This window comes from Schistosoma mansoni, chromosome 1, assembly GCF_000237925.1.
Source record: "Schistosoma mansoni strain Puerto Rico chromosome 1, complete genome".
Taxonomy (NCBI): Eukaryota; Metazoa; Platyhelminthes; class Trematoda; order Strigeidida; family Schistosomatidae; genus Schistosoma; species Schistosoma mansoni.
In genome coordinates, this window is record NC_031495.1 from 61,576,252 (window position 1) to 61,648,340 (window position 72,089).

Here is a 72,089-nt window from a genome sequence, read left to right on the forward strand (position 1 = left end):
TATTTCCTATAGTATAATTGTTAAGTAACTTAACTATTCATATTCATGTTCCTTTGCTTTGGCATATGAACTATTACTATACGATATACCATTCCTGAGTTATACCCAGTCTATTAACTACTTTTCCCCGTATTCACAGCCACATTTGGCCAAATCTTGTACAAATGTTGTCTCCTATTTTATGGTACGATGTGGTCTATCTGTTTGGTATATAAACCCAGTATGTTTGAGAATAATGATTCATATTGCAGAGGCTGTTATTGGTGTTCTGAACTTAACCGGTTGTGCTAGGCAGATAGCAGGATCGACTGGTGCTTTAGACTGCTCGTGTATCATTGCTCTGACCGATAATTCACTCCTCTCCAATTGGCGGTAATCATCACCTCATATACTAAACAGGGCACGCATTCACACGATGTAACAAAAGTTTTACTGTTCAAATTCAATATTTTAATAAAAGTTTTGTACAAATTTCAATTTTGTTTTGTTTATTCAATTCTTCTGTGGTTGTCTTTTATTTAGTAGATCAACTTAATAAATCATAAATGTTGATGTATTAATCGTTTATTTAAAATTGTATTTCCTAAAGTATGAATAAAAGTAGTTGATTGTTGAGAATAAACAAGCACTTTTTCTAAAGATCACCACTAATACATCCTTAATTAATGTGTCCATTAAATAGGCGATGAGATTTCAATTTGAATTTAGCGCTTTCTCGCACCTCTGTAATGTGAAATAGGGCAGTTTCATGAGCTTATAACGGTTCACGGGACATTGTTGAGAATTATCAATCATATCGATTTGATCTAACTCCCATTACTCTAGATAATAAACGTGCGCATACACAAATAGAAGAAACAACAAAATAAATGGGTAAGGAGTAATCTGTGATGTAGAAAGGTTAAATAATTTGAATATAAGTTGAATGACCTAAATCATTTATGTCACAGATAATGTCCCAGATATATCCATGCTGTTTGTGTGATAGATGATATGAACTTAATTTTGATTAGTGTTGTTCTTCCCTGTAGTTTACGGTATATCCTTATTTCAAAAGGATCATACCTAAAGACCAAAAGACTATATATGTTTATGTTTAACAATCAAGAACTCTAAAAGTTAATCTGTTTGAGCTAATTTTATACTTCATGCGAATTACAAGTCGTAAGAATTTTCATTTCCCATGCAATGAAACTCATGAAAATTCATATGAATCGTCCTGATACATACAACTAACTGTTTTGTTAAACATTTGGATATTATTTACAATTGATTGATCACTATATGCTGACCAATATAATGTGGGTCATGTCCTTCTTAGTGCAGATTGAGTTCTATCGAGCAAGTTGCAATGTGATCACTAGTTTAGGTGACTCGACATCGCATGTACTATACTGAAATACAAGTTGGTGATTAGGGGTAGACGACAGAAAACCCTGGACAGATTTGTCAGGGGGCATCAGTTTTCTAAAGATTACAGATAGACCTTGGTGACGAATGCCAAACAGCACAACACTTAGGTCTAGATTCCCCTGTTGACTACCGCCAACTCCCACATTACTCTGAATATTACTTCGCAATACAGCCTATCCCAAATTCTGATCATGGTGAGAACACAAGTTTTTCCCTTAAGTTAATTAATTCTTCTACTCATTTTATCATTCAGTGTTTAATATGTCGCTACTTCGTATAAACGTTTTGCATCCATTTCAAATAATTTATCTCCATATCTGAATACTTTGAATCGACGTTTTACTTCTCGTTCATTTGGTATAGCTCAAAATTATTCCCATCAATAAATCTGATTTCGTCAGTACCATAGACTAATTCACAACCATTTGGTTGTGGTGGACCTTATTTTCGTTTGTGTTAAATGGCCATCATTGTAGAAATCTTCTGAGTAATCCATTTTGAAGTAATTTTCCTCCGTTCAATTAATATTCATTTAAACTATCACAATAGCAATAAACGGTAGTAGATAAAGAGATAACTTCTTTGAGATTGTACACATATCTAAGTTAAATTGTGTAAATCCTATAGGATGTAAGTCAGTGAAGTAAAACTGATGAACTGAAAATGCATTTTATTGTGAATGAGATAAACGGAGAGTAAGATGGAAAGAAAACCAAATGTCATTTCCTTTTTTTGTTCAAAGTTCGAGCTCAATGTTATAGATAGTCAAACTTTCCGCTTCTTCAAAGACTGAGAACCGAAAAAATCGTTATAAGTTTAAACGAATTCAATCAATTACCTTTAGCCTAGCATGTAGAATAATTACCTGACCAAGATTAACTAAATATTCAAATAGTAAACACCTAACAGTTTTCCTAGCACCCATATCGAACATACCTGAAATATGTTCCCATTTTTTAGATATTGTAGACGTTTTGAAAAAGTATATTCTAACGATTTACACCATTCAACTCTCTATCTCTTTTCATATATATATATAGTTTACATTTTTGTATCCAGTGGTGATGACAAAACTATATTTCATTGAATTAAGCTAAATGTATTTGAAGAATGTCATTTTAATATTTCGATTATTTCTAAGTTTATCTATATATGTGTCAATTAGTGTACAGTGTTTTTGAAGTCTAAAATTTCTTACATCCCATTAGGTAAGTAAAAGAAAAATAAAGTGAAAGAAAGATTCAGTGAAATGTGTGTTTATAACTGAAGATCTATGCTATTCCTTATTCAATCCAATATACATATGTAAATTAATGGAAATGCACAGTTGTATGTTTATTTTAAAAAAAGAATTGTTTAAAAATGATTAATTTGCATAGTAGACAGTTTGAAAAGGTTAAAAGCAGTAGGATATTTGAAGTTACCTAAAAAAGTGGAATTTTCGAAATTCTTAAAATTATCAGAAGGGGGTTTGTTGTCACATAAAATAAATGATTTTGATATATTTCAACAACAACAATAACAACAACAAAATATGTCCGTATTTGGTTACGAAATTGATTTATACAGAATGAAGTATGTGAATAAGTTGATGATATGGTGAAGAAGACTTGTAGCTCAGCTGAATGATTTTGATGAAGTTTTGTTTTCTGAGCTGGATGATTTAGTCATGAAGCTTTCATCGTTATTCTGAATGATATCATCAGTACAAAATTCAGAGAACAAAACTTCATCAAAAGTTGACGATATTTATGCCATTTATGCGAGTAAACAATAGGAATAAGAATGATGTGTACTAAACACTGATGTATAAAATAAATTTAGGATATTCACAAAAACGATGCAGTGGAAGTTTACTTTCTTACTTACTTACTTACTTACTTACGCCTGTTACTCCCAATATAGCATAGGCCGCCGACCAGCATTCTCCAACCCACTCTGTCCTGGGCCTCCCTTTCTAGTTCTATCCAGTTCTTGTTCATTCTTCTCATGTCTGTCTCTATTTCTCGGAGTAATGTGTTCTTTGGTCTTCCTCTTCTCCTTTGACCTTCAGGATTCCATGTGAGGGCTTGTCTTGTGACACAATTGGGTGAATTCCTCAAAGTGTGCCCAATCCACTTCTTCCTGATTTCTTCCAACACTGAAATCTGGTTTGTTCTCTTCCACAGTAGAATGTTGCTGATAGTGTCTGATCAATGGATCCGAAGTATCTTGCGTAGACAGCTGTTAATAAACACTTGTATCTTCTGGATAATGGCTTTCGTAGTTCTCCACGTCTCTGCCCCATACAGAAGAACTGTCTTGACATTTGTATGGAAAATTCTAACCTTGGTGTTGGTTGACAATTGTTTTGAGTTCCAGATGTTCCTCAATTGTAAATATGCTGCTCTTGCTTTGCCGATCCGCGCCCTCACATCTGCATCTGATCTACCGTGTTCATCAATGATGCTGCCCAGATATGTAAAGGTTTCTACATCCTCAAAAGCTTCTCAGTGGAAGTTTAACTGAAATATATTATTTCAGCCGAAATCGTGGTAAATGAACTTAACTACTGCTTGATCCAAGGAGAAATATAGTAGTGCTTATTTATCAAACCCTATATATGCAAAATCCAGTTCTGATTTGAGGTGTGTTCAAGCCAGATTGGTTGGCAAAGCCTTTCCTGATGAGAGATGTAGGCCATTGTAGAATAGATTCCACGTTTTCAGGGCTTAAAAACCCACCGCGTGGAAGTGATTTTGTGAGGAACGGAGGTCCTGCAAGTTTTTGAATTTATGTAGTTATCTTAACAAGAAGAGTAAGTAAAGGATTTTTTAAGTTTTTACTTATCATGGATAGGTATAGTCTGCATCTGAGTAATTCCTTGGTATACATACAGGTAAAACTACACTGTGAGCAAATATAAACTACATGTACACCGGTAACGCACAGATTTTATCTCATGCATCCCATAACATACACATAAGTATAATAACCCACTTGGGAGGGTAAATGTTTACCGCTCTCTCTGAAACGTATTTGCTACAAGAGACTGTCTTTTACGCATTATATGCATATCATTCACCTCAAAGCTACTGCCCCAGTACTTTCTGACACACACATAAGCACAAAAATTCTCTCAGGAGGGGTTGTTGGTCGCCTGTCCCTAGTATTTGCCACCATATCTTTTTTATTATGTCTTCGACCTGATAGACTAGGCTGATGATTTTATTAGACATAGGGCAGACTATATTTCATCTAACGTTTCCTTTGCACAGCACAAGTTATGCTTTAATAATTATCACTAAAAAATGACACTTAACCAGTTTCACTAGAATGAATAGACATTTATTACAACCATAAAACATAACATTCAAATTATAAATTGATTAGGTAAAATGTGTCTTCTAAAATCATTGAGTTGAACTGTTGTGAATGAGAACACAGGTGAGGACAACCAACTATGTATTTAGCACAAATTACAACGTTACTTGGTAAAATACAAAAACCATGCTATGATACACTATTTGCAAAATGTTCTTCAATTGCCTCAGGCTTCATTGTTCCTGGATTTTCACACAAATTGCTTTTTATTTCTGTTCTTCTCTTCTTGATCTTCTCAATCTTCTGCTGTCAGATATTCTATTCCTTACTCACCATATATACTACTTATGTTGATATCAGTAGCTCACACCACACTCGTCCCCCCTTTTAATAAGCTGTTCTCGCAATCTTTCTGATCGGCGTACCATTGTCTCCTTTGGTGCTGTTCGTGACTCGTGCTCATGATGTTCTTGAAACCATCTCTGTAGTTGACTGGCATTTACACGCTTCTGCTTGTCTTCTCTCCGGATCGTGTAAACTGGGCCGCGTCTCTCCGTGATAATGTACGGTCCCTCCCATTTTGGGATCAGCTTTCCTGACCCTGGTCCTCCTTCAGTGTTAGCTCTCCGTTCTCTACACTTTACCAGGTCCCCCACTCTAAAAGGCTTCCACGCTCTTCTCTGCTGTTCCGCCTTCTTGATGTCTGATATTTGTTTCTTTTTCACGTTCTTTATTGCCTCCGTCCTCTCTTTCCTTAATCTTGTTGCTGTCCACTTCTGCTGCTGTGGCCACGTTTTACTATGCATTGGAAGTCGTGGCTGTCTACCATACATAAGTAGGAAAGGTGATTTCTTGGTTGTTCCTTGGATGGAGGCACGATGCGCCAGCAAAATTAGTGGTAACTCTTTCTCCCAATTCCCTCCTTTAGATGCTAACCATTCCTTTAATGTCCGGTTGTTTCTTTCCGTAAGCCCGTTCGTCTGAGGGTGATACGGTGTAGTTCGTATCCTCTTGATGCCGAACTGCTTTAAACGGGCCTTAAACTCGTCACTTTCAAAACAGGGACCCTGGTCGGTTAGTATCATCTTCGGTACTCCATGACCTGCTACAATGTGCCGGATTATTACTTCGGTCACTGTTTTCGCCCGCTGGTCGGCAATCGGTACAGCGTCGACCCATCGTGTAGCATGTTCCGTCATTACTAGTAAGTATCGGTTGCCGCTATCCGTCTGTGGAAATGGTCCCATCACATCTACCGACCATAGATCACCGACTGCGGTTACTGGGACCGACTGCAATGGCGGTTGCATGTATCTATCGCTTTTCATTAATTGGCACTGCTGGCACGTCAACACATATTGGGCCACATCGTCTCTCATGCCTGGCCAGTATGCACTTTGCCGTAGTAAATCTGTCGTTCTTGCGATACCTGTGTGCGCTACCTGATGGCATTCGTGTATCATCTTACGCCGCCAGTCTTTCGGGATCACAGCCACCCAATTTTTGTCATCATCCTGCCAGACCAGAGCTCCATATGTGTTCACTTTCAGTCTTTCCTTTTGCCGAAGCAACATTATTACCTCCTTGTCCATTGCTCGTTTGTCAACATCTGCCCCCTCTCTTATCACTCTGATTACCTCTCGAAGTTTAGGATCAGATTTCTGTTGCCGGACGAGTTCTAGTGGGTCTCCCTCTATACTGTTCACTGCGTATGCTGTCAATGGAAGCTCGGCTTCCATGTCTGGTCTTGACAGGTAGTCTGCCATTACATTTTCCTTCCCTGGAACATGCCCGATACTGAAGTCATACTCCTGCAGACGTATCATCCATCGCGCCAACTTCCCACGTGGGTCTCGTGCTGTTTGTAGCCACTGCAGAGGTTTATGGTCAGTCTCGATGTGAAATCGTCTACCTAACAGATATGGTCTCCACTTGTCTACTGCCCACACAATCGCTAAACACTCCTTTTCGATCGTTGAATACTTCTGTTCCGCAGGCGTGAGAACGCGACTTGCGTATTCCACCACTCTATTAGACTGACTTAAAACGGCACCTATACCATGGTCACTTGCGTCTGTTGGCACTGTAAACGGTTTCTCCAGTTCGGGCAGTCTTAGCAACGTCTGGCGGTCGTCCAGCACGTTTTTGATTTGATTAAACGTTTGTTGGGCGGTTTCAGTCCACGAAAATTTAGTGTTACTCAACAACTTATAAAGGGGTGCTGCTATTTCGTTGAAATTCTTGATGAACCGACTGTAGAACGCCGCCCTTCCCAGGAACTGTCTCAATTTCCTTTTCGAATTCGGTACTGCAACGTTCTTTATAGTCAGAATTTTCTCCGGCAGTGGTTTTATTTCTCCATTTCCCACTTTATGCCCCAACAACGTGATGCTACTTTTAGCCATCTGTGACTTGTCCTTATTAATTCGAAGTCCGAATTCTTCAATTCGCTTCAAGACCGCTTCCACATGCTTGACATGATCTGTTTCTGTCTGGCTGTATACAACTACATCGTCGCCATACACTTCGACATTATCTAGATCCCTGAGCAGTAGCGACATTAATCTTCTGAACGTAAATGGTGCACCCGCCAATCCAAACGGCATTCGTCTAAATTGATATTGTTTATCACGTATGGTAAATGCTGTTTTGCTTCGATCGCTCTCTTTTATAGGCAGCTGCCAATAACCTGACCGCAAATCCAACACTGTAAACACTGTGGCATTCTGCAGCCGATCTAATGTTTCCACTACTGTTGGCATTGCACACGGCTTTAGTTCTGTTATATTATTCAGTTCTCTAAAATCAACACAAAATCTATATTTCCCATTCGGTTTCTTTACCAAGAGTACCGGTGAGCTATATGGGCTGTCCGCCTCCTCAATTATTCCTTCTTTCAGCATCTCTTGGACCTGTCGATTTACTTCAGCCTCTAAGTGCACAGGGACACGACGTGTTGTGAATATACTTCCTCCATCGTTCTTTATCGGGATTTCGTGCTTTACTTTGTCGCAAAATCCGTACGGTTCTCCTTCTCCAGTGAACAGCTTCGCATACTTTTTGCACAACTCGGTGATGTTTGGTTTCTTCGTCGGAACGGCTGTTGCCACTCTAACCTCAGCCACCTCGCTACTTTCATGTATTGGGAATGAACCGTACTTCGTGACCACCTTACCGCTTCTTAGGTCAACTATGGCTTTTACTTCTCTTAGGAAATCTGCTCCTAATATTGGTCTCGACAGGTTTGCGGTTACCACGAACGGGAAACTTATCGCCGAACCATCCACTTTTACGATACTGTTAGACACGCCTAATACCTCTAACATATGCCCTCCTATAGTGTGAACTGCGACTTTACACGGCTTGAATCTCTTACATTGCTCTTTACCTATTAACGAAACTGCTGCCCCTGTATCGATTAGGCACACTAAATCTAGTTCATTTACGTTCACTCTTGCATAGACTGCCCCTCTATCTACTAATGCAACAACCCCCAGATCCCTAGAGTAAGAAGGAAACACGTAACGTCTAAAATATCTCCGTTTTCGTCGTGTTGGACAGTTTATCTTCCAGTGTCCTGTCCCTCCACATGCGAAACACTTATCATTCCTTTTACGAATCACTCGTAATGCCGCAATCTCGTGCTGCAGTTCTTCAATCTTCTTCTCAATGCTGCTTATCTCCTGACTTTCGCACGCGACCGGAGCTACTGTTCGTGTCATCAACTGCCGCGTCACCTTTGCAAGCCCACTGATATCCATAGGTTGCGCGGCGTGTACCAGTCTCAGCTGCTGGGAAACGGCAACTGGCACGCTCTCGATAAACTGCGACGCCAACAACTGTGCCTCCGACTCCTCATCCAGATTTGGCAGCGCGCGACGCAGCAACTTGGTAAGCTCGACGGCCAGCACCAGCGGATCACCATCGATCGGCAACTTCGCCACTCGGAACTTCTGCAGTGCTTCTCCTCTGTCCACTGGGCTATCGAACTCCACGATCAACCTCTCCGTGACTGCCTCCCATGTCGTCTTACCGCCCGCACCGTCCAGGCTGTCATATACAGCTTTCGCTCTGCCTCTCAGCAGCGTCCCCAGCACCACCGTCTTCGCCTTCGGCTCCTTCACTCCCACCAGCTCAGCCACGGCTTCGAACTCCTTCAGGAAGCTCATCACATCTCCGTCCTCAAATTCCTTCGGCCATGGGATCTTCATCCTTGGAGGCAGCGACACCAAATGTTGTGAATGAGAACACAGGTGAGGACAACCAACTATGTATTTAGCACAAATTACAACGTTACTTGGTAAAATACAAAAACCATGCTATGATACACTATTTGCAAAATGTTCTTCAATTGCCTCAGGCTTCATTGTTCCTGGATTTTCACACAAATTGCTTTTTATTTCTGTTCTTCTCTTCTTGATCTTCTCAATCTTCTGCTGTCAGATATTCTATTCCTTACTCACCATATATACTACTTATGTTGATATCAGTAGCTCACACCACAGAACTATGATACTACAGAAATGAACAAAATTGAAACTAGACATGCGAACAATGACTTTGATAAACTGAATTTGGAAAACCCATACACTTACCGAAATAGTCGAATACGTTTCAAAGGATAACTTCTGGAATGATAAGCCAATATTATAATATCACCACTCAATTGTAGACCAATATTATGATTAGAGTTAGATTGAAAATTCAATACAAGATTTGAAGAATCAGTTCGTTCGTATTCGCTTGTAAAAAATTAAAAATTAAGCATTTTGCAATCGATAAAATTAAGAATCGTATAGGATGAAATTTAGCTTAAACTCTCAGTCTTTTTGAATGTCTAAAGGGAAAGTTTAAATGCCTCACAGTAGTAAGACCACTTTGGTATAAACATTCACAAAGTACAATAATAATAAACAATTTAACATCACTAGGCGTCATCAATGATAAAGTTTTAGACTATGAACCTTTTGATAGAATGACACAAAACAATATACTATTTTAAAGATATTTTGTTTTCAAGAATTGTTTAGTTCGCAGATAGCTTTCATCATTGAGCAATATCAGATGAAGAATTACTAAGACAGATGGGTCACTGAATAGATACTTTTTAATTTATAGCTGGTCATTAGTGTAAATTCATGATTATATATACGATCGATCCTAGAAACTGAATGATCATGTATGGGGTAAAACACTATTTAATGAGTGAACTACATTTCAGCTGCTTACTGTATAAATTGATAATGTTAAACTACTATGCAACCCCACCTCGTTCAATCTGTCAGTCACAGTTTATTATATTATTTATGAGGAATTATAATCAAAGATAGTCATCGGTAAGACAACACTAATTACTTTGCTTATTGAGTGATATGAAGGGCTTCTGTTTATTCCATCTATAATTACTGGATGTATACTTCTGGAGAGAAGTATTCAATTCAACAGATAAATCTGTCTAATAATATTGAGTTATTCTAGGTTCTTTAAGTGGTATCAGTCCGTGTTGATGAGTAACTATAAACTCAAACTATTAAGTGAAATATCATCTAATACAACTAATTATTATCAGTATAGGGTTGTGAAGATTGTAGAGTTTTTCGATTGAGATCATGAATCAATCAATATTAAACCATCCAATGCTTCCAGGTTTTCAATCGTGGTCTAACATTGATTAATTCATGATTTTACAGTTTACTACATAAGAAAAAACAAACAAACTTACTAAAGGTTTGTAGTATACATATGTACAGGAGGAGAACCAGTATAGAATTTAAAGTATAATCTTAATTTATTTTTTTCAAAAACAGGAAAATTATATAAATATATTTGATAGATATGTAATGGTGCACGTAGAATATTTAAACTATTAGTTGGTGAGAATATTTCCATATAACCAGCGTATCTACAATAGCAACATAAATAAATAAGATGAAGTATAAGTCATATGATACAATGAATAATTAATGTTTATCTATTTAAAACGGTAGACAACCATTGGGACAGAATAATTGAAATTTTCAACTATATAAAGTGGATTCGCTTCAGTTGTTAAGGGATTAAAATTATTATATCAATAAAATGAATCCTCATTTACAGGGAATGTATTGATCAAGTTTAGTAAAGGCATAAAAAGGGTAGGAGAACTCAAGAAGTAATTTTTACAAATAAATGTTGATTGAATAAGTATATGAATATTTTACAAGACAAAATTGGTTACAATTATAATGTTATATCTTGAACTTAGATTCTTAGTATGTAGCGTAATACTTGAACACTCGAACGCTAGAACCCTCCCAAGTCGCAAGATCAGAAGATAAGTAGAAGGAATGTTATTCCAAACAGTGTCAATTATGATACAAAACTGTCAGGTATTCATAGTTTTTAGTAGAAACGAAATCATCATTATAGTTATCCAATCCGCACATAGGGGGTTATTAGCATTATGCAACAGGTAAGCTACACGTAGTGATTCTAGAATATTCTTCCAAAAGCTGATTGAATAGAATGTGTTCGGCTCCTTCTAGGCTTCTTAGAGCTTCTTCAACTTGACCTGTGGACCGTTCTCACAATAAAATGATCTTCAAATGAGAAAATTATCTAATAAATTATACATCTTGATATTGATCGGTTCAATAAAGCATGAATAATAGAATCCTCTGGAACCAAACGATTTAAGTTTAACTTGTTTGTCAAATCAGCTTATTTTGTAGATGTAATTAGATAATGAACGGTAATTGCTTTTTAAATTCAGAACACAAAAAGAAGTGTTGAAAGAATTCAGTTAATTTTATTTTATGTTCTCTAAATGTACTAATTTATAAAGATAAATAAAATGCTTCACAAAGGTAATTTTCAGTAAAGGATAGGTCATAAATTGAGGAAATCATCAAACTGCATCATGAGGCAAACGCTAACATTGAATCGTGAAGGGAAATGGGAAAGACGAAGGCCAAAGACCACACTTCATCAGGGATTGGAAGAAGATATGAAAAGGATGAATAGCAAGCGGAAAGATTGCTCAGTGCAGAGTTGGATGCAGAATGCTAGTGAGCGGCCCATGTTCCTTCATGAGGAGTGACAGGCGTAAGTAAGTAACATTCTCTTTTTACATACTTATCCTGCAAAGAGTCAAGTGTTACTTACATTCGTCCGAATCTATCGGCTTTGTTTAGTCTACCTTCATGTTGTCTGCAATTTCGTACAATAATTTACTGCGAACATGATACAAAGTAAGTGCAACCCCTAATTCCAGTTATTAATAACTTTGTTTCAGGTTAAAAGCAACAGAATCACATCTACAAAATAAATAAATTCGTGCTATTTCAAATATGATCAATATTGCCATAGACTAACTGACTATTTCTATGGAGAAAACAACGGATAAGCATTTTTAACGTGATTGAAAGGTTGCAGCCAGTTGACAATGAAAAGATGACAGTATGTGTATTTTAGTTTCTCAGATGCTTTTTTCTTAAATCAAAACTTAAATCATTCTCCATCAAAGTTCTCAGTTTATTCTTATTAGTTATATACCAAGAGAACAAAAAATACGTTTAAACAAACTTCTTATGTGCATGCAGGTGTAGAGATATAGAAAGGGAATCTGTAACCGATTACGTATAATTCTTAAGAGTTAGTTTAAAAATATTACGTTGGAAATGCCATACATTCTACCGCAAGATTTGTTAGCTACAATTATGATAATCAAGAGATTTGAATTTTCAGTATGGGGTTGTGGATACTGTTGAGATTTTGGTTGAGATCATAAACCGATCAGTGTTAGACCACTACTGAAAACCTGGACGACCGTTTCGTCCTAGTATGAGACTCCTCCACAGTGCACATCTACGATCCTGTATGCGGGATTCAAACACAGGACCTTAGTTCTCGCGCGCGAACACTTAACCTCTAGATCACTGAGCTGGCACCCAACGGTATTAATGGCTAACTTCAACCAATCCACAAAATTCTGAGACTATCTTCTATTTTCTGAGGTAGATACCTGTCTCTACCCGACACGAATTGGACTCCACTGGTCACGGCTTCTCACTAGAACTTGAGAATTACCTCTTGGAGCTAGTCATTAGTGAGCATTGCTGAGGAGTCCCATACTAGGACGAAACGACTATCCAGTGCTTTCAGGTTTTCAGCTATCCTATTTTTGCAACCTATTGGATCTTTGCTAAAAATTTGTTGTAAATTGATATTTGTTAGATTGCTATAAAAAACCATTTAGTAACTATATTGTAACTTGACTCTCAGAATTTTCTCAACGGTTATCAATGGACGAAGTAAAATTAAGTGTAACCATTTCAGTTCTATGAGATATCTAACTAACCGTAACTAGCTCATTGGTTATCTCTCTAAATAGTTGATGCAGATCTAACTTTCTGCTGAAAATTAGTTATCTCTAGACTACAGATACACTCTCCTGACAAGGTCTAGCCGACTTATATTTGAGTTTCATAACCTCTCATCAGCTGTCTCAGAGGTTAATACTGAGCTATATAACACATAATCAAATTGGCATACTGAGTAAACCCGCCATGTTATATGACGTTTTTAAGTTCCATAGTTTGTTAGATACAAGCATGAATGGGCTCTTGTGAATAACTATATCACTCGCAAAGCTGAGGTAGACCCCTAAATATCAGTCTGTCTATGAATAAATATATGGAAGTTAAAATTACATTGTCTTTCTATGTAATCTTGTATTGCATCCCTGACATATCCAGGTAATCAATTATAATAGGGTATATATGTTGAAAGAAAGAAACCACAAACTTATATACGTGATAAATGTTTTTAATCAAATAATATAGGAATTTTTCAACTACATTTGTGTATACTGACTGCGTTCTTTACAACTTTAAAACTCCATAAGGCCTTCATGAAACTATATGTCGTCTTGGTTACAGATATCATTGAAGCTGAAATTTGTTTCCTTTTAAACTAATAACACAGAAAAGGAACAAGTAGTTTATCTATACTTTAGTTTCCCTCTTGTGATTACCATTTTAAATTTCCTTAAAAGGTATTTTCAAACATTCATTGATTTATACCTCTGTCAAAAAGAAAATCAATTAAGAAAAGTAAAGTATTGTGTCCCGTTTTTCGTTGCACGGACATCAAACTAATTCATCGCATTCCCAAACACTGATATTGAATCAGGATATTTTTGTTACATTCTATTACATGCAAACTATTGTAATTTATACTGTTATTTGGTTTTCCTATAGAGCCAGCATTTAATTCTGCAGTTGATCAGTTTTATGCTTTTCTTTACACAACTATGACTACTTATTTATAATTAGGTAGTATGAATACTTGTTTATTTCATTCACATAACATGGTTTGTATAATTCACATAAAATTTGATAAGTGTGTTGAATGATCACTCAGTCTACAAACTAGACAGTGATATGCTGTATCTATCACATATCTGTAAGCTTTACAGAAGTCAAAGGGGGGGAGGATTGTAATCAGCACATCTTAATAATGGAATTATTTACGACTATTTTGTAATTGTCTGGTCATTATACGCAATACTTTCATTGATTCTCAACAGTTGACAGTGTCTACATGCTTCGAACCAAATATTGGTATTTTGGTAGTCGCCGCTCACTTAGCGTTTTCAGGACGGTTTGTCAAGTATGGATTTCCTTTATCTATTGTAGAATGTGACTTCGTGAGATATTAGGTGATTGTCAATATTCCACAGGAAACCCTGAAACCAGGTTTTTCATTAATTGATAATCCCCAACAAGATATATTTAAAATTTTGGTACGATTGATGATCTGTGTAGGATTCGAACCCATATCAACAAGCTGGACAATTAGAGAAATTGTTACTGAGCTATTCCGATCACAACTAACATTCTGAAGGAATTTAAAAAATTCCTTGTTTTTCCACTTTCTAATTGCTGATTGGATTCTAGTGATAAAGTGGTAGTTAGAACACAATATAGGATCAAAATACTTGAACAACAAGACACTTAGCTACGGTTCAATGATCAATCAGTAGTAAATATTGTGACTTTCCAACTTTTCTGGGTTTAAATAACAACCACTGGTTAGTTTTCAATGTAATTTTACGGAAGATTCTCCCGTAAAGTTTAAAAAGTTTCACTTGTTTCAACAGTCTGATGGATGAAGAGAAATACGTATATATACATTATATTATTAGTCTGTTGAAAAACAAAAGAAACTATTCCATGAAGTGTATAGATACTGCGTAATTATCTAGAGTTTAAGGATAAGTAATTCATGGATCATAATCTCATGAATGTCCCTTATTCTTTTTAATGAGAAAAAATTATTTAGCAACATGATTAACTTCAAAAAAATAGAGTATCAATGAAACATTTCGTGAATTCACTTAGATAGAAATATTTCTGCAGTCAGTTCTGATGATCATCGAATACTGAACTGAAACACAAACCTAAATATTTCTGACAACCTGTCTTACTACTAACATTGATGCTAGTAGCAGTAATAAAAAACGGAAAGAAGTAGTGAGAAAATATCCTGACTTTCAAAATTAATTAAAAGAATCACTTCAATAATGAAAATGTAACAAACCTCATCCAACCAACCGGAACATGAGAGAAGCCATTAAGATGAGATGAAATATAACGTCGTAGAGAACAAGTTTTGTGATCCCGGTATCTAAACGAATATAAAAGTGTATGAAGTGAAATTTATTCTTATGCCTTAAGAAACATTTCAATTCTATCCAACCAATCAATAACTGACAACTTGAAAATCAACATTTTTGATCATGGCTTCGTTAGGATATTTACTACATTTACGAACGCTATTAGCTGTGATAAACGCTGATGAATGTCAACATATTATCACATATTACTAGTTTATGTAACCACAAACGTCATTTTGTTATAAGTGATTGTTCAGAACAAAGTAGAAAATACTGATATAACATGGGCAGAAAATCTTTTGTATCAAAAAGTATGCATGAACAGCCTTAGTTTTGAGCTACCCACTGTGGACTCACAACTCTGCAATAATCAAAACTCGTACCCCTTTACGATTTTGGCTAACTCTATACTCTTAAAACATTGAAATGAATGTAACTGGTTCAGTTTTTGAAGTCAGTTAATCTATGAAACCTAACAACATTCGGTTAGCCTTTTTCTAACGTAATAAGCCATAGGTGAACAGCTCTGTGAAGTTCTAAAGTGAAATGGATCAAATATTCATTACTCAAAGCTTTATATTACTTTTCTTCGATTGATAGATAGTAAACTATTTTTGAAATTGAAAAATAGCTATACCAAACAATCCAACATTTCTGTTAACAATAAGATAAGGATACTATTGACTATGTTCCCTGATAAGAATTTTACTGGTTGGAGATTTCTCTACCTTAAACAATTTCTCAACACTAATTTCTCATTCATTCATAATATTACTACACACCGTCAATAACATTTTAAAAAATACGGTGAAGTTATACAGGGTGAGAAAAATAATAAAATGCTCATAGACAGTACATAAGAAAGTTCATTGTTCAATTATCAAATCTTTCATGATAATGTTAAGATTGATCTCATGCTAAACCTGGTACTAATAACCGTTTCGTTCATGATAAAACCCTTAATATTATATAGGATAGTAAGAAAGAAAGGGAAAAAATGTACTATTACATGTCTGTTAGTAATTGATTGTAGATACATCTTATTTTACCTTGAATGGGAGAGTTAGAATCAACTCATATTACGCATATATAAGGTATAATTCATAAAATGCAATTTTTAACGTTATTTCTCTATATAAATACAAAATGTGTTAGTCATTCATTTTGTTATTATTTAACCTCATGTTCTATGTGTGTTGTTTTTTATTTAACATAAGTAACCTCTGTGTCACCAGTGAAATTCCGAATATTAGCTTAAATTTGGTGATTAAATTTTTAACTTCAGAAGTATCTGCCCTTTTCTCCGCTCAAAGTATATCCTATACATTACCAAACATAGCGATCCTGAAAATTTCTCGCAATAGACATGACATGCTCAGGAAACATTAAGAAGCATTTTATCCAATCAGAGTTTGATTAGAAGTCTTGCTAGAAATATTGCGAAAATGAAAAGTCACATATAGAGCTTCTAATTGGCTGATTACTGCACTGCTACTGTGTTTAGTAGTATTCTAGAATTTTCAGTAAAACCTAGAGACTTTTAAAATACTATAAAAACCCTACATTTTCTACACATAAATGAACCTTTGGAGTAAAGTGCTTCCCGCATATTTTGCGTCTTTCCTCTCGTGTTCAAGCAGCTGTGTAGTTCTAGCTTGGTGGTTACAAGACTAGCTTAGGATTCCAGTATACCGTTCAATCAGCGAGACTTATCAATTTCAATGAGGGAAAACTATTTTTGATTTTTTTTCTCTTTACTTCTCTATGTCAACAACTCATCAACTTCGAAATGCAACTATATGTTTGAGAATTAATACATTGATTACTTCATTAGAATAGTATCGCATTACATTTCATTGTTTTAAACAAGTTATTTTCATTAGGCGGACAAATTATGCCTCAATTTACATTTCCTTCAACAACATTGATTAAAAATGTTAAGTATACTTTATTCTTATGCTTAAGCATTGAAATTAGTTCCCATTTAATCAGTTTTTCCTATATCGTACTGAACATAGACTTTTTGAAAACTATGAACTTCAGAATTATGCATGACAGTGGGAATCATAAGTCGTGACATTTCACAAGCTAATTTGTCTTTTAAAAATCATCTTTGAATATACGTACTAAAAGTTATCTTTTAAATACAAGAAAATGACATACTTATTAATTGATCCATAGAATGAATCCAATGCAAGAACAAGTAACATTAAACGAATTTTCGCTTGTTCACCTTCAGCATGAAGTAGAATGATATGGTATTCATCTAGTGCTAACCAATCATAGACTTTTTGACAAAATACAACCATTGTAGCTAAATTAGGAAAGCTTGTTAAAGAGAATATACAGTTTTGAACCTGAAGTGAGAAAAAATAATAAACAGTTAAATAAGGCTTTTATTGTTTTGACTCGGTAAGAAAATGTCACAATTCACAAGAAAATGAAACAGTTTTACACTGAAATCAATAGATTTACAAAAGGGTAGATGAAGTAGCTATTAGGATGGGGCAGTAATGTAATTCAGTATATCCATTATATTTGTCCGTTGATGTATTTTAATCTTATGATGTTTACAAACTATGGTTGTACACTGTAAGTCATTAATATTTTAGTGATAATAAATATTCCTATTGTGGGACTCCTCAGCGGTGAGCACCCACGACCTCGCCTCACGAGATTCGAACCCAGAACCTACCAGTCTCGCGCCAGAGCACTTAACCGATAGACCACTGAGCCGGCATCCCATGGTGTTTATGTCTAACTCCAACCAATCCACGAAGTCGAGCAACCGTCCACCAATTGTCTTCTGTGAGTTCCTATCTTACAACAGACGTGGTATGAACTCCACTGATCACTGCTTCTCACTAGAACCCCTGGATTTACCTTTCGAAGTCAGTCGCTAGTGAGCATATGATTATTATTATCTGGGGGTTTTTGTGGAGATTTGGTGGTCTATCGGTTAAGTGCTCTGGCGCGAGGCTGGTAGGTCCTTGGTTCGAATCTCGCGAGGCGAGGTCGTGGATGCGCACTGCTGAGGAGTCCAACAATAGAACGAAACAGCCGTCCAATACTTCCAGGTTTTCCGTGGTGGTCTAGCTTCAATTGACTCACGCTTTCAACTATGAAAATACTAAATCTCCACAAAAAAACCTTTTCTGATAATTAATATTTCGTTGAATTTATTTAACATTTGACCAATAATCCATGTAAATGAGATCGATAAAAATTTGCATATTAACACATAATTTTTAGTGGTTGAGATCATTAGTCAATTGAAGCTTGACCATCAGTGAAAACCTGGAAGCACTCTATTTTTATTTGGTGTAAAATAAATCTACCCCAAGTTTAGGCTGATGATGTCGTTCAGAAGGGCGATGAAAGCTCCACTACCAAACCATCCAGCTCAGAGAACAAAACTCCATCAAAATTCAACTTTTCTTCTTTCTCTCATCAGTCACTTCAATATTTTGACAGTCATCAATGTTTTCAATATAAACATTTATACTGGATCGCGATACACATGAAGGTTATTATGAAGATGATATAAATTATTGGTTTAATGTTCATTGGTTAGTTATTAGTTTTAGGCTTGGATTCTAGTGAACACTAAAACTTATTTCAGATATATAGACAGACTTAAACTGTAACACTTAATTGAAAGCTTACTTTGAGACTGTACAATAATTAAGAAAGAAAGAAAGATGTAGACTATAAACCACATTTTGTGCTTCAAGAAATTACACGCATATTTGTAAGCATGGTTACCCCAACCTCACTTGTCTTTCACTACAGTCATATATCGCTAATTGTATTAGTTAGTTATTAGACAGAGTATCGTTGTTTGTACTACGGAAACTTTTTCAGCCATGACGTGTTTTGTCAAAAATATTTCATTCCCATTAACACGAAATATTAAACTGTGAATATGTTATTTGTAAAAATAACCCAAATTTAAGTATTAGATAGGACGATTAATTTGAGAAAATCACCCAACTGCGTCGCAAGGAAAGCCCTCACATGGAATCCTGAAGGTCAATTAAAAGAGGAAGACCAAAGAACACATTACGTCGAGAAATGGAGGCAGACATGAGAAGAATGAACAAAAGTTGAATAGAACTAGAAAAGTAGGCTCGGGAAAGATTGGGCTGGAGAATGCTGGTCAACGGCCTATGCTCCATCGGGAGTAATAGGCGTCAGGAAGCAAGTAAGTAAGTAAGGACGATTAATGATATTTTTTCACGTGACAAACGTATCCGATTAAAAATAGTTAAGGGGAAAGTGACCTGTTAGATCTTCGTAATGAATATCTAAAAAAGTCATATAAACAAAATGTTAGCAGAGTTTTGTACTCCCTGATCAAAATATAGATAAAAATTCCCTATAGTCTAGTTATACTTAGATCATAATACCATGGTAAATGTATGTTTATCGTGTACCAATAAATCTGCCTTTCTGGGTTTCTGCATAACTTTAGATACACATATTTGTTTACTCGCTGATAGTGAACATTTTTTAGTTACAAAACGTATATTTAGGCAATGAAACTATATGACAACCACTTGGTCTAATTCAATAACCATCTCAATGATGAATGTACAGGGGTTTTTGAACCCCAGTCAATATAAAACGACAGTTAGTCTGTGAAATTTCTGTAAATTTACTGATTATAACTTTTGCGTGGTTATCTAAATGACTGAAATTTATGTTGGTGATTGCCCACAAAAAATCCAGACAAGATTATTGGACGGAAGGATGGAGTTATACACATTTCAAACGCTGGTATAATTTTAAATTTAACTTTTACGTATAATGAATTTTATAAGGTTTGTTTTACCCACTTTGTGAAATATTCTATCCAAACGTATACTAGTTTGTGAACAGTTGAATACCTATGAAAAAGAAAACAAAAAAATTTGAACAAAAAAATAATTCTTAATTCTTACAAATAACTTATTAGACAGACATATTTAACACTTTATTTGTAATTTTTATAGTTGAGATCATGAGTCAATTGAAGCTAGACAACCATGGAAAACCTGGAAACATTGGACGGCCATTTCGTCCTTTTGTGGGACTCCTCAACAGTGCGCATACACGATCCCGCCTCGCGAGATTCGGACCCAGGACCTATCAGTTTCTCGCGCGAGCGCCTAACCCCTAGACTACTGAGCCAGCATCCAACGGTGTTATCACCTCTGTGGTTTGAATGTGACTCTATGAAATATCCACATAATATCGTTTAATATTCATTCATCTGACAATTTTAATTAATCATATTTTACCGTTTTTGACCATAATTCTTTCTTACTTTCGTGAAAGCTATGTTTCACCTAATATTCGGTTAGGAGTTATATTTTTTTACTTTAAACTGACAGAAGACACACATCAAGGTTTGTTCAGGCACAGGAACTAAATGTTTATACGTGGTTACAATCAACGAATTTCCGTGCGAATCGCTCTATCTGCTAACCAGAAGCTTACTTCTTCCAACAGTTAATGTATTTCATATCCACTAAGCCATTTTCACGTCTTTTGTTTGTCGGACGTTCAGTGTTTGATGCTGGTGATCTCAAACTTAAGCTTGCAACTTAATTGCTAATAAATACCGAATTACGTATTATCATGTGTTCAGTATGCTATTTCTTTAACAGGTGAGTAACTTTCGTCCCCAAAAATATAACTCGTTAAGTTAGTTTGTTCAATTTTTCAACTAATTGAATTCCATATCATTTATCCCTATCATTACTACCTACAATCACATAAAATTATAATTTCCATAACATAGAAACATTATCTGTTTAATACCAGGTGAGTCATTTATGATGAAACAAAATTGTTGTGGTTATAGTTTTGTCTAATGAATCACTCAGTTCTACTAGTCAGTAGTTAGTTTGTTATTTAGTCATTTTAAAAAATCCTAATTACTTATCATTAAAGTAAAGTAATTAGCTATTGATCTTTCAAATTGATAGGATAAGATTGCCCAGCAAAAAATTTATTTAAAACCATTTTGGTATAAACAGGCATTCAGTACCACTGACGTTCGCATGACAAGTGCGAGACTTAAGATATATTACATAGATCTATTATTCTACATTCATTGCAGATCAAATTAGAAAAGGGGAATCACATATACATCATTATCTTTAAGACATTATCAAGTTGAGTAATAAGCGACGCCTCCTAAATAGTAGACCTTTCACCCAGATAAATAAACTGTGGAAGAAAGATCTCTGGTAAACGCCAAATAAAAACTTTGTGTTATATCAAAACGTGAAACATTTCTAAAATACTATAAATATGGGAAAATTGTATTATGACTGTATCTAATTTACATGGTTCTATATTATTTTAAAGAAAGTAAACGAAATACAGTTTTAATTATGGTTCATTGGTAAGAATAACAACGTATATTTAATTTGTTATTAGCTTTATTCAATATTATATTTTTGGTACAATATAGAATTCTCAGCACAAAGTACTTCAACAACTTTTCGTTTCTTACTTCTTTGACGATCCTGATGATAAATAATAAGTGATCGCCAGTTAGAAATTAACAGTTCAGTCCATTGACATCTGAATAATGTACATTCTTTTCAATGCATATTGACAGCAATCACAATATCTCTGATTAGATCTTTTGTAACCTTTGCAGCGGAAGGTTGTACACTTTTCAGAATAGGTTGTGTGATTAATAGCCATAATGATGTATTAAGACAAACAAAATTAGATAACTTGTTGGTATATCTAATTTTCTGATTAGCGTTTTTTTAGCGAGTTGGTTTTCTACGGGATGGGGTCGCTAACCCCATGCCCAACCCTCCTCCTTTACCCGGGCTTGGGACGGCCAGTAGCCCCCGGAGGAGCTACAGGCGGAACAGGTAGCCCAAGTGTTTAAGCAGGCTGTCAATCTGGTCATGGCAATCTTCCATTACAACTACATAACTGATTTAAAGCTGAATTCTGTTGTAAATATAAATAAGCTTATAAACTATATTCATTCATACCTCACGTTATTGACTTATGACATCATACATTATCAGGACATGGCTTTTTATTAGTTCATTATAATTAGCATGTTTAGTTGCTAACTAAATTAATATTATAATCAGTCAATGATTAAAACTATATATTTTAAGTTATTTCCATAGTGTGCATTCATATTGCCGTTTGTTTAAGATATCTGAACTTTGATCTTTAGTAAAACAATTGTTTTTAGAAACCATTGTATTTACCTATTCTCTTTTCTGATTTAATAAATGTTTATCAAATAGTGATTAACAGATGAGAATCTAATAAATTAGAATGTTATTGTTATTTATGTCCATAACTAATCAATCGAATCGTTGCTTAAACGTCCAATACGTCAATCTGGTCTGATATATCTGTAGACTATCCCTGTTGCATGTGACTTACCAATTGAAGGAGGTTAGTATCTTATTAGATTAGTGTGATTGCAACTCGTTTTTCATTCATTTCGAAACGACACGTAATACTGATGGGTATGTTTGTGCGTTTCACTATAAGACTGTAATTATTTGATTATTGTACTAATCAAATTGTTTTTACGTTTAGAAAGGATAAAGTTTAAAGCCAAGTTGTCCTTGTTCTGACTATAGCTTTCATATAGACTCTGGGATAGCCAGTATCGCGTTCACAGTAGAATATCTATAAGGCAAATTAAATCTTACAGTTATTCTAAGCAACAATGGATAGTGGCTAGCAGTGGAATCCAGGACGCGCGTTTCGTCCTATTTGAGACTCGTCAGAGAGATGTACCTGCATCTCAGAGTTGATGTTCACTCTGACACTCGCACCCAGTACCGTTCGATTCAAACGCCATCGCGTTATCCACTCAGCTACTAAGTCCTGGTCTTTAATTCATCATATAAATCTTATTTACCAAAGATTTTATTGTAGCTATTTAATATGCCTCATTTAATGATAACAAATTAGTATCCAAACGTTCAAACTACATACACTGTGATGTGAACACTAGTGATATTACTTGGTTAACATAGTTGGATTGGAAATGATGCAGCTGGGGCCTGAAATCCAATAGCTGAAGCTTAAGTATTTCACTCAGTTATGATATTCGTCCTCATACATCTAGTGTCCGTGTAGCTGTAATTATATTGTACCCTCAGTAAAATAAATTGTAGATAAACATCCAACAGCTTCTTCACTTATAAATAAATAGAATCATTTATTTCTTACGGATTAATAGTTTGAAGGGACAACATCAATAGAGAAAATTCGTTGATTATGATGACATAATTAACATCAATTTAGTTAAAAAATATATATAATGAAATGTACTAATTTACCAAAACTTGTGCACCATTTGTTATCATATTTAAACGTTTATATGCCTGTTTCACATCCTGTTTTGACTGTTCAACAGGTACATTATCCGGTAGAATAGTGGCTAGAAATGGAATAAGATTTGTTTAAACGGACGGCTTGTACAAACGTGAGCATAAATCTACACGAAATGTTTAAAGTAATAAAAACCAAAATGTGACAGAAAAATTGATGGATCAATGTATTTTATAAGCCACTTGATTTCCACTTCAACTCTCACTGGTTTTTCTTTCATTTTGTGCTTGGATAGTTAACATTTTACCACCGTTTTTCATAGTTTATATTGTGAACTGATTTGAACATGAGGAATGCTGAAAACCAAGAACCGCTGGGGTAGTCATTCTTCGTAGTATGGCACTAAGGACACACCAGCGATCAAACACATGCTTTTACTACAAACATATCATTGTATTCAAAATTGCAATGAATTTTGTTACAAAATCATTATAGTCGATACATTTCCCGACCTCGACATGTTATCAGATAGTTCGTTTTATTCAAACAGTCCAAATACCAACCAACTTCCTACTTCTGAATAAACATAAACAAATGTAAAACTAAATAATTCTTATTCATCGTTTCTGAAATTGGGAAACAGTGAATTAGGTTCCAGTGCACAGACCCAAGTTTGTAATCGAAACCAACAAACATACATGTCCTACACATTGATGATCGCTAACTGAAATAATTTCACCGTTCACCCTTCACCAACCAAAGTCTACAATTTAAGAGAACGAGATAAGGACAATTTTATTTTTTCAATCCCATGAACCAAGCTTTAGAAAAAAACGCAACTGCAAAACGCATTCAGTTGGCTTCCGTTATCAATGTGAATTAGGCAAAAACAACAATTGATGCAGAATAACATGAATTAATAGTAATTCATGATTGCAAAAAATATTTCAGTCACATGGCAATCTATAGCGTAGCGTATTTTATCCGAATCGAGTTGACAATACAGTTCAAATTAATGAGAGTGATAGTTTTGAGAACTGAGAAATTGTAAATTTTCGATTGTATGACCATTACTTATCTACTCACGTTTGTTACACTTGTTCACTTATGCCTGTTACACCACGTGGAGAAGTGTAAGGTACTTACCAAGGTTCTCCATCGAACTCTGTCCTTCGTTCTCCTCTCCGGTAGTTTCCAGATTATATTCATTCATTTTACTTTTGCCTCCAATTATCAATGCCATGCGTTACTTTGGTCTTGTACTTTTCCTTATCGCTTCTGGATTTCAAGTTAACACTTGCCTTGTGATGCAGTCTGATGATTTCTTCATTGTATTTCCTATCCACCCCTAACGTCTTTTCCTAATTGCCTCTCCAGACGGAAACTGGTTTGTTACCTTTCACAGTAGGCTGATGCTGATGGTATCCGGTCAACGGACATTGAGTATAATGTGAAAACAATTGTTTATAAATGCTTGTACTTTTCGATGATGGTTGTGGTAGTTCTGAAAGTTTCAGCTGCATACAGTAGAACCAACTGACTTGACATTCGTATTGAAGATTGTGACTTTGATATTGGTTAACAGATAGTTGTTTTGAGTTCTATATGTTCCTTATTTGTAGGAATATTGCCCTTACTTTGCCAATCCTTACCTATACGTCTGCATCTGATCCTTCTTCTTCATCGATTATGCTTCCCATGTATGTGAACGTCTCCTTCTCTTCCAGAGCTACTCCATCAAGTGTGGTTTGGCGTCCTCTGTGTCACATTTCAGTGTCTTGCTTTTCCCTATGTACATGTTGAGGTCTACTTCTTCAGAAGCTGCCACAACACTGAATATCTTCACCCACAATTATTGCTTTATATGGAACAGAAAAGCCAAGTCATCTGCAAAGTTCGAATCGTCTAGCCGCGTAAAAGCTGTCAATTACATTCCGTGCTTCCCGTCAGAACTGGAGGTCATCATAACCCAGTCAACCACTAGAAGAAAGAGCAAGGGGGAGAGTAAACATCCTTGTCTTACTCCCGTTCTCAGTTGAAATGCATCTATCAGCTGTCCTTTATACACGACTTTGCAGTGTAGTTCATCATGATGTTGGCGATTTTCTCATGTACTCCATAGTGTCTAAGAATTTTTCATAATATTCTCTTATCCACACTCGCATACGCTTTCTCATAATCATGGAGGTTAATAAATACTGAAGAGTTCCACTTAACCGGTTGTTCAACGATTATCAGAAGTGTCGCGATTTAGTCTATGTATGACCGATCCTTATGGAATCCAGTCTGCTGATTTCGAAGTTGAGCGTCTACTGAATCTTTCAGCCGGTTGAACAACACCCTGTTTAAAACCTTTGCTGGTAGTGATAGTAGTGTGGTGCATCTGTAGCTCTCACATTTGCTCAGATCTCCTTCCTTTGGTATCTTGATGAGATATCTTTCTTTCTAATCTGTCTGTGGCACTTGTTCTTCCTTATTAGTCTTCCTGAATGGATCGTGGGTCATGTTTTCAGTCACTTTCTTTATCTGACTTTAGGTGGCACATTTTCAGGACTTGCTACTTTCCCACTCCTGATTTGTCTGATGACCGGCCATCCTGATTTTTTTGATCGTTGGTGGAGTGACATCTATGAGAATGTGTTTGTGTGCAGCTTCGATATCCGGTGGATTCAATGAAACTAGTCTATTCAAGAGTTCCTCGAAGTGTTCCACCCATCTTTTCCTCTGTCCTTGAATCTCAGTGATTGTCTTGCTTCTTTTGTACTTTGACTGTTTGCTCTGTTTTACTATATTCCCCTGTTAGTTTCTTCGTCGTGTCATATGGTTGTCTCAAGTTACCTTCTCTTGCAGCTATTTTCGCTGTCACTAACAGGTCTTCCACATAACTCTGCTTGTCGGCTCTAATGCTTTTCTTCACTCTCATGTCTGCTTTCGTGTATTCAGTCTGTGCCTTGACTTTCTCTGTTCTTGTTTGACTGTTGTTAATTGACGTCTCCTTGATCTTCACTTCTTGAAACTTGTCTATGGTTTCGATTAAAAAATCCATTCCTTATGATGATACTTGTTGAGGCCTAGAAACTCCTGACACGTTGAAGTCAATGCTTCTCCATAGTGGTATCCTCTTCTTTGTGTAGATTTTGTAAGGCTTCAAATCTGTTTTTGAGAGATATCTTGGATTCGATGCGTTTGTCAGTATCTCGAAAAAAGGCTATATTAAACATTTGTAATCCTGTTTCTCCAGTTGTCTGTTGCCTCTCTAGCCATCGTTTCATCACATGCACAACAAAGTGGTGACCTGAGGCTTCGTCAGCGTCTCGTTTTGCTCCCGTGTCTTCCATTAAACTTCTGAATTTATTAATGATTCTCAAGAGAAAATTATGAAGAGACGCTTAGAGTGGATTGGAAATACATTGAGGAAATCATCAGACTGCATCACAAGGCAAGTGTTAACTTGAAATCCAGAAGCGATAAGGAAAAGTACAAGACCAAAGTAACGCATGGCATTGATAATTGGAGGCAAAAGTAAAATGAATGAATATAATCTGGAAACTACCGGAGAGGAGAACGAAGGACAGAGTTCGATTGAGAACCCTGCTGAGTGACCTACACTCCTCTACGTGATGTAACAGGTATAAGTAGGTAAGTGAATATCATCTATTTGGTTATGTAATATGACTTTTGATTACAATAATTAAGCTAAGGAAGAGTGATGTTTACTGTGATATTTGAACTATAATGTAGGCACGCTGATGATGTTATTTTAATTTCTACTCCATCCACATAGTTTAGACAAATTCAGTGCTCTTTAACTGTTTCAATCGGTATCATTGTTTTTCTTGAGCTGTTTACAATTAACAATCATCTCATAAAATACAAAAATCATTTACCTTCCTGACAAATTTTCACTTTTCACAAATCACTTACCGAAAATTCGTGAACTTAATTGATCTAAACGAGCATTTTGTTCGGTTGTTGAACATCTGAATAATATGGAATAAAATACAGAAAAGAATTTATTTTATGGTCCGCACGCATTCATACATACACAATTACCCTCTAAGCTGTCTGAGAAACAGCATGAAAAAACTGAAGAAACTGGTGAAACTCACAGTAGACTTTAGTTACCATACAAATTTGATGTATTCAAATTAATTGAATACGTGGTGAATATGAACTAATCACAGCGTTTAACAGAGAGGAATATACATTTTGAAGAAAATTAGGAAATCATTTAAACCTATATTTTTCTTAAAGGAATTTATCAGTTGTTCAGGTATTATGAAAATACAATCTCCTCAACATATTTAGTTAAATCAGTAAAAATGGAACTAATGAAAGACGAAGGTAAATAATAATGTTCGTTATATGTCAAGGTTCAAAGAGATTCAATAGAATAAGTTTTCATCTACAATATATAACGTATAATTTAATGGTCGAATTCATGAATCAATTGAAGTTAGACCACCATAGAAAACCTGAAAGCACTGGATGGCCGTTTCGTTCAAGTATGGGACTCCTCGACAGTGCGCATCCACGATTCCGCCCGTGGGATTCGAATCCAGGACACGTTGGTCTCGCGCGCGAACGCTTAATCTTTCGACCACTGAGCCGGTATCCAACTTTTGTTGATGTCTAACTTCAACCAATTCACAAAATTGCGCCACTGTTCATCATTGTCTTCAGTGAGTTAGTATCTCACAGCAGGCCTGGCTGAACTACACCAGTCCCATGATAAGATGAATTATTATTATTATTATTATTATTATTAATGGCTTTATTCAATATTATAATCTGGTACAATATAGAATTCTCAGCACGAGTTATTTCAACAAGTTTTTTACCAAAAAAAAACAAAAAACACATAAAAAAACAGAAAAGGAATGAAAAAGGTTTAAGAAAAACTGAGTTTATACAAATTATCAAATTTGAAACATGCTTAAGAAGACAGGTTATTTACTAGGTCAACTCTAACAGCCTGTTCATCACAAAGTAAATTTGCTAAGTAAGGTATTACAGAAGTTTTATAGACTTGCTTGCGTGTATGGATTTTAATGTATTTACGTCTCGTTCTACAGGAAGATATACAAGGAGAAAGATATGAATGAAGCGGATGGTTAGCATCTGATAAGATAACACCTGCCAAGAGTTTGAAAGACTTAAGATGTCTATCCACAAGCATATTAATAATGACTTCAAAAGATTCACCACATACCTTGCAAACCGCCTCCAGCACTCCACGCAAAACAGCACAGTCTTTTCTCAAAAGCCCAGGAAAGAATAATGGAGAACAATATAGAATAATAGGTAATATGCAGGAATTTACAAATTGTAAGAGTAAATGGCGAGTAATCCCAAAAGCATGCAGCCTCTTTATGTAGTATGTCAAACGGTAAACTTTTTTCGATAAGAGTAAAACATGAGAAGACCAAGAAAGATCAGAGGAAAAAATGACACCAAGATATTTGACCTTCGACACTGTGTTTATTAAGGAGTCTCCAGTGCCACAAGCATTATGGGATCCCAACATAGAGTATAGGTTCTGTCCATGTCTCAAGCTAAAGTTAACAGCTTGACATTTAGATGGATTGAGTAAGAGACCATTACCAACAGACCACCTTTCAATACGAGATAAAAACTCATTCATTTCTATAGGATGTAAGGAGGTAGAAATCGGCATACATACAGTGAGGTCGTCCGCATATTTTACAAAAGTGTTTTCTGTGGAAGATGGCAGATCATGCAGAAAAAAAGAGAAGAGTAGAGGTGAAAGAACAGCTCCTTGTGGCACACCTACATTAGACAGTAGAGATGTTGAACACTTTCCTTCAAATACAGTGTACTGTTCTCTTCCAGAGAGGTAGGAACATAGCCAATTGGTTATCCAGCTGTCAGTGTCGATGCGAATCAGCTTGTTAAGTAAGAGGTGTCTTGGAATAGAATCAAAAGCAGAAGTAAAGTCCAGGAAAGCGCATCTAACATACTTCTTACCCTTTTCCGACCCGAACACTATATTGTGATGCAGAACAGCAACGGCATCTAATGTGCTTCTTTTGCATTTGTAAGCAAACTGATATGGATCACAGTGCTCTTTTATTGCAAGTTGAAGTGGTTGTATCAGTAATTTTTCCATTATTTTAAGGAAAGGTGAAGTTATTGCAATGGGTCTAAGTTTCGCATTTTTATCACCAGAAGCTTTCTTTGGTATAGGGATTATCTTTATCTTTCTCCACATTTTCGCTAAGACAGTAGTTGAGAAAGATCTGTTAAAGATATTCGTTAATGGATAACATAAAACATCAGCATATTTTTTAAAAAGGAGGTTTGGGATACCATCAGGTCCTAAACATTGGGATGAATTCAGAGACTGGAGACATTTTCGGACACCATTTTCAGTGAAACTGGAAACACAATTATTCTTCAGACCCTTGGATATGGGGAGCATGATGTCAGATGACTGACGTATAAAGGACTTATTTAAGTCACAAGCATTCAGCTGGTTATCGCTTCTAGTCTTCCTGTTCCCTGTAATTTCTTTAAAGAGTTTCCACATACTTGGAGAGCTTTTACAAGATAGGAGTTTTTGAGTAAACACAGAGTTCAGACGTCTAATCTCTAGGCTTATTTGACCATTTAACTTACGAACTTCAGTAGTATTTTCTCCTTGTACATCCTTTCTTTTACCCTCCGTAGTCGTTTTAGTTTTAGAGATGTAAGTCGATCAAAACTTAAAAAGAAGGTTTCGGTAGGACAGCAAATATCAAAACAGAATTTAAGATAACAGGTGATAACATCAGTTGTGTTTTCTATTGAGTCATCTGTAAATAATTCCCAGTTGGTCGTACGAAACATGTTTTTTAGATTTTGTAAATTTTCTTCTGAATAATTCCTGTATATTACTTTTTTGGTATGGTGTATGTGTGTACTCTTTCCATGTTTACCATATACTTTAGGTAGAACACGAATTATACAGTGATCCGAGCTAGACAATGGAGCACGTTTGCGAGTCACATAGGTACCCACATCATTAATGAAAACCAAGTCTAGATGAGCATTCAAATGAGTAGGAAAATCTACTACATTTAGGTGACCTAGTGATGTAAGGAAGCTACAGTCACATGAATTGAAATCACCACATACAAATGAAAGTGAATCACTGAAGGCAGTAACGGCGAATTCAGTAAATTTCTCAGCGAAGCCAGATAGCGCAGATGATGTGCAGTCTGGAGTCATGTAGATATTGGTAACATAAATATATTTGTATTTATTCAGGTGTTTTGGACGGCACCTTAAAGTTAGACAGTCAATAAAGTCATTTGAAAACTTGAAACAGGCAAAAGTAGATCGACACCAGTTAACGTTTACAAACGTAGCTACTCCGCCACCAGAGGTCTTTTTGTTGTTTGATCGATCCTGACGATAGATATTAAAATCACGTAATGATACTAAGTAATCATCCTGTAAGTCAGTTAACCAAGATTCTTGAATGGTGATGACACCACAATTACGATACATGTTTTGACTTAGCAGAAATTGGAGATAGTCCACCTTGTTAATTAGAGATCGACAGTTAAAATTAAGCAGCTCTGGAATCGACATTTGATTGATGTTCATTCTCTTTAATGCATATTGCCAACCACCATGATGTCTCTTATTGTACTTGTTTGTAATTTTTGCAGCGAAAGGACGTAAGCTTTTCATAAACGCGCCTGTATAGGTTATGCGATTAATAGACATAATGATAAGTTAAAACAAAATTAAAAAACCCAGATAACTTGTTGAAATATTTAGATGGCAGAAACAGGTAGCCCAGGTATTCAAGCAGGCCGTCTACTTTAATATAATGAAACGGCCGTCCAGTGCTTTCAGGTTTTCCATGGTGGTTTAGCTTCAATTGACTCATATATTCAACTCTAAAATTAATAAAATCTCCACGAAACCGCCTTCTCATATACTGTATACTTATTATAGAAAACAGGATAGTCCATTTCCTAGATCTTAAAGAATCTATAATAGTATAATCTGTTTTCAAAGTAAACTTTTTGATAACTTCAACGACAGTCTGTCCAACACAAACACTCATCAAATTCTTATTCATAAAAAGATGATCTATCAAATCGTAAAAAGAATTGTTTACATATATATTCCCGAAGACTTGGGTGTATACCAAAAGAAAACGGTTTACGATGACCCATTCAAATGATGGTAAATGTTTACAAAACAATCAAGTTGAATTTTTTGTAAAAATAAACTATATGTTATTCTTCTTTTCCCTAAAAAGAACAAAACATAATCCATTTTGTTAATGATATATTTCCTACCAAGTATGTTTGTTGGATAATAATGAATTACATAACGTTTCTGTCGGTTATAAACAAGATGATAGGTGTAATGAAAAAAACAATGTTTTTAAAATGTAGCTAAAACGCAGTGTAATTATAAGTATAAAAGATATTTAAAGGAAAAATGCCTCAATCACTGTTTGATGGGCAAAAACAGTTAAACATATGCCTGCTTAGCGAGACTATGTATTATGGAAAACCTTTGAAGGAATCCCAAATGACCCTGAGAAATTTCAACTAATCAGGAGACAGTCAGTGTAGAGTAAGAATATATCATACAAAATGAAAAACTTGAAGAGGATACATTTCTTTAACATGGTTTAAAAACTTTCCAAGCTTAAAAAGAGGCTCTGCCGTTCCAAGATCGAAATGCATATGATACAGGGACTCATCCATGTGACTCCATAATAGTCGACCTCTGGAGCCATGATAAGGTCGCAAAAATTCTTTTAAACTCGACCACATTGCTTCTATATTATTTGTGTGTACTCCGATGGTGGAGTCTGCAAAATGCCTCTTGTGGAAGATGAAATGATGCACGTAACCAGGGCTTTGTAAGCATTGATTAGCTCTCCAGTTATCCGTGTAAATTGTAGTTCCCGGCTGCACATACTCTCGGATAATTGGTATTAAAGTTGTACCTTATAGATTTCCACCGTGCTGGAAGTGTTTTTTTGAGATTATCAATCGTATACACCAAGGGCCTCTTAAGTATACTTATGGAAGTGCTAATTACTCATTCTTTAACACTTCGGCTTCTATTGAATTTTCTTTTTCTAACAACGGTTTCATCTATTTCTACGATTCTTCCAACTCTCCAAACGACTCACGCTGGCTTGTCATTTTTATTGCACATATCTCTACAATACTCATACCACTGAACTGCCAAAACTCCATTAACATATGCCAAGGTTACAGCCACTGTTACTGGTTCTTTTAGTATCTAGCTTGCAACAATTACCATAATCTGTCTTAGTATAAACTGGGATCGAGCCGGAAAAGTTCCCGTTATATCAGACTTTTTCCTCCAAAATATATTGAATGGAGAATCAACATCATTAAGATAGTTTGCACAAGGTTCAAGAGTTATTCGATCACCGCAATCAAAAATAAAGGAACTTCTTGGTAATCCCATTTGTTGTAGCTGCTCAACTATAACGTCTTCTTTAAAATCCGCTGTAAATCGAACGTGCGTAAGCATTGGGTACTGAAATAGTTGCTATGACTCTTCATCAACTGAGATGGTCAGACCACGTGTTACGTATGCCTGAACACCGATTACCACGACGCGCTATGCTGACTAGTATTGGCGATGGTTCGAAGAGAGTTAGGGGCGGCCAAACCAAAGCGTGGCATCAGTGCTTGAAGTCACTAACTTCTACTGATAAACGAAATGATAATTCTGTTTGTTAGCAAATATCAAAAGATTATAGTACGATGTATTGACACATAGCTCAAGTTACCATTTCCCCGTTTTCTCAACCTCATTTATATAAATATTAAAACATTGAGACAAAAGCCTTACAAAACTCAGCAATCATATGAAGAAAAACGGTTAATTGGACAGATTTTTAGTTCTTTTTTTGCACTCTTAACCGACATCTAACAATATTTGAACTTTGAGTCGTACCCTGAAATTCCAGCTACTTTGGTAAAGATACTTGAACAAATATAATAGATCTGTCTTTCGTAGAAAAAAGGAAACACTAAACATATGAAAAGCAAGAAGTAGTAATGTCTCATAAATAAAGAAATAAAAAAAATCATTCAGTAACTATTTCCATATTCATAAAAGACAGATTAACAACAAATTCCTGTAGGTTATGATATATTTGAAGCGTTTTGATTCAACTAGATAGAGAGGCAGGGAAAATTTGTGTGCACAGATTCGTATGTTTTATTTGAAAAATAAATACAACAAATAAATAAATAAATTTGGATTAATTTTGATTTAAGTATTTATTCTTTGAAGAAGTGGCTTACACTGAGCCACGAAACGCCAGAAAATTTAATTTTCCTATACATTGGGATATTACAAATATATTACTTATTTATTACAATCTACCCTATGCTCAATTTATTCGAAACTATCAAGTCAAACCTTGGTAATTATACCTATAAATACAACAAATGTTTCAGAGTTTACTTGAATAGTTGTATTCAGTTGAGAGAGGGGAAAAATATAGACTGTGGAGTTTTAAGCTAAACTATGAATATGAAAACAGACATAAAACAAAACTGATTTTCAGAATGGGGTTTTGTGGAGATTTTAGTAATTTCATATAGTTGAGATCATGAATCAATTGAGGCTGTTGAGGAGTCCCACAATGAGACGAAACGGCTGCCCAATGCTTTCAAGTTTTTCATGGTGATCTAACTTCGATTGATCCATGATCTTAACTATATAAAAAAACTGATTTTCTCAAGAATTATGTATTGACTGATGTAACGATATTACACCGTGAAGTTACAATAAATATTATATGGCGTTTTAAGTTATAAAAAGGTTGAAATCGCGTTAAGATAATATGCGTTATAGACTTCTAAATATTTAAATGTTTTCAGTTCAAATTGATTGATTTATATGGTTCGCAAAATATTGAAATGTTTGGTAGCTGCTGTATAAGAGGACTGTGTAGATTATTGAGTTTCATAGTTTATATCATGAACTGACCTTAATTAGACAACCATTCAGAACTAGGTAGCAATTGATAAGTGTTTTTTCCGAAAATGGGACTCCTCAGTAATGTGCACACATGATTTCAGGATCTTTAGGTCTCTCGGTAAGCGTTTAACCGCTCAGTCTCCATGATGTAATTTACGTTCGCAACTTCAGTCAATTCGCAATATTTTGCTATCTCCCAATGCCACTAATGGATTTATGTCTCACATTCAACATGGTTGTATTTTACAGCCATTCTCGTTTTCAGTAGTTATCTAATTTAGGTCACTTTGTGATTTACAATTATTGTACACCAATAAATGTTAAAAAAACAAATTTCTAAAATATCTTAAATTGGTCGAACAACAGATGAACCACATATTCGATAAAAAGCGCTTTCGGAATAAAAGGAATATTCTAGTCGTTAACTTCCTGTTCAAGTACAATCAATATATAAGTGAAATAAAAATTCCCAACTAACAGAACTACAATACAAATTAATAAATAGTTTTTCATTAAGGATCTGGAAAACAATTTCAAGAACTTTCGAATGCATTTCATTGTCTTGATGATTCATTTTAGAAGTGGATAAGTAAATAAATTTTATTGAGATTATTTCGTTTAAATGATGACAAAAATGAATCTTTGAAGATACTTTACATTACTGACTGATATATACAAAAGAACCATAGAAAACCACTGGAAATTATAAGACCATTTTATTCTCATATGAGATTTATCATCAGAGCATGTGTACAATCTCACCAGGAATTGAATTACTCGACTCAATTAAACTAATCAACATTAAACCACTAAAATGGATTTCAGAAGAAAATTTATCTTCAATATTCTAATAGTTGCTAAAGATTACGAAATAAGAAATAAATGAGCATCTACAATTGATTACAACTTGTGTGAAATGAAATTGCAGTGGTCAAATACATTATTCGATCTATGAATCCACGACCCCTCAATGGATGAACAGTTGCGCAAGATCATGGATCGATTGAAGTTTGAAAATGCCGGCTCAGTGGTCTAGAGGTTAAGCGCTCGCGTGCGAGACCGAAGGTCCTGAGTTCGAGTCACACGTGCGGGACTGTGGATGTGCGCTGTTGGAGAATCCTATTAGTTCCAGGTTTTCAATGACAGTCAAGTTTAGATAGATTCATCAATTCAACTATTAAAATTACTAAAATCGCCACAAATCCGCATTTTCAAATGAAATTACTTAATAATAAAATATAAGAAGATTAAATAAATATACAATAATCAAATAATAATAATAATAATGAAAATAGTAGTAAAGAAAAAATATAGACAATTCTATGTATACTTGAAATCATGGGTCGATTGAAGCTAGAACACCACGGAAAACCTGGAACCACTGGAAAGCCGTTTCGTTCTATCGTGGGACTCCTCAGCAGTGCGCATCTACAATCTCGCCTCGCGAAATTCGAATCTAGGACCTAGCAGTCTCGCGCGCAAGCGCTTAACCTCTAGACCACTGAGCCGGCATCCAACGGTGTTAATGTCTAACTTCAACCGATCCATGGTGATCTAGCTTCAATTGACGCATGATTTCAACTATAAAATTACTGAAATCTCCACAAAAGCCCCTTCTGAATTCTATGTTTTGAATAATTTCACCAGCCTACTTTTTTCAAGTATTGTTTATTTATTTAACCGTTAATTATGTCATAATTGTTAAATTGTAATCGTCGATAGGGTGAAAAATGCTTAGTTAATGAAATTAAACGTATTGATTAGGTCTAATAATCTGTGAAAAGGCGTTAAAATAAATATCTTTTGTGTTCAACAATAGGAGATAAAATTATAAAGTTTATTCGGACATTTTGTTTCAATCTCAACATGGTTAAATATCTTTGAATCGAGAATTTACACATAGAAATTCGAGAATTTGTTAGGAAGACAGGAGTTATTGAGAAGATAAGTATTTTAAAGACAGATGGTATTCAGTTTAACGTTTGTTCATATAGCATTAATGGGTTCTGTCTAGTTAGTTGTTACCAATGCGATGCACACGGCATAAAGCTTGAGTTTTGTTCATGGGGATCTATTACGGAATCGATGTTCAACTGCTCAACTGTTTTAGAGGTTTCATTATTAAAATAAAATATTAGCTCTAAATTTGTTTCTCTCATCTAGATTTTAGCATATTACTAACAGATAACAATGGAATTTAGTTATGATAACTTCAAAATAAATGTCTAGGGACGAGAATATTGAGAACGACTAGCAGGTTGATGAAGCTCCTCAAGTTCTGGTAGATTTCATGCAGAATCCACGCAGTTTGTTCGTCCTAAAAACCATACGTCGAGAGATTTGAAACTAGGGTTCTGCATCACATGAATCTTGATACTTTTCCCAAACTTCTTGATAGTTTTCCATGAAGCACTAAAACTAAAAGATCATTTCGAAATCACGTCTCTTTAAGATCGAAAGTCCTTGTATAACATTTACGATAACATTTGTTAGGTAACAGTCAAAAACTCTTTTACCTTCTTGTTAACTGTAACACAGAAAATGATGCATAACTTATAGGCATGAACAATCAAATATAGCGGTTCAATGTCAAACATTAACTGGTGTATACAGATAAATGAACGTTATTGATCCAGATATGACTCAGTCAGCGAATGACACTTTTATATACGTAAGTTTGCATGTCGTTCCTATTTTGATAACGAATAAAGCTTCCTATTGATTCTTTGTCTTCTCACTTAGGTGACGCATTAGACCCACACATAGAAAGCGTGTATATCGGTATTAGGATCTCAACCACACACTCCAATATACGATTTGCCGTGTGTTATAAGGATGATAATAAGTTTCTCCTCCTAGACCTTGGTACTCAAAGTAATGAATATGGTTGGTTTCAAAGAGATATTAATCAAAAGTGCACATGGAGTGAATATAAATAGCCTCTACCTGATAAGCTGTAGATGAGCTTTTGTTAGAATTATGCTCGGAGGACAAAATTGAAGAAGAATTAACCAATGTTGATAGATGTTTGAGAGATAATAGTTATCCACTTAATTATATCAATAAATATTCGAACAAAAAGATGAATTTGATAGAGTGTACCACGGAAATAAAATAAAATCATGTTATACAGTTACGTATATTCTTCTTGCTCTATTCAAGGCTATCAGAATCGACACGACGACCGCTCAATGCAACAATAACTTTATCCAAAATTAGATCCAACTATTTCTAAAACAGATATTATTCATGGAAAACATGGAAGCACTGGACGGCCTTTTCGTCCTATTGTGGGACTCCTTACTGCTGAGGAGTGCTTCCAGGTTTTCCATGGTGGTCTAGCTTCAATTGACTCATGATCTCAACTATATAAAATTACTAAAATTTCCACAAAACCCTCTTCTGATAAACATTATTCAATTAAATTATTTTTACGTTGTCATACACCATATTACATAAAATTAATTATGAGAGCTGTGTCCAAACAGCAGAACCTTCAGGTCTTATGGAAAAAATGAACCAAGCGTTCAGTGCTTTTCAATTCTAAATATAACGGTAGATAATGTAAGTTTATGATAAAATTACTCTCAGTTTACGAAACAAAAGTCTCTACGAAAATACATCTATATTGGAAATATGTGTATTCATTAACATGTCAAGTGTAAAAGTAAATAAAGGATGTCTTGTTTATTGTTGTTTACCTATTTGCCATTTTGTCATGTTATAGACATAGTGACTGATGTTTAGTTATTTATATGAGACAATTATACTGTGTCTGTCAAAATAAACAACAACAACAAAATAATCAAATGAATCATTTTCTAACAAGAATTCTTAATTCATCGAAAAACTCGAAGAGATAAAGAACGAAAATATCAAGCTGTGACTCAGACGACAAAATGAAATAGGGTCAATGTTTGTTTACAAATATATTCAAAATTTAAATATCCCAAACTTAAGTGTACATAAAAATATCGATTGGGAATTATTTTTTACCAGTTGTTTAGGCAACAATACTAATTGAATCATACTTAATTCTATACTACCAACTTTGAGATGATTGTTCAAATATCTTAGCTATTGGAGGACCTAATTTGACTATGTACTTACGATATTTCGTAGTCAAATTCAATTGTCTGTCTTATCTTTATTCACAAATCTTTGTGTTATTATTATTGTTGCCCCCAAATGCCCTGGTACGGTCGAGAGTGTAAAGAGTCCGCTCTTCCTCTCCGAATGCTCTCACATAGCCACGCGTATATAGCCTCCGCCAGGGAAGTACTACTCACTGCATTCTCGTGGAATTACTGTTGTTTACGGAATGAAGAGGACGGAAAGCGAATTTCAGGCGCTTTAACCGGGTCGGTGGACAAGGCGAGTTCACCTGGAGGAGTTGGAAAACCCTGATTACAAATCAATGGTGCACATGGGCTCCAGTAACCTGAGGGAAGAAATGGTGTATGAATCAATCGTTGGTCACCGGCTACCATGGGACTGCATCTCTTCACGATGCTTCACTGCCTTGTGGATCAAGCCTTAAGGTCAAAGGCTTCGGGTGTGGCCCCCTAAGAAAAGTATCTGCTTCTGTTTCGGCACTCGGGCAGTATCACAGCCTTCACACAAATCAAATGAGATTTGTGTAGCGCATTTGTATCCGGCGCCCCTTTGCACCAATATTTATGCGTTTAAATAAATAAGTAATAAATTATTATTATTATTATTGGTTAAACATCAGTATTAATCTCCCCTATACATGATTCATTCACTTCGCATTGAACTCTCTTCATTACGTCTTACTAATTTTCCACACAATTTAGTCCCCCACTTGATCGAATAGTAATTGCACCATCATATCTCTCCCACCCTATCTGACCCTTATTTATTCTGATCACAGAGCTTAAATTTTCACTTAACATATATGCAAATTCAAGTTAACATTCGATATGAATTAATCTATTATTGAGCAATAACTATTAATCCAATTTGTATTTCGTTATTGAAATTACTAATTTCTACCTTCCGAATCTCAAACCAACATAATGAGCTTTAAAAATCTTCCAGGTTTTCCCTGGTGGTCTAGCTTGAATTGACTCACGCTTTCAACTATGAAAATACTAAATCTCCACAAAAACCCCTTCTGATAATAATAGTTAACCTGTGAAGCCAAATTCGATAACTGTGATTCACAAAAAACAATCCAAATTCATTGTTAAAAAGAAGCGATTAATCTTTTAAGTAACTGAAACGTATAATTTGATGAGAAAGTACGAAAAAGTTAATGTAATGAGTTAATCAAGATGCTGAATGTGAGCTTGAAAATAATGTTTGTAAAACATAAATAACTGATTAATTTTTTCTGATATATTACATTTTAATTAAAAGTAACATTACTATTTCAAAGCCGTCAAATACAATATCGTGGATTGGTCAAAGTTAGACATTAACACAGTTAGATGCGGCCTATAGGTTAAGAGTTCGAGCGAGACCGAAGGTCCTGGGGTTCCAGTTGCACGTGCGGAATCACGGATGAGCACTGCTGAGGTGTCCCATGCTAGGACGAAACGGTCGTCAAGTGCTCCCCAAGTTTTCAATGGTTTTCTAACACAGATCTGTTCATGATCTCAATTACATTATTAAACTACACATATCCATACATTTTGACATAAATTCTCTCATATTTAAGACCTATTTACTTATTAAAATTATATTTTTACTTGTAAATTTTAGGTTTAAGTAACTGATACATGTTAAGGTAAACTTTAAACTTCTAAAAAATTTCCATGACGTAACCTATTTTCAACGCTAATTTCATTTATCAGCAACGAGGAGATTATTATATTCAACTATTGAAATCTGCATTTGTAATTATCAATTGTGAGTAAACCTTTTTTTAGAAATGTTTGCAGTTGTAAGTATATTCATGAAATAAACAATAAAGAACATCATGAAAATGAGACTCACATTTCTTGACATTTTGAATCAGTCACTTTTTCGGAATACTCCTCAAACGAAATATTGTCCATCTGTAACATAAGTGTTGAAGAACCACAATTTATCTTAGCAAACATTAACTGTATGCTTTTTTCTACTGTCCATGTCACTTTGAATGAAACAACGTAAGTGAATTATAGGAACGGTTTGTGAAACTTAGATATTTACACTGATTGATCGGTGATTAATAACCGATTTACTGTTTGTTCAATCCTTAGTGTTTTAGTAATATTGTCAATCAAGTTGCAATCTTGCCACTAGTTTAAGTGACTCAACATGTATGCATCATATAGCCGACGATAAATCCTGGACCTTGGTTATGACTGTCAGCTGGCATAAAACCAGTGTCCAAGGTTCCCTGCAGAATAACTCTAGGTATTTAACACATATATACTGACTATATACTAAAGCACGAAATCGGAAAGTAAATCCTTTGTTCACAATGTAAACATACTTGATTAGACGTCAAGTGAAACATGTCCTACAAAGACAGAAGAATTAACAGAATCACTAATATACAAATATCTTAAATTTAGGTTGATCGGTATTGAGTATCTCTATAAAATCAAATCAAACATAATTTTTCTCATTACTACCTTGACTTTTACTTTGACGAAAAGTCAGTACTTCTAATTTCTGTAGTGATAGAAGAAGATGCCTCTATAGAGGCATTATAATTCTCCCGTTGTTGCAGATGGACATGTTCAAAAAGCTTCAATAAGAACAATGCAGAGGTAAAGGTTTGTCTACTACCTGATTCCTTCAGATATTCAATACCCCAAGCGTTTTTTTACTTATATTAAGTAAATCCAATTGTTAAGAGCAATAAGCAATATCAGGCAAGAATTTCAATATTTACAAAAACAAATATATGAATTTCATAGGGAAAAATAGCTCTATTTTAAAAGTCAAATCGTTGATGTTTTCAAATTGAAATCATCAATGAAATGATGAGGAGTGAAAAGTTTAAAATAATCACCATTTAAGGTAAATTGGAACTATATGTATATTCAGGCGGTAATTATGATGTCCCTAGTAATATATAATTGTTTTTCAGTCAGATATTACTTGTGAATATGTTAGTAAAAGCAACCAACAGAGTCTTCCTCTTTTAGATAACTGGGTTCATACTAAATGACAATTACGTCCACTGATAACCGTTATTGAAATCCCAACGATTAGTTCAAGGACGATTGACTCGTGCTAAGTATTCAGTAATGTTGATTCCAACAGATAAATTATTGAGAAGTAGGCGACAATGATGAATGATCAACTTAACAAATGGTTCATAAGAAAGTTGACTTTAAAGTTACGAATCAGCGAGATTTTGACCAGATAAAAAAAGTAAAATTTAACTTAAATTTTATCAAACTTACTTGTTCAATCAGTTCATTTTCATTTATAAAAGATTTTACTTTGTCAGTTACATCTTCATTTTCATTTTCACATTCAGTAATAATCGGAACGGCGAAACGAGGTTTCTTTTTTAACACTCCACGTGGTTCACTTGGGAATACATGAACTGAATCAGATGTTTGAGAAGTCTGTTTACAAGGTAGACATTAAAATAAGAGGAACATTAAATAAGTTATTTGAATTCGTAATCTTCAAATAATACTATCACCAATTTGAGTGACTTGAGATTTCGACCCGAGTAGCAATTTGTGTTATGTATTTATTAAATGTATTGGGCTCATTTCCTTTTGTAAAGATCAACGCCAAAATATAAGTACATTCTGATATTAAGTATCAAATAGAACGAAATTACAATCCTAGATTCTGCTGTAGTAAACAAAACACGATTGGGATCAATCGAGTGTATTTAGACACAAATTACAGACTATCTCACTAAATTCTGATAACCATACAATGAACAGTTAATTTGCAAAATAACAATCAATTGTCTCAATCTTCACTGTCACTTCTGTAAATATTAGTACATCTCTAATTTCATTGTTCATGCATTTTCTCACCAATTGCGGTTCATTTCAGTTCTTTCTTTATCGGTCTTCTGCCAAAATACATTCTATGTCTGACCATCACTATATACTACTGATGTGGATATAATTAGACCACACTACACTGCTACTAACCACAATCGCTTTATTCTAAAAACCTAGCAAGCAATCAATTTAACAAAGCTTTGGTTTTATGCCAAACTAGTTTTTGACATTCATCTCATTGTATGTGTAAAATTTTTTTTAAAAAATGAAAACAACTATCAATCTATTCATTTGTCCATTTTCCACGAAAAATATTGATAAGCTTCATTGTCATTAATCTTGTCAAAAATTTACATAAACATATGATAAATTTAGAAATGTTGATTGGTTTGAATGAATATAAACTGTCAGTCATCTTCATTTAGATCTAAAAATTTCGGACGTACTAGGAAACAGTAAACAATTGTAACAGTGACAGCTTCTGGACTCCATTATCTATGAGTTCTTACATGTGTATGTAACTAAGGAGTTCAAAACTAGGAAAAAGCGTCCACCAAGTTGTTATTATTTTTAAATGATTGAAAAATATCATTTTGTGCTTAAAATTACAAATTCTCTGTAGAACTATCGTATGAAAGATATTGATTTTCTTATTTGTGTTTAGAAGTAAATAAATGACACGTTCCGTGTCATATTTCATTTCACTACATAACCAGCATTAATATAGCGTTATATATATAGGTCATGTAAAAACTTAAGACAGGATTGTGTGGGCCGAGTGATTATAAACCTCAACTGTAATCAAAATCTTATCAGTTGAAAAGGCTTATATTCTACTGACATACAATGTTCGAGTTCTACCATAAAAATCTAAATTGTTAGCATTCGCTTCGCCACAATCATCACATTTCACTAAATATTGATGAAGTTTCTTTTTATCCGGGTTGAAAGCGAGCGCTGGCTACGGCCGATGTACCTTGCTCTTTTTGTTTGTTCTTTAATACAACCGACCTAATGAGTACAAACCACGCTGAACAACGTTTTGTATACGTATTGAGTTCAGCATAAGGTCATACTTAATCAATATTGTCTAAGTCACTGACCTTTTAAAAAGTCATCTCAATATGTTTAATGGAAATCGTATTAGCACTAGAAGAATAGTATGTTATGAATGCATAAGAAGCTGTGGAAAAACCTCATTTTTGGAAGTTTATAGTAGAATTTAAAGCTTGTTAATGGTTAGAGAATACAGATAACTATCAGTTACTCAGCAGAACTTTACAATTTAATGACTGAATTAATACATATAGAATATGAGTCAAGATAAAAATACGAATACAGATGTCATTTAAGGTGAGACTAAAGATTTTGGATGACTTTGAGCGACCTTGAGAAAATTCACCAATTTATTAGGTCCGATTCGATTATAATGCTATCTCACCCTTCCTAACCATCAGACCTAACCCTCTGTGTCTTTATTCTCTACTGGAAATGAGATACTCACTCTTGTATCGTCAAAAATTTATTCTCATTCCTAACAGAAATCATAAAAATCTGTACGTAATAGATTGGCATTTCACATGACTTTACAATCAACAGTACCACTGTTTGTCTTGACCTCTACTGTTTGAATTTCAGATCCAGGAAAAGTACGAAATAAATGGTTGGTGAGATTCGGCATGAATTCTGGGACACTAAGCATCAAGGTGTATTATTATCTGAAACAACCTCTATTCCTTTCGAAATGTGACAGTGGTGTGTGAGGTGTGACACTTTGTTTCCAATCAATTCAACATTATATAAAATATTTACTGATATTTATGGGTTGACTAGAAATCACTACAATGTAAATGTATTTCATAGTGAAATTAACAAAATTAGTAATACATGAGTAGTTTCGCTTACATTACTTACTTTATATTCTTCGAAGGTTAGATCTAATGGATCTTGAATGATATGTTTCATTTCCATTGGCTCAATTGTTATGAGTGATTCAAACTCGGTGCTCTCATTTAAATTCAGATGCTTTTTATTCCAATCCATATTGTCAGGAGTTTACATACAGAATGTTACTTGATATGACATAAATTTTATTACATCTGTATAATGTGTGTAATGTGAATAATAAAGACAACATTTGAGATGATATTTCACCTGTGTTAACCAACTGAATTTAAGTTCATTTTGTCTCGAATTAATCGATAGTCTTATAAAAAGTCTGGAAAGGACAAAATAAAAGGTTAATTAGTATTACATCATAAATAAAGTTGGTGTAGTTTTGTTCTCTGAGCTGGATTGTTTTGTCCTGAAGCTTTCACTGTTCTTCTGAACAACATCATCAGCTCAAATTTCAGGTACAAGTGAAGTGTTCGAATTCCGTGCTAATTATGTTGTTCGGAAGAACAATGAAATTCGAACGATCAAACTATTCAGCTACGCCTTAATCACCCACCTGTGGTACTAATCTTCTACACAATCTTTTAATCATTACGGACGTCTTCAGTAAACTCAAGATATATTTATTATCAAGATGATATTCTTCACAAAGTAACATTAACAGGAGGATTGTTGAAACCTGAGATCACTAAACAACTGTTTCATTTTAGTTTTAAACTTCCTAACAATGCTCATAAACAAAATTACATATACTTGAACTTAAGATCTTCAGATTTCTTAGCTATCATGACATATTCACATCACACAGTAAACATCTTTTGACTTACATATCCAACCTCAGACAAATATAGATCTATCACGACTACCATAAAATATCATCAATCCTGAGTAGCTCATTGATTCAGTAGAACTCTGAAACCCATCTGAGTGCAAGTTATTAGAGAAGACTTAGTTTTTGGCAGTTTAACTGTTTGATAAGGCTAATTTCTACGACGGATGAACATAAGCGGTGAAATCAGTGAAAATCAAGAAATTCAGTAATCTAATACAAAATAACCGCCGAATGTATATTGATGTTTTCGAACCATGTTCATCTTATAAAAGTGACACAAAAGTTAATGCATATTACATAATATTAGCTGAGACACAACGAATTTTTCCTTGAAAAACTCGTATTAATTATTGCAGACATCATATATGATCGAATAAATCTTTCTGTTTCTTTTTTCTATCAATTGAGAATTGTTTTCAATGAATGAAATTGAAGTGTTGACGACGTATGTTAGGGAGACCTTTAATCAAAGATATCGTTTTTTACAGGACACTTTCAATTATACATAGTTCGTGCTTGCTTGCAACAAAACGCTTGGCTATAATCAAAATCCATTATTTAAATTCTATAATGAATACATCACTACACTTCTTCATTGGCCATTTATCATATTCTATTTTAAGATATTTGCTAACTTAAATTTTATTAACAGAATATGAATCGAGTGTAGATTGAGATCGAACAAAACAACACCGGTGAGGATTCATGTGGATAAAATAAGTCGACAGAACTATCTACATTTACCAGCCATACATTCATTACATGTATATAGAAAATTAATCACCACTTGATATAAAGATATTCCATTCAACTCAGGAAGTTCGATCTTGTATGAGATTTTAAGTCCCAAATGTTGGAAAATCTTAATCACTGGTGAAACAGACATTCTTTTCCGACCAGTTTGCAACTAATATCCCTTTGTGTTGAAAATCAAACTTAACATGCTTACAATAGTTGTTTCGAATGAAAAATGCATCACGTCATGAAAAGTAATGCAAAATCACTATAAAATGTAAACAAGGTGATTAGAGATCCAAATAAATTACATTAATTCAATTTTTGATTTATATGCTACACGAAGATTTATGTGTTCTATGCAATCATGTGAAACCAATTTCATTGGAAAGTATTCATTAATATACAGTACTCTGTAAACAACAAATTATGTTTGTAAACGTTTTATTTTTGACTTGTTTGATAAAATCTATTTTTTAAAACTATCATCGATTACTCGTTTTTATACCCTTCATTTATACATGTATCTTGTGTTGATATGCAAAACAAAGGATAGTATTATTCTGCAATATACGACTCAAGAACTCCATGATGAACACAGTTCAAGTTGGTTAAGATACAATGATACATTTTTGTAATGTTCCTGAAAAAGGGGAGGTCCATACTCTAATTAGTCTTCATTTAAGCAGATTGAAGAAAGAAATTATATAACTTAAGGGCTTGACGACTCGGTGAATAGGCCGATAGCATATATACAAATAACATTAGTCACTACATAGTGATCAATCAACTATAAATATATCAGTCGTGCAGAAGCTTGGTTTTAATCTGATTAGCACAGTAGTAGCTTCTCAAAATATGGAGCGAAGTGTCACGGCATCAAACTAATCAGGTCAATCCGTTCCCTCGAGGTTACAGGTTCGTCATGCTAAAGAGTTTCATATGATACCAAACCTAGATTCAGGGTTTCTTGTCAACTATCTCAAATCACCTAACATCTCAACGCAAATAAAGTGCTAATAATTACGTTTGAGTTTGCATGCATATGTACAGACAAACGATTGACAGAGATTAAGGTTTTCCGTTCTAAACTGTATCTTGTTGATTAGACAGAGTGAATATCGGAATAAGTGTTACTTTTAGTTATTTTTTGAACAGTTATTATTTATATTTCCATTGTATATCAGCCAAATAGCTCGACCACTGTGTTTTATATTACTCTTATTTTAATCTTCCAGTAGACTAATAAACTGTTGTTAAACGTCTTACTAACCTTAGATGACTCTTAATTAAATATTGACCAGTTGCTCCGTTTTTCATCACTTTTACCTTGGATGATCATGAATTGAAATTTCATATTCGTGATATGTTGTGGTCTAATGACTTATGACTACTTGGGTTATATCTACTTACTAGATACCTGGCTAGAGTGAGTATGGATCCTGGTTCAGTTGAATCGTCTGTCACTGCTCAAAATTAACTTCTGTCCTTTAAAGCATATCATCGATTAAGATGAAAGTTATTGGTCTTTATACTAGGATTATCGGATTGCAAACCAGTTTGTTGTGATGAGATACACCTTTTAGTTGGACTAGGAGGTATGAGAGAAGATTCAAGGATATGATTACTGACAACGAAAGTGTTGCTTTATTTTTCCAACTGGCTAGAAGTAGGAAGTTTCATTTCATAAACTTTTTTTATAAAATGTACATCCAGGTAACGAGTCTAACGTGCGTTTGTGATTCCAGAGCTAGTCACATTTAATCTATTCTATATGAATGATAATGATAATCGAATTATAAAATTGTTATTTATAATTACTCTGTAAACCTTCGTAAGCTGAAGATGTTTTACCAACATTTGTCTGAACCAAAATTATTGAACACCTATTACTCGCTACAAATATTAACTGAAAGAATAATTGTCTTTGTCAATCAAATATAAAACTTGTTTACCTATCTAAAAGCCCATAAAACATAGTTAATACACGCTTTATTTTTAGAACCATATGCATATACTGTTTCAAACAACAAAATCTAATCAACCCTCAGAAGTTTAGATTCGTCTCATTGAACACTGTATTCACAAAGTGAGCACTAAGATACGACTGACTAGATTCAGAAGGGTGTCAAACGCGACAATTAAATTATAATAGTTTGTTTAAAACTACACTACATTTTATTCTGATTGAATTCTGTGACCACATTGAAAAGATCAACTGAAATTCTATACGTTATTCAATAGAACATAAAACTGCAGTACTCAGTGAGACAGATTTAAAATGGGGATGGCATGTGATTTTTTTGAAACTTGATAAGTCTTGTAGATTGAACGCTATATTCGGATCCTAAGCTAGTCTCGTAACCCCCAAGCTAAATCTACACAGCGACTTGAACACGAGAGAAAAGGCGCAAAATATGCGAGAAGCTTTTTACTCCAAAGGTTAATTTATGTACACAGAATATAGAGTTTTTATAGTATTTTAGAGGTCCTTGGGTTTTCCCGAAAATTCTGGAATGCTACTAAACATAGTAGCAGTGTTGTAATCAGTCAATCAGAACCTCTACATGTGACTTTTTCTAGCAAAACTTCAAGTCAAACGCTGATTGGATAAAATGCTTCTTAATGTTTCCTGAGCCTTTCTTGTCTACTGCGACAAATTTTCAGGATCGCCCCAACAAAACTCTTAAAAGCTGTACTCAGTGATGTTATAAATATGAAATGCATGTTCAAAATTGATTCCTTGTTAAATCGACTAAAATGGACGTCACCATTCGCATGATTATAATCCCATACTACATGGATAAAATGCTGCCGACCAAGGAATTTAGTTTAGTCAATAAGCAAAGTACCTCAGAATCACAATCAACTGTTTATTGTATTAATACTAGTGAGAGGTGGGAACAGTCAACAAGAAACTATGAATTCGGAATTACAGCCTGTTGAAAAAGTACTTTCATGATTTAATGTCAATATGTACTATCTTAATCTAATGTTTGTTCACACTACTTATGAGGAGAAAAGTCTAGAAATTTTGCTGACAAGGTGTTTACACTTTTATAAAACCTGCTTTTACATCCAATACATAAGACGTGTAATATCCAACACTAGTGACTGACTTCAAGATACATGTCCTGGAGTTCTAGTGGGAAGCAGTGACCAGTGGAGTTCAACCACGTCTGTTATGAGATAACAACTCACCGAAGACAATTGGTGAAAGGTTGCTCAAACTTCGTGGATTGGTTGAAGTTAGACATTAACACCGTTGGATGCCGACCAGCTCAGTGGTCTATCGGTTAAGTGCTCTGGCGCGAGACTGGTAGGTCCCGTGTTCGAATCCCGCGAGGCGAGATCGTGGATGCGCACTGCTGAGGAGTCTCATGGTAGGACGAAACGGCCGTCCAGTGCTTCCAGGTTTTCGATGGTGGTCTAGCTTCAATTGACTCATGATTTCAACTATGAAAATATTCAACTTAATTGTCATAAACATAATAAGACAAAGAAACCCTTTATTTTTAATATGCATTGAATCTTTTCTACGTTTCTACATATATTTATAATATGGACTAAAAGCATCCTTGAGTCAATAAAAAACAAAACAAAAATAATAATCGATTTATGTCCACTACTAACATGAATTAATAGGCAGATGCTATAAAGAGATAGGAGTTAATTTCATCCATTGCATTAGCCAATCATAATTCAATAAAATGAAATCAAATGTCGAAAATAAACCAATCCAAACTGTCACATGATTAGTGACGAAATATTGGACAGAAAAAGTCACATGATATGTGAAAGAATTTTATGTTAGGTAATGTAACTCCAAATTATTTCATAGGAAATAATAAACTAATTTTTATGTATACACCATAATCATAACAATATCTGCATGTCTCAACAAGTTTCTTATTTATGTGAAAATAACGAGTTGACTAAAAACTAAGACCTGTGAATAGTTTACAAATTTATTTGAATAGTATCCATGATAAGACATTCCGTACAATTCCATGAGTAATAAACATCAAGAACAGATAAAGAACCATTGAACATTGAATGGTAACCTATGGCCCTTTTATCATAGTTTGGGGTCTGTCAGTAGTGTATTCTTACAAAGGTACTGAGAGAGTCCATGTATACCCTGTAGAATCGACTAAGTCAATAGCGAGAGTGTAACTTAGTGAAGAAGTTGAATGAAGACAATAACACAAATTGACTGAAAGTGGGAGTACGGGTCATTTGATTCTCAATTATTAGTTTCAACAGATTGTATGAAAACTAAACCACATAATTTTGATTTTGTGTAAGGTAGTAAACAAGCACTGAAAATAAAGGTCCAAAAGATCGAAAAGCTACACAATCGAACTTACCCTATAACAGTTCTACAACTGATAACACTACTTTGCAAATTAATTTCAAACAAATATTTCATACCATTAGAAGGAATTAAAATGTAGAGTTTTGTAGTTTGAAAAACAAATTATGTAACATATACAGATATACAATCAGGGGGTAAAGAACGATAAACTGATATGACGATTCTGCTAATCAACTTATTCGGTTTTCTCACTTCGTCAACGTCCCATAGTACTGATGTTGACTGTTGATATCACGTAAAGTGCTTACGATGCTTGATGTAGTTATTATTTACTTTCAGTGATCGAATATCAAACATCACACAATTATATCGATGCACCTAGGTTACTGACTGTCTTGGACATCAATGATTGAGTGACCACACAAGAAGATTGTAACAAGAAAGTGATTTGGTATTTTCGGCCGATTTGTATACTTCATCAGATTCTGTTTAATAAGTATGGTTTTATCATGCATGCATGGTTTCAATGTGAGTCCTTTTGTACATCCAATTACTTTTCACCCTCTCTTAGTACTGGTCAAATTATATGTAATTGTGCATAACTTCTGTTCATATATGTTTCTTTTCTCTTTCGTGTTAGTCTTTATTTCTTCTAGATAGTTTGTCGCTCTTCAATATTGAATGAGGTCCAAGCTGAAGCTTATATATTAGTGTCCAAGATTACGTGTTGAAATATCTAGATAAAAAACGAAACTGACCAGTTTCTTTCAAGTGTCAGTAATAACTCATCCACAACACTGTTCCTTGCGACTACTTTCAATCTTTCATATGCCACGAGAATATAGCACTTGTTTACCAAACTAATACCACATTTTACAATGTTGATCGAACGTTTTGCATATTTGTCAAAATCTCGTTCACAATACTATTGATTATCCAGAACAGATAACACATTTTCATAGAAGCAAAGAAATTATTCTCATATTAATCTCAATGAGTACATCGGTATGAATAATTTTTAATTTTTATTGTAAACTGATATTTGTTTTTATTGTAGACAAACTTGTATTGAACTTGATTTAAGCTATTAACTAATACATGGATAACTAATTCACGGAAAGAGAAAATACACAAGTCACAAAAGTGCCAAACAAACTCTCACCTAATAATATTGATCAATACAGATTGATAGAGATTATGCATTATGGTAATGTAGATTTTTCTAAATTCATCATCATCATCATGTATTGATTCTATATGGAATAAAACCAAAATAAATACCGTACGTTTTACCTACTCAAATCTTTTCTCTATCAGACTGATTTTCTTTACAGACATTACTCTGTTCATAATTGTTGATAAACTATGCATTATGATTCTGGTCTACTAACTCTAAGTTAATTCACCCCAATTTATGTGTACAGAAGAAATTTGTAACCCCCCTATCCCTTCCATGATCGGACATAACAAATGACATTATTATTATTTTAAAAGTTTATTTTTAATTTTGTTGTCATCCAACTTTGCTTATAATGCTTGAGAATTAAGGCCAATAAGAGACTGACCAGTTACAGTTCTAAGCATCAGTGGGAAGATTCAAACAAACAATACTAAATGAATTTGTTATCATTTGTTTGTGATTTTCCGCCTCTTTCTGTTTGTATACTTCACCATTTAATTATTTACATACTTCTTATCACGTAAAGGTTTTATTGTTTTGTGATCACTATTCTAAGTCTATTTACCCACGTTAGACCTCCTATTTCCAATGTTTAACTATTGATAAGACTTTTGTTATCGTAATTTATTCTTCTTAATACTATCAGTACGCCTGTCTTCCAACTATCAACTTGTACTTTTAACTATTATTCTCGATGACGTATTCTATTTCATTGTGATTATTGACTCAAATAGCCTTGATTGGTCTAACATTTTCGTATAAATATTCGTATATATTAGATGACGATCTAATTGAAAACAATTGTTCGCTTACATGTGTTGTTCTAATTTTCACCATGGGAATCTTTAATATTCTAAATTCATAATAATTGCCATGAAGTTAAGTGTCAATCAAAGAACACTTCAGTACATTTGATAATAGTAGAAATAAAACCGAGTATAATGACAATGTTTCAAATTAAAAACGTTAACATATTGAAGTTTCCATTATTAATATTCTAGATTTGTAATCTATTCAGTATAATTTTAGGCTTTGAGGTTATACAGTCTCCAATGATATGGTGACAATGTTCTATTCCTAAACTCTGTCGGTAGCCCTTCTACGGTCACTGCTGGTCACAAGCCCGAATAGAGGAGGATTGTAAGTTATAGGGTCAGAAACCTCATCACTGAGATTGGAAGGATCAGTCAAATAGCTCAGGAAATGAAGAGATACAATTCGGTGGTATTCGGAATCAGTGATACACATTGAACCTAAACTGGACAGGAAGGGAAAGATTCAGGAAAGGTGCTGCCGTACTCTGGTTACGAAATGGAAACTGTTCCACACGCTCAAGGAGTTGCTCTGATGCTGTCCAAAGAGGCACGTAAAGCACTTCTAGGATGAGGTTCTAATTGATCGAAGATCATCAAAGCATACTTCAAAATAAAGAAGGTAATCACAATGAATTTTATTCAATATTATGCACCCACCAATGATAGCAACAACGACGATAAAGACCAGTGTTATAGAAGGCCGTAATCGATTGCGAAGAATTGCTCAGGAGACATACTGATGGGAGATCTAAACGCCAAAATTGGAATGGACAACACCGCCTATGGATATATAATGAGATGGCATGAACTGACTGGAAAAAAGGAACGAGAATGGTGATAAATTTGAAGACTTATGTTCATTCAATGAAATGGCTATGAACGGCACAACATTACCCCACAAACACATACACAATTTAGATGAGTCTCACCGGATCTCACTACAGAGAACCACATTAATCATATTTGCATCAGTAAAAATTCCAGAAGGACAATGGAAAACGTGAGAACTAAGAGAGGGAAGCTGATATAGCTCAGATCACCACCTGGTGGTTGTCAAGATGAAGCTAAAGCTTAGGAATTACTAGAGATCTGAACAACTATCATTACGAATATTTAGTACAGACTTCACTGGAGATAATGACAAATACAACGAATCCAAGATAACTCGTAGCAACAGCTTCCAAGCCTTACTAGATCTACTCAAAGAAGACACCACCATGGAGAAGCATTCACTTCAACGTGTCAGGATGTTCTGGGTCGCAAAAGTACCATCATAAGAGATGAATCACTATCGAATCATTGAGCAAGATTCGAGAAAGGTAGAACAATGAAGCAGCATTTAGCAAGAGCCGAACAGGAGCAGATAAAGTCAAGGCACAGGTCCAATACACAGAAGCAAACGAGGGAGTGAAGAGAGGAGCTACAGACGACGAGCAGAAATACGTAGAAGACCTAGCAGCATCAGCGGAGAACGCCGCAAGATGAAAATATATAAAACAACATTATAACATGATGAAGAGGCTAGTAGTGAAATATAGAAAACCAGGGAGGCCAATCAAGGACAAAGAAGACAAGCCAATCACTGAGATTCAACAACACAAGAACATATGGTTGGAACAATTTACAGAATTCTTGAATAGCCGATCGCACTGAACACACTAGACATTAAAACAGCAAACATAGAGACCTTCCAAGCGACGTCACTCTATTAATGGACAAAATCAGGATGACCATCAGACAAATTAAAAATGGGAAAGCGGAGGAATTTGAATAGCAGAACCGTATGGAACCTTCTTCAACACTATGGTATGCGTAGCTGAGAAGATCGTCAACAACATACGGAATTCATATGAACAACTACACTTCAAAGTCGTGCATGAAAGACAGCTGATAGATGTATTCCAAGTGAGGTCCGGTGTTAGAAAAGGCTGCTTACACTCCCCCTCTCCCCATATTCTAGGTTGTGAAGATCTCCACACCTGAAGGGAAGTACGGAATAAAATTTACAAAATGGATGCAACTAGACGAGTTGAACTTCGCAGATCACCTAGCCCTCCTATCTCATACACACGAAAAAGTGCAGGTAAAGAGAAGCAGAAGCCTCTGCATCAGTAAACCTCAACATACACAACAGAAAAAGCAAGACCCTCAAATACGACACAGAGAACGCAAAGCCAATCACATTTGATGGGGAAAATCTGAAAGAGGTGGAAACTTCCACGTACCTGGACAGCGACGTAGTTGAACAAGGAGGATCCGATGCAGACGTAAAAGAAACGATTGGCAAAGCAAAGGCAACACTTCTACAAGTGAAGAACATATGGAACTAAAAGTAACTGTCAACAAGCATCAGTCAGAATTATCAATACGACTGTCAAGATAGTTCTACTACTTGTAGATGAAACTTGGACAACTACCACAACCATCATAAAATTGTACAAGTATTTCAATGTCTCCTATTGTCTACGAAGGTACTCAATTTTCGCTGACCGGATTCCATCAGCAACAGCCTACTGTGTGAGAGAACAAACCAGTTTCAATCTGAAGAGGAAATTATGAGAAGACGATTCAAGTGGATAGGAAACACATCCCGAGATCATCGAACTGCAGTAAAAGGTAAATGCTAACTTGGAATCCAGAAGTGATAAAGAAGAAAATTAGACCAAAGTAACGCACGACATCGATAACTGAAGGTAGACATCAAATAGAATTCGGAGATAACCGGCGAGAAGAACGAAGGACAGAGTTCGATGGAGAACCTAGAAAGGTGACCAACACTTCTACACGTGGTATTATAGGCGCAAGTGAACAAGTTTAACAGATTTGAGTAAGTAAGAAAGGGTTATACAATCGAAACTTTACAATTTCTCAGTTCTCAAAACTACCACTCTTATTAATTTGAACTGATTTGTCAACTCGATTCGGACAAAATACCTTACGTTATAGATTGCCATGTGACTGAAATATTTTTTGCAATCATGAATTATTATAATTTCATGTTATTCTGCATCAATTGTTGATTTTGCCTAATTCACATTGATAACCGGAGCCAACTGAATGCGCTTTTTCAGTTATGTTTTTTTCTAAAGCTTGGTTCATGGAATTGAAAAAATAAAATTGTTCTTATCTAGTCCTCTTAAATTGTAGACTTTGGTTGGTGTAGGGTGGTCGGTGAAAGTATTTCAGATAGCGATCAACAATGTGTAGAACATGTATGGTTGTATGTTTCGACTAGAGACTAGGGACTGTGAACTGGAACCAAATTCACTTTTTCCCAATTTCAGAAAAGATGAATAAGAATTAATTAGTTTTACATTTGCTTATGTTTATTTAGAAGTAGGAAGTTGGTTAGTAGTCGGACTCTCTGAATAGAACGAACTAACTGATAACATGTCGAGGTTGGCAAATGTATCGACTGTATTGATTTTGTAACAAAATCCATCGCAATTTTGAATACAATGATATGTTTGTAGTAAAAGCATGTGTTTGATCGCTGGTGTGTCCTTAGTGCCATACTAGGAAGAATGACTACCCCAGCGGTTCTTGGTTTTCAGCATTCCTCATGTTCAAATCAGTTCACAATATAAACTATGAAAAACGGTGGTAAAATGTTAACTATCCAAGCACAAAATGAAAGAAAAACCAGTGAGAGTTGAAGTGGAAATCAAGTGACTCATCAAATACATTGATCCATCAATTTTTCTGTCACATTTTGGTTTTTATTACTTAAAACATCTCGTGTAAATTTGTGCTCATGTTTGTACAAGCCGTCCGTCTAAACAAATCTTATTCCATTTCTAGCCACTATTCTACCGGATAATGTACCTGTTGAACAGTCAAAACAGGATGTGAAACAGGCATATAAACGTTTAAATATGATAGGTAAAATTACCAAGACTTTTCATTCGTCATCATACTGGTGAAGAAATAGACGCTCTGAAATTGTTACTTTAATTTATCCATTGGCATAAATACCTAGACAACATGAGGTATTTGTAGGTTTTAGCTATTTAAAAGGACATATTTCTTGGATGATATTTAAAAAATGAAGATATTTCAACCTATTATTCAGTATTTAATGAAACACCTTGAATATGCTGACATCAACTGTTAAAATATGAGACGACAAATACACAACCGAAAGCAACAAATATTTGATTGAACAATTGTTTTCAACAACTCCATCAGACTCTACAGTTATAAGTCCATAAATATTGTGATATTTTACAAAGGCCAAACTAACGCATTCTCTAATGGACTTGACAATGTTATATGTCAAAATTGATGAACGTTTGCATCTGTTACGACATGAATACTTCGAAATTGTGTTCCTTGTAAATTAGAAAAGCCATTTAACAAGGAACAGAATAATTTGTCGTAAACTATCAAGTCGTAATCAATATATTACTAATGTAATAAAATAAAAGTCGTGTGAATAAAACGCACAGTAGGAGGATTGCGTCATGTTAATCGGGGTAATAATGATAACAATAACAATAGTAATAATATTAGTATTGGTAAAGTTGTGTGAATACAAAATGTATTAAGTGAAGTGTTATCAAGGTGATTACGATAACAAATTGAGTTTTGAATAAAGGGTGTTTTACTGACCGTGTCAGCGTCTCTTCGTTTTGACTTTCTAAAAGAAAGTTTTTCGACGAAACTATCTAGATAGCCGTTATTTCGTAATGTGTTCTCTAGTTTATATATTTTGATATCTACACTATCCCCAGAACATCATAAATTGATTTTGTAGCCGAAACATTCGACCAAATTTATTTCGTATTGAAGAAGTGTCAAGTCATGAAAATGGGTATACTGACCTATCCATGTAATCTTTCTAAATACATTTCTTTTTATGAAACCATCTATCCTTCTAGAAAGTAGGACATCAAGAAAAACAATACTATTATCTTTCTCCTCTTCGCTGATGAACACAATATCTTGGTGGACGTTATTCAAACTGTTCAACAGTTCTTGTTTGTCGCTACTTTCGTCACATACGACTAATGTGTCACCTTTATATCAACAGCAAGAAAATAGCTTATTTAGGATGTCTTTCAACAATCCATTTTCCAGTTTAGACAGGAATATATTAGCGTGGATTGTGCCTAGGGGTGATCACATAGATACTCAACCTACTTGTTTGCACAGTAAATTATTAGACATAAAATAGATATTCATAGCGCATTTCAACAGAAGCTTCTTCATTTAATTTATGGAAATCGGTTTCTCCATTTTCTTTTCCAGCAGTTGTTCACATATGTGTTCGATGATCTTCTGTAAGTAGGATGCCAGTAAACAAAGATGTCGTGTCTAGTGACAACATGGCTTGTATTCAAAATTCAAATACATCTTTAACACTATGCTTAATCAAGTCTTGGTGTAATGGTTCTGACAATTTCGCCAACCATTTCGCTGTTGAATTGTGTGGTGAGTTTGACATGTCTAGAATTGGACGTAAAGGAACCACCGCTCTACGAACAAAAGGGTAGACCAAGGAGTCGAGAGGGAATGGGTTCTAGAAAGCTTGAGCCCATTATAGATGTACTAAAAGATAGATTGATGTTTCCGAAGTTTGGACAACTAAAAGCAACAAATTCAATAATTCTTGAAAGTGATATTTAATGTGATTATATGGCATTGAAGCAATCAGTCATAAATAACTTGAATTCCGTCAGAGATTTGTTTCAATAAAGTCACCTCTGTTGACATCACTGCAGACGGAATGAGTTATTTGCATTCAAAGCAAAACATCTACGCACGAAATGTAGTTTAAACTGAACCACGAAGGTTGAGTTTCTCGCCACGAATTATTTCAATAACCATTGACAACAGATTAATATGATGTTATGGACTGTCCATCTCAGGCAAATTTACATCCCAACATAGTGTTTCGGCCTATAAGATGGCTAATCATGAGCAACATATCATACAAACTTCTATCTGTGCATTCATTTTCATTCGCAATCATATCACTTCATTGTAAACAAGGATTTCTTTTCAGTTATTCAGCATCTACTACCATTAATCACAATTACAAATGGTTTAATTTTAAACCTTATGATTTGAAACCACCATTAAGCTTTTATTATGTTATTTGACACATCATTAATTGTACATTTCATTTATGACAATTGTTAACTGAGGATTAAACACATGTTCATTTAAGTAACATTTAAACTTTCAAAAAATTAAGGCTTAATACGAAACTTGTGAGATGACAAAAAACGTAGGACGAGTCACATGAATACGGATCATTAAAACTGTTGACTGTTTAGTACAAATGTTTACACTATTAAGCGAACAATCTTATTGAGAACAATATAAATGTCTTTTGAGAGTAACTATTATGCTCCTAATGAAACATAAAAGTAGATTGACAATTAATTTTTTTGAAAAATTAAACTCTTTTGTCCGTTACCAATTTTTATTACTTTGTCAAGAACAAATTGTGAGATAAAACAACATACATAAGTGAATATTATTTCCAATTAGATCATCATTAGACATTACTCTAATATACAGTAATATTTATATGCATATACAAAGTTATAAAGCCAATTAATAAAGCACTTTATGGGTCAGTGATAACGGTGGGATAGATTACATAAATAAAAGTAATAAGTAAAGTGTACGAATTCATAGTGGGATGACAAGTGTAGTAGTTGTGACCAAATTGAGACAAAACTGTCGTATCTCTTCATCTGTCCCGATCACGATGAAGGATATGATTATCACTAAGGTATACACAGTCATAATACAAATACATGCTGACTACTATCGATATGTCGTCTAGAAAAACATTAATATTATTGAGTGATTTCATTTGTTATTGAAATTTTACACTGAAATATTTCATTTGTGCATATTGTTGTGTAGCGTAGTTTAGTGATAACATGTGCTAATTCATACAGATTCAGGTACAACAGATGAATCATATAGACAACCTAAACGTAAAATGTCAGCATATTTTATTGATGTTATTTCATAGTTTCATGATTCTTTTCTAGACTAGATTCTTGTTATATCCCGAGGCGAATTCTGAATGGTAACTTTTGAGGACTTTATATGGACCAATGTGATATGTATATTTCTTATTGTATAATTGTTAAGTAACTAAACTATTAGCCCCCAAATGCCCTGGTACGGCCGAGAGTGGGGAGAGTCCGCTCTCCCTCTCCAAATGCTCTTACATGGCCAGCGAATATATAGCCTCTGACAGGGAAGTCCTACTCACTGCATTCTCGTGGCGGGGGTGTTTTTCACAAAATTGAGAGGACGAAAAGCGAATGTCCGGCGCTTTAACCGTGTTGGTGGACAAGGCGAGTCCACTTAGGGGAGTTGGAAAACCCTGATTCCAAATCAATGGTGCACATGGGCTCCAGTATCCTGAGGGAACAAATGGCGTATGAATCAATCATTGATCACCGGCTACCATGGGACTGCATCTCCTCACGATGCTCCACTGCCTTGTGGACTAAACCTTTAGGTCAAAGGCTCGGGGTGTGGCCCCCTAAGAAAACCACCTACTTCAGTCTGGGCACCTGGGCAGTATCACAGCCCTCACACAAATCAAATGAAATTTGTGAGGCGCATATGTATCTGGTGCTTCCTTGTACCAATATTTATGTGTTTAAATAAATATATATATATAACTAAACTATTCATATTTGTGTTTCTCTTATCATAAGCTTTATTTTGACCTAAAGACTATTATTATACGATTTATCATTCTTGAGTTATCCCTAGCCCATCAATTACTGTACCCCCTATTCACAGCCACATTCGGCCAAATCTTGTACAAATCTTACTTTCCATTTTATGGTACGATGTGGTCAGTTTGTTTAGCATATCAACCCAGTATGTTTCAGAATAATGACGAGCTTCGTTTGTTGATAAAGCAAGGGCAGCACTCCTACAATTGAAAAACATGTAGAACTAAAAACAACTGTCTACAAGTCAACATCAAAATCAGAATCTTCAATACGACCGTCAAGATAGTTCTATAATATAGAGTTGAAACTTGGAGAACTATCACAACCATCATCAAAATGGTATGAGTACTTATAAACAATTGTCTACACAAAATACTCAATGTCCGTTGGCCGGATTCCATCAGCAACAGCTTACTGTGGGAGAGAACAAACTAGCTTCAATCTGAAGAGGAAATCAGGAGTAGACGTTGGAAGTGAATGGGACACACATTGAGGAAATCATCAAACTGCATCATGAAGCAAGCGCCAACTTGGTGAAACGGAGAAGAGAAGGGCCAAAGAACACAATACGTCGAGAATTAGAAGCAGACATCAACGGGATGAATAGCAACTGGAAAGGATTTCCCAGAACAGAGTTCTATAGAGAATGCTGAAGGGCGGTCTATGGTGCTCCACGGCGGGTAACAGGCGTAAGTAATATACACGTATATATGCATATGTAGTTGTATATTGACTCAGTAGTCGAACATAAAACAGTTGGTGTTTTGTTTTCCTAACTTTTTAACCATTTACACTCTTTTTATGTTTTGTTTGCGATTTCATTACCATCAGTCTGCCACTTAAAACTTACACACAAGTTTATTCCCTGAACTCACTTGTTAAATAAAGATTGGTGTACCGAAAAAATCAATGTTCCTTAACCTCTTTCATTCAGTCTGTTAAGTGTCATGGGAGTGAAGATGATGACGTCTATTTAGGTGGCTTTACTTAATGTGGAATTTTTTGAAGTGTCAGCTATCAGAATAACCGATTCAATAATCATCAAACCACAAGATTCAACTTAGTAAGATGCTACTTTGCAATACCCTTTATTCTTGTAGAAAACACGTTGTCGACCGATAGTTTCTGTCTTATTGTTTACAAAAATACAAACACACACGATCACTTTACGACATAATCGCTTCACCCCGTTATTATTAGAAATCACTTCTCATTATAACTTTGAGTATTGATTACAAATGCACTGAACAAATAAGTATGGATCAACATTCAGTTGATCCATTTTTCAGGATCCACTGATTAGACAACAGTGTTCTCTTAACCAACCAACCAAACTCGTAGGTTGAGGATCATCAGATAACGACATAGTTTACAAATGTTAGCGAACAAGACAAGTAAATCTTCAATTCGCAAATACGTTTTAGTTCGCGAGTTGACATCAATGAAGAGTTTCACAGAAATCATGTACAACGCTTCGTAGATGAGAGGGATACAAAATACAAACTATTTTCACAAGTATGGTCTGTTTTAGTTAACATTTATATAAAATGACTACAAACCATTCTCATATCAACGTGTTTTCTGAGTATATCAATTTATCAAGTCATCTCAACTATTCTCCCAGGTAATTTACCGTCTTTCGATTCAGACTAGGAAACAAGACTTCTAGGTTGTCAGTTGAAATAGAGAAATCTAGTAATTGAAGATGTAAATTTTCCACGCACTCAGGAGAACTCAGAACAAACCACATAATGTCAAGCTATGTAAATGACACAAGAATGAATGGGATCGAAGTTTAATTCAACCAAATACTAAATTACCTGAATTTCTCAAGTGCTTTCTTATTATTAATAATTCTATGTATAACTCACCTCCATGACAGAATCGATCATTAAAATATTTCCACTCCATCACATTTTCAACCTGTCTCGGTTACGTGGATCACAGAAACCAAGTGATTTTAAGCTTATGTGAGTCACACTTCACACGTAAGAAACTTATTATCATTTCTGTAATCCAGGAGTTCTTTCGTTCATAGGAAATCACTGAACTGCATCACGAGACAAGCCCTAACTTGGAATTCGGAAGAGAAACGGGAAAGAGGAAGGCCAAATAACACATTACGCCGGGAAATAGAAGCAGGTATGAAAAGAATGAATAACAACTGGAAAGAACTGGAAAGGTTGTCCAGGACAGGGTTGGATGGAGAATGCTGGTGTGCGGCCTATGCTCCTCGACGAGGGGTAACAGGCGTAAGTAAGTAAGTGGATGGAAGTATTATTCCAATGTTTATATATGCATCATAAAATTACCTCAAGTACTAATCCATTCACTGAAAACCAATATTTCACGTGTTTAATTACCTGAAATAAAACTGATACGTTTGACATAACTATGATTTGACAGACTCTACATTGAATGATGAAATAGGTCACTTATAAATTTAATATGTGAAACAATGTGTAAGAAACTTCCAGGTGCATTGTCCTCAAAGCATTAAATAAAAGTATGAAAATTACGGAACACTTTATTGGCAAAGATGCATAAGAAACAGAGCAAACTTATTATAAGAAATGATTACAACAGACTTACTTGGCACTTAAGTTTTGTTATGAAAGTGTTTTAGGATATCCAGTAATTATAATAATCCGTTAATGTTTCTAATTTACTTCATTTTCATTAGAACACTTATTATGTTTATTAAATCCTCAATATTCTAAAATATACTTTCTTAGTTCAACTTTCGATGTGAAAAACATATCATCTCAGTAATAGTGACAGTATTTTGTGGTCCATAATTGATTGTCTTTGAAGAATTTTCATTGGTCGAGATCGATAATGCATCTGAAACATGATAGCCAATCAGACAATAATTATTTGTTTGGCAAGTACAAAGATGATTGGTTGAAGACCACCTGACATTATTTCTCCATTCAAAATGTCTGTAAGTCTTTTCCCGGGCAGAATGTCGATGAAAGGAAATAAGGAGACAATCCACTGCTGGCGAATGTTTTAATATTCATTACATATGCTAACAGTATATTGGAAAGTGCTAAATTCAAGTGTATCGGGTTTTTACACAGGGTAATAAGTAGTAAAGTAGTGTTCCATGATGAAACTGCATTATTTTTCGGACCGCTTAATTTTTCAGTTTGATCTTTGGTCCCAACCTCATCAAAAGATCTTACTCAGCTAATTATAAACAAATGGAAATTTTCCTACTACTTACAATTGTTTGACAAATGTTAGTAACCGATTATCTTGATTTCTATGAAGAAAGAACAAAGACTGTAGCAGAATAACATGAATCTCATTATTCCGTGGATTCTTCTCAGCTTCTTGAAACTTGAAAACAATAAAAACGAAATATTAGGGAGAAAAATTATATGTTTAGTGAATCCTCATTATTCTAAAGTATACTGTCTTAGTTCAAGAGCCTCCAGTAACGACGAGATATGGTCGAAGAGTTAGATGACCACAACGGTATATAGTCACAATTTTGAATAGGAAATATACATATCACATTGGTCCATATAAAGTCCTCAAAAGTTACCATTCAGAATTCGCCTCGGGATATAACAAGAATCTAGTCTAGAAAAGAATCATGAAACTATGAAATAACATCAATAAAATATGCTGACATTTTACGTTTAGGTTGTCTATATGATTCATCTGTTGTACCTGAATCTGTATGAATTAGCACATGTTATCACTAAACTACGCTACACAACAATATGCACAAATGAAATATTTCAGTGTAAAATTTCAATAACAAATGAAATCACTCAATAATATTAATGTTTTTCTAGACGACATATCGATAGTAGTCAGCATGTATTTGTATTATGACTGTGTATACCTTAGTGATAATCATATCCTTCATCGTGATCGGGACAGATGAAGAGATACGACAGTTTTGTCTCAATTTGGTCACAACTACTACACTTGTCATCCCACTATGAATTCGTACACTTTACTTATTACTTTTATTTATGTAATCTATCCCACCGTTATCACTGACCCATAAAGTGCTTTATTAATTGGCTTTATAACTTTGTATATGCATATAAATATTACTGTATATTAGAGTAATGTCTAATGATGATCTAATTGGAAATAATATTCACTTATGTATGTTGTTTTATCTCACAATTTGTTCTTGACAAAGTAATAAAAATTGGTAACGGACAAAAGAGTTTAATTTTTCAAAAAAATTAATTGTCAATCTACTTTTATGTTTCATTAGGAGCATAATAGTTACTCTCAAAAGACATTTATTTTATTCGCAACCAACCAAAGTCTACAATTTAAGAGGACTAGATAAGGACATTTTTTTTAAATTCCATAAATCAAGCTATAGACAAAAAATGTAACTGAAAAAAATGCATACCGTTGGCTTCCGTTATCAATTTGAATTAAGCAAAATCAACAATTGATGCAGAATAACATTAATTCATTATATTTCATGATTTCACAAAATATTTCAGTCACATGGCAATCTATAACGTAGGGTATTTTGTCCGAATCGAATTGACAAATCAGTTCAAATTAATAAGAGTGGTAGTTTTGAGAACTGAGAAATTGTAAAGTTTCGATTGTATAACCCTTTCTTACTTACTCAAATCTGTTAAACTTGTTCACTTGCGCCCATAATACCACGTGTAGAAGTGTTGGTCACCTTTCTAGGTTCTCCATCGAACTCTGTCCTTCGTTCTTCTCGCCGGTTATCTCCGAATTCTATTTGATGTCTACCTTCAGTTATCGATGTCGTGCGTTACTTTGGTCTAATTTTCTTCTTTATCACTTCTGGATTCCAAGTTAGCATTTACCTTTTACTGCAGTTCGATGATCTCGGGATGTGTTTCCTATCCACTTGAATCGTCTTCTCATAATTTCCTCTTCAGATTGAAACTGGTTTGTTCTCTCACACAGTAGGCTGTTGCTGATGGAATCCGGTCAGCGAAAATTGAGTACCTTCGTAGACAATAGGAGACATTGAAATACTTGTACAATTTTATGATGGTTGTGGTAGTTGTCCAAGTTTCATCTACAAGTAGTAGAACTATCTTGACAGTCGTATTGATAATTCTGACTGATGCTTGTTGACAGTTACTTTTAGTTCCATATGTTCTTCACTTGTAGAAGTGTTGCCTTTGCTTTGCCAATCGTTTCTTTTACGTCTGCATCGGATCCTCCTTGTTCAACGACGTTGCTTTCCAGGTACGTGGAAGTTTCAGATTTTCCCCATCAAATGTGATTGGCTTTGCGTTCTCTGTGTCGTATTTGAGGGTCTTGCTTTTTCTGTTGTGTATGTTGAGGCCTATTGATGCAGAGACTGCTGCTGGATTTGTTGTCTTCATCTATATTTATTCATCTTTTTCATATCTGCCTCTTTTTCCCGGCGCAATGTGTTCTTTGGCCTTCCTCTTTTCCACTTCCCTTCCGGATTCCAAGTTGGGGATTGAGTCGTGATGCACATTGGTGATTTCCTTAATGTATGTCCGATCCACTTCCAACGTCTTTTCCTAATTTCCTCTTCAGCTGGAAGCTGGTTTGTCCTCTCCCATAAAAAGCTGTTGCTGATATTATCCGGCCAATAGATGTTGAGTATTTTGCTTAGACAACTGATTATAAATACTTGTACCTTCTTGACGATGGATGTAGTAGTTCTCCACGTTTCAGCTCCATACAGTAGGACTGTCTTGACGTTCTTATTGAAGATTCTCACTTTAAAGTTAGTTGACAGTTGTTTTGAGTTCCGTATGTTTTTCAATTGTAGAAATGCTGACCTCGCTCTGCCAATCCTCACCTTCACATTTGCATCCGATCCTCCTTGTTTATCAACGATGCTTCCCAGGTACTTGAATGTTTCCACCTCTTCCAGAGTTTCGCCATCAAGCGTGATTGGGTTGGTGTTCTCCGTGTTGTATTCGAGAAAATTGCTTTTTCCGTTGTGAATGTGGAGGACCATCTATGCAGAGGCTGCTGCTACAGTTGCTGTCTTCATCTGCATTTTATTCGTGTGTATGTGATGGGAGGGCTAGGTGATCTGCGAAGTTCAAATCTTGTTGTTGATTCTGAGATGTCCATTGTATTCCGTGCTCCCCCCCCACGAAGTCGAGATCTTCATAATCAGGTCAATTACCAGAGGAAATGTGAGGGGGGAGAATAGACAGCATTGTCTGACTCCTGTCCTCATTTGGAATGCATCTGTCAGCTGTCCTCCATGCACCACTTTGCACTGTAGTCCGTCTTGCGAGTTCCGAATGATAACGTTGACAATCTTCTCAGGAACTCAATAGTGTCGATGAATTTTCCGTAATGTTCTCCTGTCCAGACTGTCAAACGCTTTCTTAAACCGGTTTGTGTACTGCTATTAGATTTCCTGCAACATTATTTCTACGACTTAGACAACTCAGAAGTTTTACGATCATCTTTCTAATGAATCCCGTAATTGATCACTGTCTCTTAATTCAATATTTACTGTTACTTCTATTAAATCAATGTGTTTCTATCGTATTACATTTCTTAAAGAAGAGCAAATCATGTTATATCTTCTCCTATGGATTAATGATCAAGTGTATGATGTGTGAGTCTTCCACGTCAGTACACAGCTATCTGTCCCCTTATTAAACGTGACTCCAACCAGTGACTGGTCTTATGACTGAAGTTGTTTGTGTCACTTTATTGATTGACAAATTCAATAAGGTATCGAAATGCAACTGTATTCATTGTTCCACGGGTTGATTCATCGGTACCAAGTGTTCAAGTAAATGGTGACCTATGGAAAGTAAATAAATTAGGATGTGTCTGTGTTTGTATCTTCTACTGGATTCGAAATCTATATGCACTGATTCAGTCAAGTCATCGTAGGTTTCTGTTGAGAAATGGACAGTGTTGTGTACATTCCAGCGATTAGCAAGCTTAGAATCTTAGTAGAAACTCGAAAAATCAAAATGAGATTACTCAATAGTTTCTTACGTATTCACAGTATATGATATTTCTAATGCCAATAAGATTTACATTGGATTTATCGAGATTATTTCGTTAACTGGTCAATTACTTGGACGGTGAGGTAATAATTTATGGATGACCTTTGAGTGGCACCTTAATGACCTTGAGAATATCCACCTACTTACTATGGCTAAATGATGGTTATAAAGCAGTTTGAAGAATGAGGGTTATGATTTACAATTGATGGTTAGGATTGGGAATTGGATTAATGATTTTCTTCATGAACTGACATCAGTTAAAACTCAAAAACGCTATTTGAACAAATGGATGGGTGAATTTCACGTCAAAATCCAAAACCTGTTATTCTAAATCTGATTGGTTCGTCCATAAATTATAGTCCCACCACTTGGATGATATTAAATAAGTATGACCTCATGCTGAGCTCAACGCGTATACAAAACGTTGTTTAGAGTGGTTTGTACTCATCGGGTTGGTTACAGTAACGAATGAACAAAAAGGAAACTTAATAAGCATTCAGTATAATTTGACGACTGTGTCAAAGCGAATGCTGATCATTTAAATTTTCATGAAAAAAAACCTATGAAAGCGATAATATTTGGACTGAATTTGAGGTTTTTCTATGATCCGTATTCAAATATACTAATCTATGAATCAATTTATTTGTCATTCAAGTGTATGAAGTGGAAATAAGATATGGTGTGACGAATCTAAGAATTTTATCTTTTTCTGGATAGGTGAATAACAAATATAAGAAGATGAACGGTCAAATTAGTTTTCAACTGAGAAGAATTTCAATTATCTCAGTGCCAATTATCATTATCATTATTCATTATGGACTACACCAGCGCCTACTACACTTTCAAGTGAACTTCTAGTTATCCGACTAACCCTAAATTAGACAATTCTGATCTCTGGCGAGACTGGTAGGTCCTGGGTTCGAATCTTGCGAGGCGAGGTCGTGGATGCGCACTGCTGAGGAGCCCCACAATAGGACGAAACGGCTGTCCATTGTTTCCAGGTTTCCCTTGGTGGTCTAGCGTCAATTGACTCACCCAGTCAACTATGAAAACACTGAAATCTCCACAAAAACTCTTTCTGATAATAATTCTGCTATTGTCTTTTGAGATCGATCATCTTCATAGTTGATCACACTTTGTACAGTGGTAATAAATAATTCCTTCTTATTACCCTGGTACACAGGTGTTCTATTGTGGTTTAAAGCACAGTGGTCTGAAAATGTCAAGCGAATTTAGCTTAGTATGTAGTGATTACAGTTCTTCTGAAGTACATCAACAAACTTTATGAATGATCTTTCGAATTTACCCACATTGGTTTGTAGGATTTTCAGAGACATATAAATGACGTGCAAGCATTGTAGTTTATTGTGTAATAAATATTGTAGAAATCGAGTTAGGTATTAGATTAGAAAGTCAAAAATCTAGACAAATTCAGTGTTCTAAATGTCGTGAGTTTTAAAGAAAACAATATTGTCAACTTAATTGTTCATTGAAATCAACCATTCACTTCTGAGGAAATCCTCTTCTAATCGTGTGATAATTTGAAATATTATTCCATCAGTGAACAGTGATTTCAATGTCACCAATCACGTTGTCCTGAATAGATCAGTGTTTAGGTGTCTGAAATAGGGATACTCGCATTTAAATCTCATGTGAATTCTCCACGTCTTCATGATTCTAGATACGTCATACTGGTATATACTGAATACGAGAAAATCTGGGTGGAAATATTCTCGACGATTGTATACAATCATTTGCTTGAATGCAGAAACTGATGTGATATGAAATCCGATAACGGATTTCCTATGTCGAAATCTGTGATCAAAAGACAATATTTTGAAAAGTAATACAATATACCGTGTGGCACATACCATAGTATCCAACTTGATGGCGTAGACATTTCCACATCTTCCTCATCACTGAACTCTGTATAGAAGAAGAGTTGAATATGTTGAGGTAACACTGTGGTATCATAACGTTGAGCATTGTTTGGCTTTATTCAAAACAGTGATTCGTACCAACATAAACAAATATACACTAAATCATCAAGTCAACTATAATTATATACAACCTCTATCATCAATCAGATCAAACTATTATCCTTCTTCACATTGTATTTGGAAAAATAAATTCGAGGATATCATTTAACGATGATTGTCATACGTGAATTAATGTTTATGTAAATGATGATTGAGAACAAGCAATTCAACCGAGAAAAGGATTATTTTGTGGCGTTGTTAAATCAACCTTGTAAAATCATCTACTGAATAATAAATCAAGTAGTTTAGTTCTACTTTGATAGAAAAGCATTCACTTGGTATTACAACATTCACGAAGACATGATGTTATTTACACCATAAATAGAAACTCAAACATAGATCATTTTCAGTCTTATAGCATTAGTTACGAAATCACGATTGAGATTGAAGCTCATCACTCATACTGTTACCGACTAGTAATCCACAATGTCATTCCTGAACTTATTATGAATCATTCGAGTTACTTTCTCCAATTTATGATGTAATACAATGGATGGATAGATGGATACTCAGTACTGTGTACAAAACACGATGATAATTCATCCAAACCGATGCATCTTATTGGACAGTTATTTTGTGATACGATGGATGCCTAAACTGTTTCGAAAAAGGTTTAGTCTTACTATGTATTGGCTTTCACCTCCATCTGTAGCTCTTCTAGAGTTACTACCTCTCCCAAGCCCATACAAAGAAGGTTGATTGGGCATGGGTTAGCGACCTCACCATATTGAAAACTAACCTGCTAGCCAAACGCTAACCAGAGAAAATAATTCAAACCATTTAAACTCTGTCCTGATAGTTGAAGGAAGATTTATGATCCGAGATTTTTTGGAAATCACGAGGCCGATACCCCTTCTAACAACCAAAGCACCTCTTTCATAGGTGCATGAAACTTCCAGACAATGTGGGAGACCGGGAACACCATTAAGTTAGCGAAGAGCCGAAGAAAGGACCTCACCATCCTGATGGGAGATCAAAAATCCAAAGTCGCAGTGAACGACACAGGATATGAAGATATAATTGGACGACATGGACTGAAATTGAAAAATGAAAGTGGGGAGAGATTTGCAAATATATGTGTACTCAACAAATTGGTTATAGGCGGCACACCATTTCCACACAAATGCATGAACAAAGTTACATGGGTTTCACCAGACCACACCACAGAGAACCAGATAGAGCAGATCACCATCTGCCTGGATGTGGCCAAGATGAAACTGAATCTAAAGAAACACTGGACAACTGTGAAACAGTATTACAAAAGTTCAATACAGCCTTCCTTCAAGATACTAACAAACTCAACCAATTCAAGATAACTCTCAACAACAGGTTTCAGGCTCTACAGGATCTACTGAAATAAGAAGAAAGTACGATGGAGGACAACTGGAAAGGGATCAAAGAAGCACTGACTAAAACGTGTCAGGAGGTTCTGAGTGGCAAGAAGCACCTTCTTAAGGAACGGATCTTCACGGGAACCCTGGATAAGATTGAAGAAAGGAAGAACAAGAAAATGGCAATTAACAACAGTCGAACACAAGTAGAAAACGTCAAGGTACAAGAAGACTACGCAAAAGCAAACGACCAAGTAAAGAAAAGCATTAAAGCCGGCAAGCAGAAATACATGGGGGAACTAGCAACGACGGCAGGAAAGCTGAGAGAGAAGGGAATATGAAACAACAAAGAAACTAGCAAGTAAATATCGTAAGCCAGGGAAACTGCTAAAGTACAAAGCACATCTTACTGTTTTAATGAGGAAAAGTTATTGAATACAGATTCATAACTTTCTTTCGTTGTCATTATACCCATCATTGATATTGTTGTAATTGTAATGATGGTGATTTAAAACAGACTGATAAGACATGTACGTCAAGATTGTGTATGAGCCAATTGAAATCTTTGCCACTCAATTTATACATATTTATCTACATACCTACACACATATATTATCTTTGAAGCCAAGCTACTAAATTAGCACTTCATTGCATTTATAATAAGGTCAAAACTATGATACACCTAAAGATATAAATAGTGTCTGTTTTGAGATTAAAAATTACAATTAGGTAGTAAACGTCTACTCAATTTATCCGCACTCATTTTAAAAGTCTTTTAGAAAATAATGATGCATGAACATAAAGCAGTAGTTAAAAATGCCGATATGTCAGATGATATGCAACAAGACGCTGTTGATTGTGCTGCACAAGCTTTAGAGAAATATAGTGTCGAAAAAGATATAGCAGCATTTATAAAGAAAGAATTTGACAAGAAATACAATCCTACATGGCATTGTATTGTTGGGAGAAATTTCGGAAGGTTAGTAAAATTTTGTGACTCGACATAAATATTTATTGTTTAATACGTAATCAATCTAATTCACTGACTGTGTATACAAAGACAGAAATCATTTGAAGTTACAATCTCGAGATCGTAACAATGCATAAGGGATTATGTAACTTAATTGGAATTCAAAAGTGTACATGTAATTTGACCATGTCAATCTGATCAATCAGAAGATATTTCCATGTTTAATCGTAATGTCTCTTATATCTGCGTTACTTCAGTCATTCACTCTGTTTATAAACAGAATGTCTAGTTCAGGTACAGTTTACGTCAAGTTAGTGCAGTTACGAAACGTTCGATGAAAACACAGATTTCAGTTTGACTGGATGTAGGAATGAAAAGCAACATCAGTATTGCATTTAGTAATTCGTTCATGAATTAAGCAGCAGTCCCTAGAGTAATAATTACAAACTTAACTTAGTTGAATGACAGACAGTTGGATCAAAATGATAAACGATGAAATCACTGAGAACTTATCAACAGTTCCATATTCATTTCTCATACTTCTCCATCCAATCCGTAAGCAAGTCAAACTATCTATTTTGATGGAATTTTATTCAGATCTTGTCATTCTATGCATCCTGTGGAATTTCCTAT

General features: G+C 34.9%; 2 protein-coding genes across 2 annotated transcripts in view; one reads left to right on the top strand and one right to left on the bottom strand.

The window, feature by feature from the left end:
- Nucleotides 1–9,307: 9,307 nt before the first annotated feature.
- Nucleotides 9,308–44,673, bottom strand: Smp_144300 (putative tns1 protein; the record flags this gene model as incomplete). Its single annotated transcript, XM_018795110.1, has 9 exons — nucleotides 9,308–9,458; nucleotides 10,439–10,618; nucleotides 15,298–15,384; nucleotides 17,537–17,730; nucleotides 23,701–23,801; nucleotides 27,617–27,672; nucleotides 40,658–40,719; nucleotides 42,064–42,231; nucleotides 44,545–44,673. The coding sequence occupies 9 exons, from the start codon at nucleotides 44,671–44,673 to the stop codon at nucleotides 9,308–9,310; spliced, it is 1,128 nt and encodes a 375-aa protein (XP_018649455.1).
- Nucleotides 44,674–71,271: 26,598 nt separating this feature from the next.
- Smp_200180 (uncharacterized protein) overlaps nucleotides 71,272–72,089 on the top strand; it is a gene marked incomplete at both ends in the record, with an annotated part of 997 nt that continues 179 nt past the window's right edge. The window contains one exon of the mRNA XM_018795111.1: nucleotides 71,272–71,465. Coding sequence (XP_018649456.1) covers nucleotides 71,272–71,465 — 194 coding nt within the window. The remainder of the gene's footprint in view (nucleotides 71,466–72,089) is intronic.